The following is a 72,089-nucleotide window of genomic DNA, read 5'->3' as shown; positions in this document are numbered from 1 at the left end:
TCTATTTATAGGCTTGTAAAGTCATATTCTAATAGGAGTATAGTAAGATTGAAACACCTTATTCTAATAAATATAAAATAGATGGAGTTTAAGAGTGTTTAAAAAACCTTATTCTAAAATAAAATAAAATAAGTGTAGTTGTATATAGATTTTACTTTTATTTTATTTTACCACTGTATTTTATTTAAAGAAGGATTCGGGTCATTTAATTCTAACAATAGGGTTATTGAAATTGAACCGGGCTGAGAATTGAGTGGTGTATGATGCATTTAAACCATCATAAAATCAGAAAGAACTGGTTGAAGAGCAAAAATAATGCCTAGTAATTTTCGTCTATTTATTTCAAAAAGAATTAAAAACTGTAGCTGCTGCTCATCCCAATGTAATAGCCATTTAATTTTAAAAGAAATGTTGTTGGTGCTCGTTCCATATACAGATATAATGAATCTATTTCTCAAATTGGTCCATCATTTTAAGCTCTATACAGGTTTTGGTTGGGCTAAGATTGATTCATTTGATTATGGTATGTTTCACAAAATAATAGTATGGGAGTTTTTCAAGGACTCGTTGTAACACCCCTAACCCGTATCTGTCGTCGAAATAGGGTTATGAGGCATTATCGAACAATCACAACATAAATCGTACATTTGTGCAATCATAATTAAAATCTGTTCAACTTAATCACTTTGTCCCTTATAAGGCCCATTGCAAACTTTGGAAGACTTAGAAAATTTTCTTTGATTTAAGGGTCACACGCCCATGTGAACAGGCCGTGTGCCTCATACGGCTACCAGACACGCCCGTGTCACAGGCCATGTGAAAACAGGGCATACATACTGACTTTCACCATACGGCCAAAGACACGCCCGTGTGCCATGGCCATGGGAAAACTAGAGGGGTTACTGACTTGGGTCACATGGCCGACACATGCCCATATGCTAGCCCGTATGCCACACATGGCCAGTAGACACGTCCGTGTGTCTAAGCCGTGTCAAAACTGTAAGGTATACTGCCTTAATTCGAAAGGGTACTTCAAGGGACACACGATCGTGTAACATGACCATGTGTCGCACACAGTTGAGACACACGCTTGTGCTCTTCCCGTGTGGACAAAAATAGGCTATTTGCAAAACCAATTTGCCACCCTTCTCAAGCACACCTAAACCACAACAACTTGCATCATTTATATACATTCAAAGGCAACCAAGACATGCCATTTAATACACAAAACATGTCCTCTTATTCACAACCATTTCAATACTCAAAACCATGACCAAAATCATATTGAAACATTATGTCAAAACCAATTGTTCCATTTATCTCCTTTATGCATTTTCTCAACATTTTATCACCTATTTTAATATCACAAAACATTCCATCACAACATCTTATAATCAAGCCATTACATATCAATTTTCAAGCATTAACAACTAACCAAATGAGCAACCATTTAGCTATATCCACAACTATGGCAAACATACCAAAATAAGCCCACATATAAGGCACTATATACATTAATATATCACTTATCAAACACATAACTTAAGCCAACTTAAATGGTCATACACATCATCATTTATAAGCCAAATATCATGGCTAATATCATAACTCAAAAAATACCAAAATGACACTAGCCTATACATGCCATATACCATATATACAAAGCTTCAAAAGTACCAACGAGTTGATCGATAGTGTGATGACGTTTCTCGACGATCCCCGAGTCCGAGCTAGCTTTGATTATCTATAAAACATAGACAATTAACACACAGTAAGCTTTATAGCTTAGTAAGTTCGTAAGTAATTAACTCAATTCGTCAAATAAATATAATTTAACTATTTTCACATTACCAAATCAAAATCACATTAACCACAAACCTTTATCATGTCTCAAAACATGATCAAATACTATCTCAATGAACTTTCTCAATGTAATACTCGAATAGGTTCTGTACGTACCTGTTCCGCCTCGTACTAACCTCTTTCTCAAATACGTCACTCTTTTACTCGTTGAACCATTTGGAATAGAAGTCGGATACTTAAGATCTCAATCGATAAGTACCTATACCATGGCCCGTAGCCAAATCAAGGTATTATTCGCACCCAAAGTGCCGATATCATGGCCCGAAGCCAATACATTAACCTAATGACATGTCACTAACATCCTAAACTATTCTTAAGGTTCAACTGGGAAGTTTCACTTGTCTATTTCATCATCGAACCCTCTCGTATAGTCGTATTCACAATTCAAACATTATCCACAATCTCATAAACACATTTTATGCAATATCAAAGCATATAACATTCATTTATATGAAATTAACACCTACAAACTTACCTCGAATACTAAAATGGCGAATCGAATCGGTTAGTCGATAACTTTAGTTTTCTCCCGATCTAGATTTGAATTCCTCCTTTCTTGATCTAAATGTATTCAAAATTAACCCATTTAATTACCAACTCATTCAATTTAATCCACGAGCACATATTTGGACATTTTTACACTTTAGCCCTTAAAGTTTCACATTTATTAAATTTAGTCCTTATTTTATAAAAACATAATTTACAACAATTTTAATTAAACCCAAGCTAGTCGAATTTCTATAGGCTCCATAACAGCCCATATTTTCCAATATTTCACACATTTAACCACACATTTTCATCTTTTCACAATTTAATCCTTTTTATGGAATTTCACTAAAAATCACTTTACAAAACATGATAATCTAACAACAAATACTCATTTTTCATCATCAAACATTTAAGAGCTCAAACATTCATCAATGGAACTTCATAAAATCATCAACAAATTCAAAAATTAAGACATGGGCTAGCTAGTACTCGAAGTAACGATCACCAAAACATAGAAATCATCAAAAACCGATAAAAAATCATACCTTAATCAAGGATTAAAGGTGCCAAAAGTTTAAGCCCTAAATGTTCTTCTTCTTCCTTGATATTTTGGTTGATGAATGCATGAAATGATGAACATTTTGTTTTGTTTTAATTAAAAACATATATTAATTACTAATTTACAAATTTGACCTTGATTTAAAACATTAATAAACATCAAATTTATGCCCATTTATGTTCATTCCCACTATCAATAGGCTAATTATATCATAAGGGCTTCACATTTAATAAGCCATGGCAATTAAGCACTTTTAACATATCAAATGCAACTTTTGCATTTTACGCTATTAAGTCATTTTCTCAAATTAACCACTTAAACGATAATATTAGCACACAAAATTTTCACACATATATATTCACATGCAATAAACACCAAAAATAATATTAAAATAATTTTACAACCTCGAATTTGTGGTTCCAAAACCACTGTTCTGATTTAGCTAAAACTGGGCTGTTACACTCGTCAACTAAATTAAAAGAAGATATTTTGCTGGAAATCTACAATACTTTTAGCAGATCTTTGTAACCAACCCTTGTTTGTTTTCTTCTATTGAGTGTTCCATTTTCTTGGTTGTTTATTGGCAAACTCTCTTAAGTGAGGTGGAGAGTTAGTATTGGTGTATATGTTGATTGTGATATTGCCTTGCATTAACTTAGCTTATAAAGGGTTATAGGTAGTTATGGGCTTTAGCCAATATAGATGGATTGTTACGTTTATTTGATTTGATGATCAAATAAGTCATGAACTCATCTTTAAATTTTAATTGCAGTAGTTTGCATGTGTATGAGTTCCGATAGTTGTTGTAGTATCTTGTTACTCAAGTCCGACGACCAAAATGGGTGAGAAGTGTTACACAAAGTGTCATAAATCTCACCAAAAATTAGAGGCACCATGAAAGGAAAAAGCACATAGACATTCGTTATCACTTGGTTGGAGAGGTGGTCACCCAAGGAGATGTTCAGATTCATAAAATTTGCACACAACACAATCCGACCAGCATGTTGACAAAAATTCTTCTAGTTTCAAAGTTCAAGCACTGTTTGGACTTGGTATGTAACACACATTACCCGTACCCGAGACTGGGATAGGGTACGAGGCATTACCAGACAAACATACAAACATCCAACTAAAATACAAGCTATAAAATTTCATTTTTATTTCGAAACATTCATTCACATGCACATAGTCCCTTATTTGGGTCTACGAAGTCCACAACACACTTTAGAAAGGTTTCAGGACTAAATTGAGAATTTTGGAAAGTTCTGGAAAACATAGAAATTTTTTTCTCATTAAATAGGGCCACACGCCCATGTGGACACAGAGGCATGCCTGTGTGCCAACAACATGCCCGAGTAATTAACTCAGGCTATTTCACAAGCCTTTGTCACCCTACATGCATCTACATGATTTCAATAACATTCAACATTATCTATTTTGATACAAATATATCATTTGTCTACCATCATGCATGTAATACACATTCTTACATGAACCAGAACTAGACATACCGGATCTTGTTCTCATTTTATACCAAGCCTAGACATACCATCTATTTTCAAACATAAAACAACATGCTTGACTAAGACATTCCACACCTATTTCATGTTTAACCACGGTATTACTTATGCTTAACATACACCTTTACATTAAGAATATGGTCACATCTATTGATCATAATCTATCCACCACATAAGCATGACATATCATACATTCGACCGTATCAAGACATCACTACGCACATATCATACAGCAACGAATCAAGCATGCATAATCAATTAGACTTACAACCCAATAATAGAATATAAACCATATCACATGGCTATATACGATTTAAACATAATAAGCCAATACGTTTGGCCAAATCATACTAACAACTATCATACAGACTAAATCTCTATACATGCCACTGACTTGAAAACATTTGAAGTTTATCGACACTGCACATCAACGTTCTGATAGTGTGATGCTCCTCTGACAATCTCCAACCCTGAGCCAACCTGCCAATACTAAAAAAAATGGAGAGGGGGGTAAGCTTTACGCTTAGTAAGTCCATATGAAATTAATAAGCAATTTACCAACATGTTTCCTTAGGTAAAACAACTATATTTACACTTTTAATCATATTTTGGTCAAGCTGTCTACTTGAGTCATAGTCAGAAATTTATTTATAATTTTAGCTAAAGGGCTCCAAATTAATATCCGTTAATTTTCCCAGAAACTAGACTCAAATATATTTTTATCACAAAATTTTCAGAATTTTTGGTTTAGCCAATTAGTATAGTTTATTCATTAAACTTGCCCTTGTTTAGCTGTCCAACAGTTCTGACCTCTCTTCACTAAAAATTAGTTATCTCATAATATGGAACTCGGATAATACCCTCGTCTATCTTTCTAGAAAGTAACTCAATAAGTATTTTAATCATATAAATTATAACTCACAATTATTTTTGTACAATTTTTAGTGATTTTCTAAATATAAGACAGGGGAGTCTGGAATCACTCCGACTCTTTCTCACAAGAACTCAAATATCTCATAATTCAAAATTCTTTTTCTTAGACCATTTCCTTAATGTGAAACTAGACTCATTAACCTTTAATTACATATATTATTCAGCCTATAATTCGACTTTCACTATTTATGGTGATTTTTTAAATTCGAGCTACTGCTGCTGTTCAACACTGTTTCGGTGCAAAATCACAATAGCTATCATAAAATTCATTATTACTTTATACTCATAGGCATGATTTAATATATACATGTATCTTTCAACAAACCCTTATACTTTCATCAAATCGTATAACATTACTGTTCATACATAATACACAAGGATATATATATATAGCCATGAATCATCATAGTCATACAAGCACATAATGTAACACCCCAAACTCGGCCCAGACATTATGGCCAGATCTGACGTGTCACATGGACTTACGACTTAGTATGCATTCGTTGGTTTAAGTGATTGGGGTGGTCTTTGTAAAAAAAAGTGGTTGAATGAAAAGCGGTTTATCAATCTTTAGGCTATCCATTTGTTGTGCTTGTTGAGTCTTGGAAAACGTTCATTAATTTTGAAAACCAAATAGCGACCTAACACTAGCGATTTCGACATAGTATAAATATAATCGAAAATAAAACCATAGCGGAAAAAGAAATTTAAATAACGGCCTTATTACAACTTAAAACCCAAAATTAAATCATAATATAAAATAATAAAATAAACTAACTTAGAAAAACCAACTTTGCAGATGATGTGGCCAATCGAATCCTCACGCTCAAGCCCACTATGGTTGGGGATTTCTGCAGAGATGAAAATAAAGGGTGAGTTCAAGAAACTCGATGTGTAACATAACCCAACCATAGCCCAAAATAGATCAAACCTCAGAGTCAGACTTATCTGGGCCCTGGCCTAGTACAGAAATCAGAATGAAACCCATAGGCCCATAGCAGATACAGAACAAATATATCATGAATGCAGAAATCCCAACCTAGAGCCATCCATAACACCCCCGTACCAGCCTTACACCATGTGAGGAGACTACTCGACCCACCCAACCGCTACACACCACAGAAATTGCAGCGAGGCTGCCAGATATTGTGACGAAGTCACCAGATACAGATATTGTGGCTAGGCCACCAAAACAGATATATATATATATATATATATATATATATGTGGTGAAGCCACCAGATTGCAGCGAGGCTGCCAGATATTGTGACGAAGTCACCAGAACAGATATATGTGGCGAGGCCACCAGATTGCAGGAGGCTGCTAGAATGCTTCCTCCATCAATATAAACCCATGTCCCATGCAATAGAAATAATATGTCATGGCATACGTATACAGAAACAGAACATCATGCTTTTTAGAAAAAATATAACCTTAGGGGTAAAATCGTAATTTTGCATGCATAAGAGTATTTCAGTAATTATTACCTATTGCTAAGGTTTCATGCTCATTCTAACGTTTACCAAGTAATTAGAAGTACTTACCTTGTTTTTTTACCAAAGTGGGCCCGTTGGCCCATTGGCCCGTTTTCGGCCCATTAAGCCCAAAAATACTGTTGTGCACGAAAATGTACACTCTGCACTCTAATCATCCAAATGCACCATATTCATTAACAACTGTCTCACGAGTGCTTGCACGCTCGCGAGTTCACAAAATACCAAAGTTTCGATATTTCGACTTTTACCGATTCAGTCTAAGGGAGGGTGTCGTTACACACCTGGTTGATGACGATTGATGACGATATCTCTAACGCGATAATCCTGTTAGGAGACTACAATTAACCCGTGCTCCAAACACTCTTAGCTGACGCCCAACCGAAACGAGCACGTCACAAAGCGAAAGGGATCAGCCAAGAAGGGTATGCCTACTCTTCTCATAGTTTGCGCTATTTAAAGCCAGCTCTCCATCTACTCTTATGTTAGCTTCCGAATGTGGGATCCCTCCATCACCAGAGTTTAAAACCAACACCAACTCTTGCCGTCCCAACATAGCAAAATAATCAACCTTTGCGTGCCACGGGATTCGAACCAAAGTCCTCTCACATGCCAACTCACGCCACTACCACTAGGCTATCAACTCATGTGTCATAAATCCAACACATTAAACTTTAAAGCGCACCTACTTGCTTCTAGATTTATTGAAAAGAGAAACCAAAATATATTGCAAGAGCCAAGACTTGAACCTTGGACCCCTTGCTTCCTCTATGGCGTCACTTTCTTATCCCCTAAGTGGCGCCACCTTGCCACTACACCACACTCCTTTTTATGTCACCTTTTACCCCTTTACTCTTAAAAGCCCAAGCGCCAATTGCATCACCTGTTCATAAAATTAAAATTCCGAAAACTACCATGAATTACCTTAAGTTTGAGCCTTCAAAAGGCCCACTAATCTACTAAAATATATATTTTAACCAACCAGAACACACACAAATTTTAAAAATCACAGAAACACAGAAAACCTGAAAATTGGGGCGTTACAACTCTACCCTCCTTAAAGAAATTTCGTCTTCGAAATTTTACCTGAATCAAACAGATGAGGATATTGTTAACGCATCGCCACTTCTGTCTCCCAAGTAGCTTCCTCTCTACCATGATTACGCCACAGAACCTTTACTAGTGGAACTGATTTCCTCCTCAAAATCTTAACATCTCGGTCCAAAATCTGCACAAGCTCTTCCTCAAAAGTCAAGTCTATTTGGACCTCGATCTCTATAACCGGCACAACATGAGTAAGGTCAGAACGAAACCGCCTTAACATGGAGACGTGAAAGACATCATGAATCCTATCCAACTCTGGAGGTAGCTCCAACTGATAAGCCACTGGACCCACTCGCTTAAGAATCCGATAAGGCCCAATGAACCGCGGACTTAACTTGCCTTTCCTCCCAAACCTTAATATTTTCTTCCAAGGTGAAACCTTCAAGAAGACCATATCACCCACAGAGTACTCAATTTCATTGCGCTTCAAATCTGCATATGACTTCTATCTATCAGATGCTTTCTTCAACCGATCTCTAATCAACTTGACCTTATCCTCAGTATCTGCCACCAGCTCAGGTCCAAGAACCTGTCGTTCACCCAACTCGGTCCAACAACTAGGTGTACGATATCTTCGCCCATGCAGTGCCTTATAAAGAGCCATTCAAATACTTTCTTGATAACTGTTGTTGTATACAAACTCTGCCAATGGTAAGTAATCCTCCCAACTGCCTCGAAAGTCGATAACGCATCCCCTCAACATGTCTTCCAGAATCTGAATAACCCTTTCCGACTGACCATCAGTCTGAGGATGAAAGGCTGTACTAAAGTTCAACCGCGTACCCAATGCCTCATGCAACTTTTTCCAAAACTGAGATGTGAATCTAGGATCTCGATCAAAAATAATCGACACTGGCACTCCGTGAAGTCGCACTATTTCCGCCACATACAATTTGGCTAACTTCTGAAGTGAATAATCAGTGCGGACAGGTATGAAATAAGCAGATTTGGTCAACCTATCCACAATTACCCAAATTGAATCCTTCTTCGATGGTGTCAAGGGTAACCCACTCACAAAATCCATGGTTACCCTCTCCAAAAACTTCCAAAGTGGTACTTTCACTGGCTGCAAAAGTCCAGAAGGTAATTGATGTTCAACTTTGACTTGCTAACAAGTCAGATATTTTCCCACAACTTCTCTTACCACTCGCTTCAATCCAGGCCACCAATACAACTCTTTTAAGTCGCGATACATTTTACTCCCTCCAGGATGCATAGCACATAGATATCCATGAGCTTCTTTCAGAATTGCTTGCCTCAAGTCAGAGTCCTTCGGAATACAAACTCTACCCTGGTAACACAGAACTCCCTCACTGTTCAGTCCGAACTCAGAAGTATCCCCATTCTTAACCTACCGAAATCGAGAAACTAGGGACTCATCCCTCGACTATTTTTCTTTAATCTGATCCACCCAGGTCGGCCTAACTTGCAGTTCTGCTAACAGACTACCGTCGTCATACAGACTCAAACAAGCAAACATAACTCTCAGATCAGATACAGTTCTACTACTTAGGGCATCAGCCTCTACATTAGCTTTGCCTGGGTGATACTCAATCGCGCAGTCATAATCCTTAAGCAACTCTATCCATTTCCACTGCCTAAGGTTCAGCTCCTTCTGAGTCACCAAGTACTTAAGACTTTTATGATCTGTGTATATAATACACCTTTCTCTGTACAGGTAATGTCTCCAAATCTTAAGTGCAAAGATTACTGCTGCCAACTCCAGATCATGAGTAGGATAGTTAACTTCATGTGGTTTAAGCTGTCGCGATGCATAAGCAACCACTTTACCCTCTTGCATCAGCACACAACCCAACCCTACATGTGATGCATCACTGCATACGGTAAAATCTTTTCCAGACTCTGACTGAATCAGTACAGGTGCCTCGGTCAGAACTTTCTTCAGCTTCTCAAAAGATTCCTGTTGTTTCTCAGTCCAAACAAACGGTACTCCCGTCCTTATAAGCTTTGTCAAAGGCGCTGCCATCACAGAAAATCCTTCCACAAACCTTCTATAGTACCCAGCTAAACCCAAAAAACTTCAAATTTTTGACACTGACCTCGGTGGCTTCCATTCCAGAATCACTTCAATCTTTCGAGGGTCCACCTTGATCCCTTCAGCAGAGACAACATGCCCTAAGAAAGTTACCTCTCTTAACCTGAACTCACACTTACTGAATTTCGCATAAAGCTTCTTCTCCCTCGGCACTTACAGCACAATACGAAGGTGCTCATCATGTTTCTCCTCAGTTTCAGAATAAACCAGAATATCGTCTATAAAGACGACCACGAATCGATCCAAGTATGGCTGGAACACTCGATTCATCAGATCCATAAATGCCGTAGGTGCGTTCGTCAACCCAAATGGCATAACCAAGAACTCATAGTGACCATACCAAGTTCTGAATGCCATCTTGTGAATATCCACCTCCTTAACCCTCAACTGATGATACCCAGATCGAAGGTTAATCTTGGAAAATACTGAAGCTCCTCTAAGTTGGTCGAATAAATCATCGATTCTCGGCAGTGGGTACTTGTTCTTAATCGTCAGTTTGTTCAACTGCTGATAATCGATGTACATCCACATTGACCCATCTTTCTTCTTTACGAACAACACTGGTGCTCCCCACGGAGACACACTTGGTCTAATGAAGCCTCTATCCAATAACTCTTGAATTTGGGATTTTAGCTCCACCAACTCCTTCGGTGCCATCCTATTAGGTGCAATGGACACCGGTGCCACTCCAGGCAACAAGTCGATTCCAAACTTAACCTCTCGGTTCGGGGGCAAACCCGAAAGCTCCTCTAGAAAAACATCTTGAAAATCCTTGACGGTTCTAATTTTATCCACTGTCAGATCCTCAGTTTTCGATTGGCTTACAAATGCCAAATAAGCCTCACATCCCTTTCGAATCCACTTCTCAGCTTTCAATGCCGACACCATATTAGACAGATAATCTCTACGCTCGCGTATCACCAAAACCTCCTCATCCTTTGTGGTCTTTAACATTATTCGTTTAGCAGCACAATCCAGAGTAGCCCTATGCTTAACAAGCTAATCCATTCCCAAAATGAGATTGAATTCTCTAAAAGGTAGCTCCATCAGATCTCCAGAGAAAACTTTTCCTTGAGTTTCTATAGGCACATCTCTATACAGTTTATCTACCCTAACCGAGTGACCCAAAGGACTTAGTACAGATACCCCACTCACGGTTTCCTCAGAGCGCATACCCAGCGACCCAGATATAACACATGCAACATATGAATGGGTAGATCCAACATCTATCAACGCAGTGTATGGCATACTAGAAATCAGAAATATACCAGTTATGACGTCAGGTGAATCATCCTGCTCTCGGCGACGAGCTGCATACACTAACGCTTGCTGACGAGCCTCAGCAAATCTAGTACCCCTGCCAGGCGCTCCTCTTCCTCGACCATTTCTATTACCACCACTGCCTTGCCCACGTCCTCTCCGAAACTGTGGTCCACCCCTCACTGGTTGAGCGACCCTCTGCTCTAAAACTTGAACTTGATCTGGTTCCTGGGAACAATCCTTAACCCTATGCTCCATAGATCCGTATCGAAAACAAGCACCAGAACGTTTCCGACACTCACCCATATGCATTTTCCCATAATTCCTACAACCCTGCGGTCTAACAGCATTCATCGATACTGCTCGAACTGGCTCCATTACCCTAGCTCTCTTAACATTCCTATTCATACCACCTAAAAGTCCTGAATCTCTCCTAAAACGGTTTCGATCTTTCTCACGATTCTGTCTTTCTGTATGCTTCACTTCCTCAGCTATCTTAGCTTTCTCCACTAAAGTAGTGAAGTTACGCTCCCTCTGCGGAGCAATCAGCACCCTAAGTTCATATCTCATACCATCCTCGAAGCGTACGCTACGCTCATACTCTGTAGCGACAATCCCAGAAGCATACCGACTAAGTCTCAGAAACTCAGACTCATACTCAGCCACTGACTTATTCCCTTGGACCAAGTTCAGAAATTCTTTCCGGTGAGCGTCCACGTAACTAGCCCCAACATACTTTCCTTTGAAGGCTGTCTTAAACAGCTCCCAAGTCACACTGTCAGCAGGAGTTCTATCTCTCACCGTGAGCCACTACTGATAAGCCTTATCCCTGAGTAACGATATGGCCCTCTTCAACTTCTGCTCCACAGAGCAGTCCAGATCATCCATAATCCGCTCTGTGGCTTCTAACTAATACTCAGCCACATTCGGAGCTACACCAGATACGCCCCTAAATATCTCTGTGCCATTGGCCCGGAGCCGCTCAGAAATAGACCCCCAAATTTCGTTTTTCGTACTTGCCCCAGCAACCCTTTCCAAAACTCGGAGCATTGCCTGGGACAGAGCATCGTCCCCGGTACCTCGATCATGACACTCTACCTCATTGCGGTGGTACCGGTGCATCTGCTACCGAAGACATGTCCTGAAGACGAAGATTCAGCCTGAGCATTACCTCAGCCACGTCCACGGCCTCTTCCACGAGCTGCTCGTGTACTCATTTCATATTATCTGATTAAGAATTTTATAAATCAGTTTAATATTTTAGTGTTTATTATAGATGTCTTATGAATAACAATAATTCAGAGTTTGAGTTTGTTTCCTTTTACGGTAGCCTAGCTACAGTCTCAGTCTACTTATTAGAGTTTCTACGGTTTTAGTGTTACCTTAACTAAAGTACCATGATAAGGTTTTGTACAAGCATATAACAAAAATTTCAGAAACAATCAGAAAGGCTTAGAAAACTTACAGACTTGGGCTGGAGATTTGGTGTACCACCTTCTAAAAAAAAAAACCTGATTTTAGAAAATCGATTTTAATCTTTAAAATCATCTATTTGTAAAGAGAAAATATTAGAAACATTCTCGAAAACAATTTATAATCAAGTTCCAAAAAAAATGATTTTCGAAAACCTTAATTCAGTGTTTCTTTACAAACTCCCATTTTTAGACCCGTTCCACAGCCGAGTTGTTGTAACTTGGCTCTGATACCACTAAATGTAACACCCCAAACCTGGCCCAAATGTTATGGCCAGATCTGACGTGTCACATGGACTTACGACTTAGTACGCATTCGTTGGTTTAAGTGATTGGGAGTGGTCTTTGTAAAAACAACGGTTGAATGAAAAACCGGTTTATCAATCTTTAGGCTATCCATTTGTTGTGCTTGTTGAGTCTTGGAAAACATTCATTAATTTTGAAAACCCGTGCAGCCTAACACTAGCAGTTTCGACATAGTATAAATATAATCAGAAAATAAAACCATAGCGTAAAAAGAAATTTAAATAGCGGCCTTATTACAACTTAAAACCCAAAATTAAATTAAAATATAAAATAAAAAAAATAAACTAACTTAGAAAAACCAACTTTGCAGATGATGTGGCCACTTCGAATCCCTCACAGCTCCAAGCCCACTATGGTTGGGGATTTCCTGTAGAGATGAAAATAAAGGGTGAGTTCGATAAACTCAGTGTGTAACATAACCCAACCATAGCCCAAAACAGATCAAACCTCAGAGTCAGACTTATCTGGGCCTTGGCCCAGTACAAAAATCAGAATGAAACCCATAGGCCAATAGCAGATACAAAACAAATATATCATGAATGCAGAAATCCCAACCCAGAGCCATCCATAACACCCCCGTACCAGCCTTACACCATGTGGGAAGACTACTCGACCCACCCAAACGCTACACACCACAGAAATTGCAATGAGGCTGCCAGATATTGTGACGAAGTCACCAGATATAGATATTGTGGCTAGGCCACCAGAACAAATATATATATATATATATATATATATATATATATGTGGCGAAGCCACTAGATTGCAGTGAGGCTGCCAGATATTGTGACGAAGTCACCAGAACAGATATATGTGGTGAGGCCACTAGATTACAGCTAGGCTGCCAGAATGTTTCCTCCATCAATATAAACCCATGTCCCATGCAACAGAAATAATATGTCATGGCATACATATACAGAAACAGAACATCATGCTTTTCAGAAAAAATATAACCCTAGGGGTAAAATCGTAATTTTGCATGCATAAGGGTATTTCAGTAATTATTACCTATTGCTAATGTTTCATGCTCATTCTAACATTTACCAAGTAATCAGAAGTACTTACCTCGTCTTTTTACCAAAGTGGGCCCGTTGGCCCATTGGCCCGTTTTCGGCCCATTAAGCCCAAAAATACCGTTCGCATTTAAAATGCACACTCGCACTCTAATCATCCAAATGCACCATATTCATTAACAACTGTCTCACGAGCGCTAGCACGCTCGCGAGTTCACAAAATACCAACGTTTCGGTATTTCGGCTTTTACCGATTCAGTCTAAGGGAGGGTGTCATTTACACACCTGTTTAATGACGATTGATGACGATATCTCCCACGTGATAATCCTGTTAGGAGACTGCAGTTAATCCGCGCTCCAAACACTCTTAGCTGACACCCAACCCAAACGAGCACGTCACAAAGCGAAAGGGATCAGCCAAGAAGGGTATGCCTACTCTCCTCATGGTTTGCTCTATTTAAAGCCAGCTCTCCATCTACTCTTATGTTAGCTTCCCGATGTGGGATCCCTCCATCACCAGAGTTTAAAACCAACACCAACTCTTGCCGTCCCAACATAGCAAAATAATCAACCTTTGCATGCCAAGGGATTCGAACCAAAATCCTCACACACGCAAACTCACGCCACCACCACTAGGCCATCAACTCATTTGTGTCATAAATCCAACACATTAAACTTTAAATCGCACCTACTTGCTTCCAGATTTATTGAAAAGAAAAACCAAAATATATTGCAAGAGCCAAGACTTGAACCTTGGACCCCTTGCTTCCTCTATGGTGTCACTTCCTTGTCCCCTAAGTGGCGCCACCTTGCCCACCACCTTGCCACTACACCACACTCCTTTTTGTGTCATCTTTTACCCCTTTACTCTTAAAAGCCCAAACGCCAATTGCATCACCTGTTCATAAAATTAAAATTCTGAACACTACTACAGATTTAACTTAAGTTTGGGCCTTTCAAAGGCCCACTAACCTACTAAAATATATATTTTAACCAACCAGAACACACACAAATTTTAAAAATCACAGAAACACAGAAAACCCGAAAATTAGGACGTTACACATAATGGAAAATACATACCTTTGCTTTCTTACACATATATACGCAAACGTGCCTGAAACAAATCTAAATCAATCACAATAACAATTCAATCACAATTTCAAATTCACCACAAATCATTATACAATTTAATTTCACACATGTATACATTCATGAATCAAATCCAGTCTCATTCAATTCAAATCTCACTAGTTACCTCAATTTCATTTGATTTTTCTCTTCACATATATATTCCCTATTAACATAACTCAGACTTTAGAGGATACACGAATCCAACTAAACACACCAGAGTGGCGGCCAATGCCACATCAGATAGTTCGAAACAAATAAATGACGACCAACGTATCATCCGCTAAGCCGAAGCAAAGTGGCGACCAACGCCTCATCGAATCTATCCAAAGCAAATGTGACACACCAAGTGTCTCATCGACTCGAGGTCGAAGAATCCCTGAACTCTTTCTATCCTATGGCATGCCAACTATATCCACCCTAACCCGACTAGTTAATAGGGTATTGGAATCACATATTCATATTATTTTCACTTTCAGTTGATCATAATCATTCGAATTAAATTTCACAAAATCATTTACTTTCTTGAAATGCCCGTTTGAACCGTTTGGAAACATAAGGATACGCGGATAGCTCAGAAAGCATATACAATTCCAACATCTTAGACGTGGTTTTACATGTAATCAAACATCGATGCCACTATCCCAGACAAGGTCTTACACGAAATCAGATACGATGCCAATGTCCCAGATATGGTCTTACATGATATCACATATCAGAAATCCTATGTCATGACATATGTATCCTAAGTATTCCTAAGTTTCATATGGGGCTTTTCGTAAGTCGAAACGTTGTCGATACTTTCTCGAATGTCTCGTTTTATTCAACTCATATATTCATTCATCATAGTTCAATGGCAAATAAGCATAAATAAACCATTTGAAATACATTTATTTGTAAATATATAGACTTATATCTCATATACTATCAAATAAATAACATTAAAATACACATTGCATTATTAAAAATCATATGAACTTACCTCGTATACGAAAGTGGCCATTTTTACTATTTAAGTCCACTACTTGGTATTTTCTCGATTTTAGCCCGAATCTCGATTTTTCTTGATCTATCATTTCAAATATAGTCTATTTAGGACTCACATTATTCAAAATGACCCAAAATCATATTTTTACAAATTTGCATTTTGACCCCTAAACTTTTGAATATTTTTACTTTTACCCCAAGGCTCGGAAATTAAACTTCACCCTATTTTATTATGTTTTATGACATGCTGATCATTTTTCCCTTCTATGGTAACATCAAATTCTCACTCTAACATGTACTTATGAACATTAGGTATTTTTTACCGACTATGTTGTTTTACTCGTTTTCACGTAAAATCGCTTAGCAAAAGTTGTTTATCTAACAACCAACACTCATTTTCTACCATTAGACATCAAAATGCATGCATGTCACATATAGGTCAATTTTTAAACATGAATCCTAGCTCAAATTAATGGTAGAAATGGGTAAATCGACCTACGAGGATTTCAAAAATGCAAAGAACATTAAAAACGGGGCAAAGATGGACTTACAATCAAGCTTGGAAGTTTTACAAGCCCTAGCCATGTCTTCCATCTCCATATACGGTTATGGCATGTGACAAATGAAGAAGATGACATCTTTTTCTTAGTTATTTTGGCTTTATTTGCCAAATTACTAAAATACCCTTAATGAAAAATAAATAAAAACATACCATGCCATATCCATTTTTGTCCACTAATTACAAAATGGGCTATTTACCATTTAAGGATCTCCAATTTAATAACCCATTACTCACAAGTACTTAGTACCTTTGTGAACTAGAATACACATTTTGCAACCTTTTACAATTTAATCCTTTTGACTAAATTGAGTGCTCAACCGTCAAAATTTTCGAATGAAATTTTCACGAAATTATTTCGCGAAATCGTAGACCATAAAAATATAATAAAAATAAAAAAATTTTCATCGAATTTGTGGTCTCGAAACCACTATTTTGACTAGGCCCAAAATCGTGATGTTACAACTCTCCCCCTTTAGGGATTTTCATCCCTGAAAATCTTACCGGAAAAAGTGGTTTTCACTTAGATTCCTCAATCTCATATTTGATGCTAAAGAACTTCCACTTAGGCTGTGCCTCCAATACATCTTTTTAATTTCTCATATGATCTGAAAGCTTGCGAACTCAACTCCCAATTGTTCTTAAATTTTCAAAGCCTTCTCAGTTTCCCTTGATATCATGACATAAAACCCATACCTCAATTTATTTAATGGAGACTAGAATTCCAAGTAATCCAACAATCAGAAAGATCTGGAATTCCATGAACTTTATGAGTAGAAATTCGTTAAATACCGATATGATTTATAGATCTCGTAAAAAATTCAAAAATAAGATACATCATATTTTCCTCTTTTCGCTACAGAAATAATTCTGATATGGCCCCGAGAATAGTCCTTTCTCATTTCCAACCTAATATCGATCCTGGCAAAGATAACTCTGGTAGAACCTGATGCTCGGCTTTAACCCCATTAACAACTCAGATTTTCTGTGGCACCGAATGCTCTAAACTATCACATCACTTTATTGTCTTGAAACACATCACAATTCATACAACAATACATTACTGAAAATCAGGAAGGCTTTACTCAATCCAGACTAGTCCAGTTCAAATGCTTCGGTTAGCAATATTCTCATCTGTCCGAACTTTGCCAACATGTAATAAGCTTTTCAGCTTTCACAAGACGAAAACTTCATCATTCGTAGTAGCTTTATGTGACAGCCCAAAATTGACCCTAGTCGGAAGGTGGTCTCGGGACCACAAAACCGAGGCATAAAAATAATTAAAAATTTATTTTGATGCCTATAATATGTGTGTGCTCATGTATGACATTTTATGATGATTGATTTAGTGTTATAAGGGTGAATTCCACAAGAAAGGACTTAGTAATGAACTTTGAAAGTATGATAGGAAATGTGTGATGACTAATTAAAGCATGCATGCAAAATAATGGACTTGCATGTCAAATTCCCCTTTATAGGTGGTGGCCGCCATGACAAGGAGGATGGGCTAAACATGTCATGAAACATGTTTTGTTGGTGCATTAGGGTGAAATAATAAACAAAGGTGTATGGGTGATAAAAAATGAAAAAAAATGTGTGTGAGTGTGGTAAACCCCCATTGCCGTGAGTTGTAGAGAAGGAAAGAAAAAATTTTGTTCATCCTTTCTTTGAGCCAAAACTAAGGAAGAAGGAGGATTTTTGCTTCATGCTTGGTTTGGAAGAGATCTAGAAGGAGATTTGGCTAAGTTTGCATCAAGATTAAGGTATGTATGAGGTTGTGTTAGGAGTTTCATGCATGTTTTGGTTGCTAACTTGATGTGCATGTTAGCCATGGCTCAAATCTTTGTTAAGCCATGGAAATGGTATTTGGCCAAAGTTGTTATGGTGATAAAGCCATTGCATGCTAAGTGTGAAGCTTGATGATGATGCATGCAATGATGGATTGTCTACTCTTGAGTAAGATTTTGAGCTTTCTTTTGTTTTATCATGATTGAAGTTGAAAAGGAGCATGATTGTCATATTCGCCATGATGCATTCATGAGCATGGTTCATGCTTCTTGCATGTTAGTTAAAATTTGTGTTTTGGATGGCTATGGACACCTTGAAATTCGCCATGCTCATATATGTATATATATGTTTGCACATGATGTTTTGGTTATGAAGGAAGTGATGAATAAGTTTGTTTAAAGAAGAAGATGTTGAAGAATAATTGTGAAATTGTAAGCACATTCGCCTAGCACACATATGAGTGCTTGATGCTATATTGTAAGTTTTGAGCTACAATATGCAAAGCATTAACTAGTAAAATGCATGCTGTTTTGTGTGGTATTAAGTGCATAATTGGCCTCAACATGGACAAGTATATTCGGCCTTGGGTAGCCTATTGAAGGCCTTAGCTTTTCCTTGATGCTCGAATAAATTGTATTGAATTGCTTGATGTAGTATAAAATGTGCATGACCATTGTGTATTCAAGCTAAAGGGTGGCCATATGACCATTTAAATTCCTTGTCATATTCGCCATAAGCTAGCACAATGAGGTTTTGATAAATTGAATTTGTTTGAATTAGCTCAAGAGCTAAGAGGGCCACAATTGGACAAGGGAAGGAAAAGTAATCGAATAGCCGTAAAAGCCGCTCGACAACATCCGAGGTAAGTCCTCAAGAAGTGACCTTACTTGAATTATGTGGAATGAAATATGGATGTATTGATTATTGATTTATGTGTGTATGAGTATTCGAATGATACCGGGCTAAGTCCCGAAGGCGATTATGTTAGTGATTATAATTGTGTTTGAGCCTTAGTAACGAAAATAAATATGTATGTCCAATGATTATTGATGTATGTGTGCATGAGAAATTGAATGATATCCGGCTAAGCCCCAAGACAATTATGCTGAAATTATAACCGGGTTAAGACCAAGGCAATTGTGCTAGTGGCTACATCCGGCTAAGACCAAGGCATTTGTGCGAGTCATTCTATCCGGCTAAGACCAAGGCATTTGTGCAAATCGTGATATCCGGGTTAAGTCCCGTGAGGCCTTGGTGCGGGTTACCATAACCGGCTATGTCCCAAGGCGATTGATCGAGTAGCGACATCCGGTTAAACTCAAGGTATGTGATTTGAAAATTATAAGCTTGCTGGAAAATTTCAGCTAATGCACTTGTGAAATTTCCCAATGACAAGGTAAGTGCGGTGTGTGCTTTGCGCGCTAGGAGTAAGAGCGTGTGAATATCCGCTCCTATGATGGAACGAGTTATCGGCCTTAATGAAGCCGTTATTTGTGTATGAACATAAGAGTTGGGATGGTGAAGTAAGTATGATTATGTGAATGTGCATTAATGAAATGATGCATTTAACTATGTGAATGTATTGCTGTAATTAGAGTGGATTATATTCCTTGAGACTTACTAAGCATAAAAATGCTTACTCCGCTGCTTTGGCTCTCGTTTTCTAGATTTCGCCGATAGCAATCGGATTCGGGATCGTTGAAGTCAAGTCATCCACACTATCAAGCCCCATTTTGGTATAAATTCTTGGTTGAACTTGAAATGGCATGTATAGGACTACCCTTGTTGGTTTAAATATGTTATGATGTATATGTGTACGGCCATGCGAAAATGGCTCGTAATAGTGAAGTATCAACTTAAACTATTTGCGGTTTGTATATATATATATGGTGTCATGATGTGACTATGAATTGAAATGGGAATGTTGGTCACATGATCAGCCATTGGCATGGTTAAAATGATCATATGTGGACCTATGTAAGGTAAGACCTACCTTAAAACAGATGCTGCCAGCTGCAGTAACGTGAATGTGAAAAATCACCAAAATTTGTAGGAATGGTATTAAATAGTGAATCAGCTATGTAAATGAACATTGATGAGTCTATTTTCATATGGAAGAAACGAAATGGTCATAGGAGTTACATGTTAAGAGATATTAAAGCTATTGTAAGACAGGGCCAGAACGGTTTCTGGGTTCCCTGTCGCAACTTTAAAATTTACTATAAATTATCCAGAAATAATTAGGAGACATACCTTATATGTACAGATTCCATTTTGAGTCTAGTTTCATTAGAAACAAACGGCACCAGCATTAAAGCCCTGTACAGAGAGATATTCAAGTTATACCGCGCGAAGGTCAGAGCAGTCGATCCCTGTAACATGGGTGACTTTAACTAATAAACTGTACCAATTGGCCCGACCAAAATTCTAGAAATAAATCCATGGATGGATATATGAGTCTAAATTCAGGGAAAATTTACGAAACCAGTTTCCGAGTTTTGAAACTCGAGATATGATTTTTAAGGCGACAGTGATGCAGTTTTTCCAGCCTGACTGGAAATGTCCAATGGATGGGCAAAACAAGTGAACTTGGCTTGCTAACCCCTCGTGTCCGACACCGGCGATGGTCTCGGGTTCGGGGTGTTACAATTTAACTCATATCAAAAATTTTCTAAGAGATATACACTTCTCATTTAGACTATTTGCCTTTTATCCGTAAACAAATGAAATTCTATTATCAGACTTGAGAAAAATGATCCTGACATAATTGTCACATGAAAATTTTCAAATAAATAATTCACATAGATTGAGCACTCGAGTCGATCTTAATCACAAGTGAATGACATTTCAAGTAATCCTTTCTTCTAGTTACCAAACAATTCATCATGCAATCCTTTACTGAAACACCCCTCACCCGTATCCAAAGTCGGGACATGGTTCAAGGCGTTACTGGACGTAAACATTCACAACATTCAAAACCGGCCACAAAATTTCACAAAAAATTAAAACATCTCAAACACATGCATATCGTTCCTTATATAGGTCTTCGAAACCTATAACATACATTGGGGTGGTTCGGGACTAAACCAAGAACTTTAAAAATCTTTGGGCAACTTAACTAATTTTCTTGCTTCGGAGAGTCACACGCCAGTGTGGATTGGGCCGTGTGGTCAATTTCAAGGCTATTTTCCAAGCCAATTGTCACCCTTAATTACCTACATACACTTATACATTTTCATAGCAATTGACATGGCATATTTGAGTAATTATATATTCACAATCAAGACACAAGCGTGGCATTCTTACAACAACACATAACATATTACCAACCATGCATGGCAAACAAGCATATGCACATCACAAATGTTAGACATAACATGAATAGCTAGATTTATAAGTCAGAATTATTAGCTCACTAAAGACCAATATACTTGGCCAAATTATAATAACACATGTTATAAAACTAGGTCCCTATACATGCCACTCACTTGATAATTCCAGCATATGTGTTTATACTGTCAAGGTGTTGGCTTGATAGTGTGATGCTGCCTCCGATGATCTCCAACCCCGAGTTAACCTGACAACACTAAAAGAAATGGAAAGGAGGGGGTAAGCTTTACGCTTAGTAAGCTTGCATGAAAATAATAAGCAATTTACTAACATGCTTTCCATAGTAAACCTATCCCAATTGTACATTTACACATGTTCTAGTTAAGCTATTTTCTTGGGTCACAGTCACTAAATCATTTATATCTGGAGCTACCAAACTCCAAATTAAGATCCGTAAATTTTTCTAGAAACTAGACTCATATATATTTCCACCATAAAATTTTAAAATTTTTTTGTCGAGCCAATAAGTACAATTTATTATTTAAATTCTCCCCTATTTTGCTATTTGACAGCTTCGACCACTCTTCACTAAAATTTAATTATCTTTTTCTAAGAAATTCAAATGATTTTCTCGTTTCTTTCTTCTGAAAATAAATTCAGTAAGGAATACAACCATATAAATTATGTTCCTTACCTATTTTAACAATTTTTAATGATTTTTACAATTCAGAATAGGGGATCACAAAATCAGTCTGAACCAGTCTTACAAAAATATAAATATCTCAAAATAAAGAATTCCTTTGTTTTCTATGTTTCTTTTATATGAAAATAGATTCAATAAGCTTTAATTCCATATCTCATTCCACTTTTATTTCAACTTCTACTATTTTTGGTGATTTTTCAAAGTCACTCCCCTGCTGCTGTTTTAGACTGTTTATCCCAAATTTCATTCCTTCACTAAAATTTCTTATTATCTACTTTCAAGATAATACTTATCCATATTCATCTTATCAAAAATTCAATCACATATCTAAATCATAACTCATAACTCATATATTCATATTCTGGCATTATCCCACATTTTTTTTTCACGTTAAATTTCATTTAGCAAACTTGTTTCTCTTGGTGAATACTTCGAAAAGTAACAATATCCGGTGGTTTTAGCACATAGCTCCACACTATTGGGCTAACATGTAATTGTGGCATACGCACTCAGCGCCACTTTTCAAATTAACATGTATAACCGTGGCATATCCACTTAGCACCACGTTACATGTTTAACCGTGGAATATCCACTTAGCACCACGTTAATGAATCAATATATGTAACCGTGGCATATGCACTTAGCACCACGTTACATGTTTAACCATGGTATATCCACTTAGCACCATATTAATGAATCAATATATGTAATCGTGGCATATCCACTTAGCACCACGTTACATGTTTAACCGTGCTATATCCACTTAGCACCACGTTAATGAATCAATATATGTAACCGTGGCATATCCACTTAGTACCACGTTACATGTATCAATATGTGTAATCGTGGTATATCCACTTAGCACCACGTTACACATATAACTGTGGTATATCCACTTAGCACCACGTTTTTTTCATTCTGAAGGTTCAATCGAGATTTCCTCATTTAATCTCAATTCATCAACCACAAATCACCGTTTGTGTGCATTAATTGAACAATACTAAAACTTATTTCATTTGCACTCTCTTCACAAGTCCATTTCATTTCACATGTCAAACATGTACTCATGAGTTTCGAGTACGTACCTGTGCTATCTCTTAGCACAACCACTCATGCAAACAGGACAATCATATGCAAGATCTCATATTCTCGATAATCACTCATTTCTTTTAAATATCATATTCCATCAAATTTCTATTATCATCAAATTCAATACAATTATAACAAATTATATTTCATGTATATCAATAATAACATGAATAATAGGCTTACTAAATCACGCGAACTTACCTCGGATCCAGAAATGGCAATTTACCATTCTAGTCCATAACCTTGTATTTTCCTGATTTAAGCCCAAAACTCGATTTCCTTGATCTATAATATCACATTTAGCCTACTAATTAGTCACACTATTCATATGGGTCTAAAAATCATATTTTTACAAATTTTCATTTTGACCCCTAAACTTTTGCATATTTGCATTTTTTCCCCAAGATTCGAAAATTAAAATTCTTCCTATTTTCTTATGTTTTATGACATTCTGATCATTTTTCCCTTGTATAGCAACATCAAATTCTCACTCTAACATGTACTTATGAACATTAGGTATTTTTACCGATTATGCCGTTTTACTCGTTTTCACGTAAAATCGCTTAGCAAAAGTTGTTTAACACAATTTCAAGCTTCATATTCTACCATTAAACATCAAAATACATGCATATCATTCATGGGTAAATTTTTAAACATAAATCCTAGCTCAAAATAATGGTAGAAATGAGCAGATCATGTTACCGAGATTTCAAAAATACATAGAACATTAAAACCGGAGCTCAAAATCACTTATTATTAAGCTTGGAAGCTTGGCCAAACCCTAACCATGGCTGGTCTTGGTACATTCTGCTGTAGAAAGAAGAATGGGACACATTTGGGGTTAAAAATTTGTCTTTTAATTTATTTTACCCCTAAATGACCAAAATGCTCTTTTTACTATTCTTTCAAATTTTACCCAACCAAGGCCATTTTTGTCCAAAAAGTTATACAATGGTTTAATTATCATTTAAGGACCTCCCATTTAAAATTTCATGACAATTAGACACCTCTAACATGTAAAAACTCAACTTTTGTACTTTTTACAACTTTGTCTTTTTTACTAAATTGAGTGCCCAAACGTCGAAATTTTCGAACAAAATTTTCACGTAATCATTCCGTGAAATCGTAGACCATAAAAATATAATAAAATTAAAATTTTCCTTATCGAATTTGTGGTCCTGAAACTACTGTTCTGACTAAGCCCAAAATTAGGATGTTACATTTACTATTCATTAATTACGCTAATCAAAACTGTTTCAATTGCATTAGCTCAAGTAACCAAAATATCTCAATTGAAGACATTACCTATGATTGACTTACTTGAGAGAAGTAATCCACCATACCGATTGAAACTCACGCTTTTATCACATATACCGTTACTGATGTTAAATCCTTACACAGAAATTAGAAAAATCCCAATACTAAAATCACCACATTACCAAGATCAAATCAGAAGTATAGTCATACTTGACATGATTATTACAAGCTGAAGAACGCACTTCAGACATGAATCATAATTGACAATTTATGGAACAAAGATAACAAGAAAATCGAGTAAAGAAATCCAAGATAGACAAACCCAGAATAAAGAAATCCAGAATAAAGAAACCTAATATACGATACTATGTCGGAAGATTGAAAACCAAACTCATAGGAAAATACGGAAGATCTCGATAATTCCATTATAAACACTACTTCGGTAAGGGGGAGGGGTTGTAGGGCCTCTAACTTGACTTTCTTATGCATATGCATATAACACTATTTCATCATCATAGTAACATTTTCACAAGCATATAATTCACTTTAGGCTAATTATTATTCACACCTGCATGGCACGAATCCTCCAATTATCTTATTTAAACTAATGCACTTATGCATGCATTCTATGTTTTCTAGATAACTTTGCTTATCTATTCATGTAATCAAACAAATCATACGTATAAAGGCCAAACAAACATGAATATTTGTATCACAATCGCAACTTTCATTTTGTGCATCATCATATACATATCATTGCAATCATCTAATTCAGTCCAAACAATTTAACTTAAATAAGTTCATTTCATTACAATCCTTTATCTCATAAAAAAATATCCTTGACATTCAACGTCCAATCGGAACAATGACAATTTTTTTTATTCACATCATGATATCATGAACCTTTATTCATACCTCTACGAATTTCTATTTATCCCATTCACCTTATCAAGTAAGCCAAGTACACTACATCACATGAGCATCAAACAAGCATGGGTATTCATCACAACATGAACTTTCATCTCACACATTATCACGTACATATCATTAATTTTTATTCATACTTTCTCGAATCGAGACTCATCATGATCGTAATTTTACTCAAATACCTTCGCATCGTATTAACATGGTTGGTGTATCTCAGTTGGAGAGTACCTCTATTTAAACAAGACAGTTTTCATATGCGTCAGGAGACATCACACTACCACGAATTCGTGGCATGTATAGCTAGACTTTTACACATGCTAGGTTAGTCCGAGAACCGACTAAATCATAGCTTTAATACCACTAAATGTAACACCCCTTACCCTTGCCCGAGACCGGGATAGGGTACGAGGCATTATCGGATAAACATACAAACATCCAACTAAAATATGAGCTATAAAATTTCATTTTTATTTCGAAACATTCATTCACATGCACATAGTCCTTTATTTGGGTCTACGAATCCCAAAACACACTTTAGAAAGGTTTCAGGACTAAATCGAGAATTTTGGAAAGTTCTGGAAAACATAGAAATTTTTTTCTCATTAAACAGGGCCACACGCCCATGTGGACACAAGGGCACGCCCGTGTACCAACAACACGCCCGTGTAATTAACTCAGGCTATTTCCCAAGCCTTTGTCACCTACATGCATCTACATGATTTCAATAACATTCAACATTATCTATTTTGATACAAATATATCATTTGTCTACCATCATGCATGTAATACACATTCTTACATTAACTAGAACTAGACATACCAGATCTTGTTCTCATTTTATACCAAGCTTAGACATACCATTTATTCACAAACATAAAACAACATGCTTGACTAAGACATTCCACACCTATTTCATGTTTAACCACGGTATTACTTATTCTTGCCATACACCTTTACATTAACAATATGGTCACATCTATTGATCATAATCTATCCACCACATAAGCATGACATATCATACATTCGACCGTATCAAGACATCACCATGCACATATCATAAAGCAATGGATCAAGCATGCATAATCAATTGAACTTACAACCCAATAATCGAATATAAACCATATCACATGGCTATATACGATTTAGCCATAATAAGCCAATACGTTTGGCCAAATCATACTAACAATTATCATACAGCCTAAATCTCTATACATGCCACTGACATGAAAACATTTGAAGTTTATCGACGCTTCACATCAGCGTTCTGATAGTGTGATGCTGCCTCCAACAATCTCCAACCCTGAGCCAACCTGCCAATACTAAAAAAAATAAAGAGGGGGGTAAGCTTTATGCTTAGTAAGTCCATATGAAATTAATAAGCAATTTACCAACATGTTTCCTTAGGTAAAACAACTATAATTACACTTTTAATCATATTTTGGTCAAGCTATCTACTCGAGTCATAGTCAAAAATTTATTTATAATTTGAGCTAAAGGATTCCAAATTAAGATCCATTAATTTTCCCAGAAACTAGACTCACATATATTCTTACCATAAAATTTTCAAAATTTTTGGTTTAGTCAATTAGTACAATTTATTCATTAAAGTTTCCCCTGTTTAGCTGTCCAATAGTTCTGACCTCTCTTCACTAAAAATAATTTATCTCATAATACGGAACTTGGATAATACTCCCGTCTATCTTTCCAGAAATTATACTCAATAAGGATTTTACTAATATAAATTATAACTCACAATTATTTTTGTACAATTTTTAGTGATTTTCTAAAGATAAGACAGGGGAGTCTAGAATCACTCCGACTCTATCTCACAAGAACTCAAATATATCATAATACAAAATTCTTTTGCTTAAACCGTTTCCTTTGTGTGAAACTATACTCATTAAGCTTTAATTTAATATATTATTCAGCCTCTAATTCGACTTTCACTATTTATGGTGATTTTTCAAAGTCGAGCTACTCCCATTGTTCAACATTGTTTCGGTGCAAAATCACAATAGCTATCATAAAATTCATTATTACTTTATACTCATAGGCATGATTTAATATCATACATGTATCTTTCCACAAACCTTCATACTTTCATCAAATCATATAACATTACCGTTCATATATAATATACAAGGATATATATATATCACCATGAATCATCATAGTCATACAAGCACATAATGGCTAATACATACCTTTGCTTTCTTGCACATATACATGCAAACGTACCTGAATCGAATCCGAATCAATTGCAATAACAATTCAATCACAATTTCAAATTCACCACAAATCATTATACAATTCAATTTCACACATGTATACATTCATCAATCAAATCCAATTCTCATTCAATTCAAATATCACTACTTACCTCAATTTCATTTGATTTTTCTCTTCACATATATTTCCCCTATTAACATAACTTGGACTTTGGAGGATACACGGATCCAACCAAACACACCAGAGTGGTAGCCAACACCTCATCAGATAGTTCGAAGCAAATAAGTGACGACCAACGTCTCATTCGCTAAGCCGAAGCAAAGTGGCAACCAACGCCTCATCGAATCTATCCGAAGCAAATGTGACACACCAAGTGTCTCATCGACTCGAGGTCGAATAATCCTTGAACTCTTCCTATCCTATGGCATGCCAACTATATCCACCCTAGCCCGACTAGTTAATAGGGTATTGGAATCACATATTCATATTACTTTCACTTTCAGTTGATCATAATCATTCGAATTCAATTTCACAAAATCATTTACTTTCTCGAAATGCCCATTTGAACCGTTTGGAAACATAAGGATACGCGGATAGCTTAGAAAGCATATACAATGCCAACGTCCCAGACGTGGTCTTACATGTAATCAAACATCGATGCCACTGTCCCAGACAAGGTCTTACACGAAATCAGATAGGATGCCAATGTCCCAGACATGGTCTTACACGATCTCACATATCAGAAATCCTATGTCATGACATATGTATCCTAAGTATTCCTAAGGTTCATATGGGGCTTTTCAGACGTCGGAACTTTGTCGATACTTTCTCGGATGTCTCATTTTATTCAACTCATATATTCATTCATCATAGTTCAATGGCAAATAAGCATAAATAAACCATTTGAAATACATTTATTTGTATATATATATACTTACATCTCATATACTATCAAAACAATAACATTAAAATACACATTTCATTATTAAAAATCATATGAACTTATCTCGTATACGAAAATGGCCATTTTTACCATTTAAGTCCACTACTTGGTATTTTCTCGATTTTAGCCCGAATCTCAATTTTTCTTGATCTATCATTTCAAATATAGTCTATTTAGGACTCAAATTATTCAAAATGACCCAAAAATCATATTTTTACAAATTTTCATTTTGACCCCTAAACTTTTGCATATTTTCACTTTTTCCCCAAGGCTCAAAAATTAAACTTCACCCTATTTTCTTATGTTTTATGACATGTTGATCATTTTTCCCTTCTATGGTAGCATCAAATTCTCACTCTAACATGTACTTATGAACATTAGGTATTTTTTACTACTTATGTCGTTTTACTCGTTTTCACGTAAAATCGCTTAGCAAAAGTTGTTTATCTAACACCCAACACTCATTTTCTACCATTAGACATCAAAATGCATGCATTTCAAATATGGGTCAATTTTTAAACATGAATCCTAGCTCAAATTAATGGTAGAAATGGGTAAATCGAGCTACGAGGATTTCAAAAATGCAAAGAACATTAAAAATGGGGCAAAGATGGGCTTACAATCAAGCTTGGAAGTTTTACAAACCCTAACCATGTCTTCCATCTCCATATACGGTAATGGCATGAGAAAAATGAAGAAGATGACATCTTTTTCTTAGTTATTTTGGCTTTATTTGCCAAATTACTAAAATACCCTCAATGAAAAATAAATAAAAACATACCATGCGATGTCCATTTTTGTCCACTAATTACAAAATGAGCTATTTACCATTTAAGGGTCTCCAATTTAAAAACCCATTACTCACAAGTACTTATTACCTTTGTGAACTAGAACACACATTTTGCAACCTTTTACAATTTAGTCCTTTTGACTAAATTGAGTGCCCAAACGTCAAAATTTTCGAATGAAATTTTCACGAAATTATTTAATGAAATTATAGACCATAAAAATATAATAAAAATAAAATTTTATTCGTCGGATTTGTGGTCCCGAAACCACTGTTCTGACTAGGCCCAAAATCGAGATGTTACATGGTAAATATCTAATGAAGATCCAATTAGGCCCATGATTGGGCTTGGAAAAGGAGTTAAAGTGAAATACGAGTCAAGAGATTTGTGGAGTATGCCTCGTATTTCAGACAAAACAGTAAGTGACATCCCAATGAGATAAAGCTTGACGTCTCAACGAGCAGCAAAATGTCATAACGAGAAGAAAGCCTTCATCCCGACAACGTGACACCTCTTCATCACGATAAAATGAATGCCACGTTATGACATGATGATGTGTTCCTCAAGTTTCTTGATTTTCTTCTCTCAGTTAAACTCTATTTTGGTTTCTCACTTAAACTCTTATTAACTTAGTGATATTCTAGTCATAAATGCTACAAATTTTAGCCTATAAATATACCTTATTTACCTTAAGTTTATAGAATATAAAATAACACAATCAAGAGAGAATTTTGTGTTTTAGTTTAAAGGGGTTTTTCTTTCGGCTTATGTTTTGACTCTCTCCATCTTGTACTTTTCTCTTATTAGTGAAAGCTCATTTTATCTCTGATTTTTTATCCTCTTTAAAGAGTTTTTCCATGTAAAATTTTGTGTGTTCGATCTTTTCAATTTCTTCGTTATCATTCTTGTTCATTACTTACATGTGTTTATCCCCAACATATTCTTATCACTTTATTACTTGTTTTTGACATATGCACTTGTGTAACGAAATTTTACTCATCAGGAGGTGTTCAACATATATAAATTTGTAAAACCCAAAAAGAAAAAAAAATCTCTCAACTAATGAGTCTTTTTTTAGCCAATTCCTGATACTAATAGGCTTAATTTGAAACTTTGGGTTTGTTTATTTACATGTAAAAGGTTTTACAAAAAATGTTTTCTGCATTTTCCTGTGTTTGTTTCACCAAAAATAGCTTATTCAATGAAAAATGACTCATAGGTCAATGTAAAATAAGCCATTTTCCTGTAAAATGACTTACACTCTTAAAAAGCATAACTCATTTTCCTAAATAAGCTCCTCAATAGATAATTTTATTTTAATATAAAATTAACTTAAATCAAGTTTAATATTATTATATTGATAATAAATTTTATTTTTAAAATATTTAAATTATTAAAATATTATACGTTTCAATATTATTAAATGACATATTTAATTATTTATATTTAGTTATATAATAAATTATTAATATAATAAATATAATTTATTATTTTAATAAATTATTTAATATTTTAATTTTATTTTAATAATAAATTTAAAACAATATAATTTTAAATAATATTATTCACATATTATTAAAAATATTCAATATTATTATTTTAATAATACATATTTATTACAATTATAAATATATTAATAATAAATGTTTTGTAGTATAAAGGTTAAAATATGTTATAAGTCTATGTACACTTCACATATTGCAATTTAGTCTTTGTACTTTTATTTTCAAGAATTTAATCCTTTACTTTTCAAATTTGAAAATCGAGTCCAATTATTGACATCATTAGTTTTTTTTGTCAATTTTGTTTATGTCACATTTTAAATAAAAATACTCACTTGGTAGTCATGTAATTAAAAAATGATGTCGTAATGAACCTAAATTTAACATAATATTTTTAATATATGCAAAACAATATAAAATATAAAATTATAGATAAAAATAAATTCAATTAAACAATGAAAAATAAGAAAATCTCATATGTATTTTTGTTTTATTGAAAACAACTTTTATGAAATATTTTTAACAAATCTACCAAACAACAAAAAGTATTTTACACATATTTATCTAAACACCGAAAATATTAGGTTTTCCGAAAAGTAAATCATTTTCCGTAAATCATTTTCCAGAAGTCATTTTTAGTGAAACAAACAGAGCCTTTATTTCCTTTTCTTTTTAATTAGTCTTCTTCTAAATATAATATTTATAACCCTTTGATTGATAATTTTTTTGCTAATGAAAATGGAAAACCCTTAAAAAATACTTTAGATTTACTCTTGTTGTTAAGAGCATGATATTTCCTTTAAGGTACATAGAAATAGTCCTTAAAGTTGATCCTTGAAATTGAAAATTAAATCCAGAGTTAAAAAGATGACTTTCAAAAATCCAATTGTTCAATCAATAATTATATAAGGAAAAATTATGAACATTTAATTTTTATATGAAAAAAATGTGAAAGAATTAATTGAATTTCCTTTGATACATTGATAATGATTTTTTATTTTATAAATTGATTAAGAGATTAATATGCATTCTTTTTATTTTAAATTATTTGTTTTAATTTTAAATCCACAATAGGCAATACATATCACTAATAATCTGATTTAGTTTCAAATCATTTACCAAATTAATTAAAAACTAAAATTATGCTAGTTAGAGTGAATTTTTTTTTGCAAATATTAAATTATTTATATAATTTTATTTTATATTATATTTTTAAAATTTATATTTTTATTATTTTTAAATGGTGTTTAGTTAATTTATAAAACTAACTTCTTAAAAAATAAACAAATAGCGTTAAATACCAAATTAGATAGATTCAACTATAAATAAAACAATCAATAGACGTGGAATGCCTTTGTTTTAAAAGCTAAAAGCTTTGGTTAGAATGTTTGATGATCGGTAGAATTTATAAATGTGAAGGGTTAAATTTATTAAATTAATAGAATTGGTAAGTATTAAGAATTAAATATGTTATTATACCAATTAGAAAAAGGTTTTTCGTTATCAAGTTAACTGTTGGTGATCAAACCAGAACGAATTCAAACATTAGTTCTTCAATTGAAATTTTTTAAAGTTGAGTGATCAAAAGAGGAATGTAGACATAATTAGATGAGCATTTGTATAGTTTACCTTGAAATCAAACAATTAGATTTTTTCATAGTTGGATTAAATAGTTGAAGTGCTTAAAAAATATAGAAAAATGTCGATTTGGCTAATGAGATAGTTAGCTCGAGTCAGGGGGTGAGCAAAACTTGATTTGATTGAAAAAATTGAAAAAAAAAATTATAATTTTGAGTTAATCAAATCAAGTTATTCGATTTTTTCGAGTCAACTCAAACAAGTAATTCAAGTTTCAAGTTCTAGTCGAGTTGAATTTTACAATTCAAATAACTTGAATAATTCGAATAACATATAGGTGTAAATACCCCTTTGGTCTCTGTCATACCACTAAATGTAACACCCTTTGCCCGTCACTGTTATCAGATTAGGGTTATAGGATGCTATAGTAATTAACAAAACATACACATGCTATTTCAATTCAAAATTTATCTTTAATCAATCATCAATATATAAGCAGTCAATAATCATGCTTTTCATACAAAAATGGGGCTTAAATCAAGGTTTTGAAACTCTAAAATCAATTTGGAAACAAGTAGGCACTAATTTAAAACAAAATAGAAAAGTAATGTAAAAATAGAAAACAGGGGGTCACACAGTCATGTGGCCAAGCCGTCTAACAAGTTTAGTTTGTGTGTCTCCTTCCACACAGTTTTAGTTCTCACACACGATTGAACAACACAACCATTAAATGTAACACCTCTCGTCTGTTACCATCACCAGATTAGGGTTACGAGATGCTACGACAATTAATAGGACACACGCATGCTATTTCAATTCAAAATTTATCTTTAATCAATCATCAATATATAATCAATCAATAATCATGCTTTTCATACAAAAATGGGCCTAAATCGAGGTTCTAAAACTCTAAAATCAATTCAGATATAAGCTGGGACTAATTCGAAACAAAATATAAAAGTAAGGTAAAAATAGAAAATAAAGGTCATATGATCGTGTGGCCAGGTCGGGTGACAAGTTTAGGCCGTGTGTGCTATGGAACATGGTCGTGTTGTTTAATTGTGTGTGAGAACTAGAACCGTGTGGAAGGAGACACACGATTGTGTCTTCTGACTGTGCAACTAATTGTAGTCATGTGATCAAAATAAAAAAACTAAATTACACAGACCACACGGCCATTCCAAGACCCCATGTATGGCACATAGTCGTGTGTCAGGCCATGTTTCAACTGATGTGACCTGACATGTACCTTTAATAACAAGTCAAACATTTCATGCTTACTTAAGGTACAAGTATACCGTTTACCAATCATTCAACCTGTTCAAATCATACCAAAAACATACCAAAACATGTCATTTGTCTAGTTCTGACCAATACGCCATAGGGCAACATCACAAACAATAATCCAAACTAACATCCAATGTCATTTTCTAACCAATTCAAGCTTGCATATTAATGTTATACAAAATGTTAAATCTCACCTATTCATTAACATCCAACAAACCATATATCAAAGTATATATATAAGCATGTATTCTACAACAGCTTTAATTCACTTAATCAACTAAAACATCCCAAATCAACAATCAAAATACGATGTCATATCTATTAACCATTAAACAAGTAACCAAATACCAACTATACATATTTGGAATTCAATATTCCATCAACCATGCAATTAAACTTTCAAAACCCTTTCAACTATTTTATCATCACATACCACATCAACCATAATCAACCACATTATTTTATTAACAAATTCACATGGCTAGGAAATCTCAAATATACTTTAAATACATCTATAACACCTCTAACCCATATCCGTCGCCATAACAGGGTTACGGAGTATTACCAGAATATATAGATCATATAAAGACAATCCATATTACTTGACATTCATATCAGAAATTATTCAGACTGTCCCTTATATGAACCCTCAATCCAAAATGCACATTAGAAACAAGTTGGGACTAAACCAAATACTCAAAAAAAATTTCGCAAAATTTTAAAATCTTTCTAAGGTGTAGGGGACATATGCCCGTGTGGTCAGGCCGTGTAGCTCACATGGCCAATAGACATGCCCATGTCACAGACCGTGTGGGCATTTGAAATAGGGCACACAGTCATGTCCCAGCCCGTGTTAGTACCCGTGTAACTCTCTGACTTGGGTCACACGGCCAAGTCACATGCCCGTGTGCTAGGCTGTGTGGACATAAAAATTTACATTAAATAGGTGCAAGGGTCACATGGCCAAGCCACACACCCGTGTGTCAAGCCGTGTGATCAATTTTGAGCATTCTGTTTTGAAAATTTTAAGATGCAGGGGACACACGGCCAAATTACACGCCCATGTGCTAGGCCGTGTGTCACATACGGCTGAGACACGTGTCCGTTTCTCTACCCGTGTGGACAAAATAAGGCCATTTCCTAGCCATATTTCTTACCCAAACTTGTCTTCACAATAACACTTAAACATATTCCCAAACCAATATAAAACATTTGAATCAAGCCATAACCAAGTCTTATACATATCATATTATAACCAACTCAAACCATGTTATCATTTTACCTATTAATTAACCATCAATCAATTATACCAAAACATATATCAACTATAATAGGACTATATACTTATATATATATATATATATATCAAAATCTATCAAACATAAGCCATTCAAATGGCTATTCACAACAAAACATTTACATGCCATCAATAGCCAAATTAACCTATACATGCCATTATACCAAAGTTGATTTAATAAATATACCGAAAAAGGATTATTAATAGTGTGATGTGGCTCTGACCAGCTTCCAACCTTAACAAGCTTTCGGGTTACTATAAAATAGAGGAAATAAAACAGAGTAAGCATTTAATGCTTAGTAAGTTCATATAATAGGAAATTAACTTACCAATTAATTCACATTTAAGGTAAGCAAATAAACATGCTTAAAAATTGGCCAATTGCCTAAACACATATCCTCATCAAGCTTGTTAGTCATTAATTCACATAAATACCAAGAAACATGAATGAGCTCATCAATTTTCAATTTCCACATACATGTATTTATCACTTCAAGTGTCTATGAACATGTACATATTATATCTTTATATTTCAAGTATTTCTCATAATAATTCATCTTGAATTCATATCATCTCATATCAAAACTTTACCCGTTGAATCATTTAAAATATTGATGGATACAAGGGTAGTACACATAAGTGTACAAAACTATAAACCATCAATTCATATTTGGGAATGCTCATACGAGCACATATACGGGAAGCTCTCTCTCTCGAGCCATATAACAAAAAGCTTATCCGGGTTGTATAACGGGAAGCTAATAAGAGCTATAATAGGGAAGCTCATGCGAGCCAATAACGGGTAGCTCCGAAAAGCCATTAACTAGGAAGCTCCAAATAACCATTTATCAGGAAGTTCAAGCGAGCCATATCGGGAACCTCCAGAGAGCCATTAATCAGGAAGCTCACAAAGAGCCTTTAATCGGGAAGCTTCGAAGAGCCATATAACGGGACGCTCATAAGAGTTGTGGTGTGTCTACAACACATACAGAATCACAATCAATCGAGATGCTCCGAAGAGCTATTAACGTGAAGCTCGCAAGATCCATATAACGGAAAGCTCAAGAGGGCTATTAACAGGATGCTCTTTCGAGCTGTGGTGTGTCCGCAACATATGTAAGACCACAACCAATTTGGGAACCCAGTATCCAATCAAATTTTATTTATTCAAACGAGACTTAATATTTGTCAGATATTATCGAATTTGTGATCAATTTCATACATACGACATTTATACAATTCACATATACAACATCCAACTCAAATATATAAATATACACAATTTAGTTACACGAACTTACTTCGACAATGTTCGTGAACTTGTATGCCACTAATCCGTTACTTTTTCTTTACCTCGATTTAGCTCCATATTTGATCTATCTGGATTTATAGGAGTAAATTTAGCTCAATTTAATACAACTCATATTCAATTAAATTCAACTCACATCCTAGGTAAAATTACCATGTTGCCCCTATACTTTTAATCAATGACGATTTCGTCCTTAGGCTCGGAAAATGAAATTCATGCAATTTAATCCTTATTCCAAACCTAACAAATTTTTACATGTAACATTTACAACCCAAGTAATTCATAAAATTCGGAATTTTCCTTAAATTTCACATCTTTACAATTTAGTCCCTAAATCATAATTTCATCAAAATTCACTTTACAAAAGTTGTTTATTTATCAATAACTTTTCATTTCCTACCATAAATTTCATAATTCATACATATTCATTCATATAAAACCCCTAGTACTTTGATAACTTTACAAATTAATCCCCGAGATAGCTAGATTAAGCTATTATGATGTCGGAAACATAAAAATCATTAAAAACATGATAAGATGCTTACTCAATTAAGCCAAATAAGCTTGCTTGAGTTCTCTTCTCTTACTAGGATTTCCAAAAATTTTTTTTGGGAAAGATGATATTTTATTATTTAATTAACTTATCATCTTTTATTATTTCAACTTTCCAATTTAGTCATTTTCTTTATCAAATTTTCCATGGATGAATCATCATACTTATCTACCAACTCCTCTCAATGGTCTATTTTCCATATAAGGACCTCTAATTTTGAATTCCATAGCTATTTGATCCTTTTAGCTACTAGAATTCAACTTTTGCATTTTATGCAATTTGGTTCTTTTATCATGTAATCGGTAAAATTTTCTTAACAAAATTTTTATACAATATTCCTATCATAATGTAGACCATAAAATAATATTAAAATAAAATTTATTTTGGACTCAAATTTGTGGTCCCGAAACCACTGTTCTAATTTTACTGAAAACGGGTTGTTACAACATCAAACATTTATATTCATAACTTCACTCCTAGTGCATGTCACATATCCCAAAAGAAACGTTTTCAAGTCTACCGAAAAATAGTTGGATAGTGTGATCTTCAAATTGATCTGATTGCCCGGTTCTTCAAAGTGATATCTACAAGAAAACAAGAAAAACAAACGAGTAAGCTTCAAAGAGCTTAGTAAGTTCATAGGTTGAAATTATATAAGTTACCTTGAAAACATAGTTTAATAATTAACAAAGTCTTTAACTAATAGTAACTCTGTCAACCACATTCAACATGTGAGGTTCATATACACGAGTCATTTAATCATCCCATTTGTACGATATCAAGCATTATCAAGTCACGATATAATATCAGAAATCATGAAAACATATACAAGTCATCAACAAGGCATCATAATCAAATAACAATTACATATCATCACCATGTCATTTAACCATTGAAAATCTGCCCGATGAACGATATAAACAGATACAAACACGCGGTTATCCATTCAAGACACGCCAGAATGCTCAATCGAGCCAATCCAACTAAGAACACGCTTGGGCACTAAGTGCCTAGCTCGTATGCTAACATCCTCCAGAAACATGCCTGGGCACCAAGTGCCAAGCTCGTAGCCTTTACATCCGCCTCTAAAAACACGTCAAAATCACTATAAATATAAACTCGGTAATCTGCAACAAATGCTGGACTCCGGTATATTCAGTGAATAATAACAAGTCAAGAATCATCATCTCATCACAAGGCAATCCCGTACAACATGCAAAATAACCTATTGGCATGCCAATTGTATCCTATCTTATGTTCATCTGGGCTCGATACATAAAATCACATAACACTTTACAGTTCAATTACATTTCTCACATTGAATCAATTTGATACAATTTAATTATATATACACATATTCAACAAATCATAAATCACAAGTCGATACAGTATTATATATTATACTAAATTAAATCGTATGAACTTACCAAGGCTAAACAACAAAAATTGCAATATCAGAGACTAATAAATAATTTTCTCTTTTTCACAATTATCCACCAACTCTTGATCTAAACAATAATTATTTCAATTATCAGCCCAAATACTTTATAATAACCTATTTAATGCATACGACATTTTTATTGACATTTTTTACAATTGCCTTAAACTTTAATATTTTATATAATTTAGTCCCTAAAATTGAAACAAGTTCATTTTTCATAATAAAGCCCAAAACTATTATGTCGAATTCATGATCATCCAAAAACAGCTCTCAAGTCATGAATTTTACAAGAAATTCATGCCATTTTTAACAATTTAACAATTTAGTCCCTAAACTCAAAACTAAGCAAAACCACTTTACAAATTAGTCCAAACTCATCATCAAGCTTCAAACCAAAGCATTAACATCTAAAAAGCTTCAAGAACATCAATGGCAAGTTTTCAAAATTTTGAAAGTTTCACAAAATAGCCTTTGAACTAGATAGATTAAGTTACAACGATTTCAAAAACATAAAATTCATGAAAAACGACTGAAAATGAACTTCCACGCAAGTTTATAAACAAGGCCGAAGGTTGGAGATTTAACAACAATGGTGTTCGGTGGTGAGATTTCAAAATGGAGATGACGACAACTTATGCTTATGTTTTTAACTTTTATGCACACCTTAATAATGGCTTTGTTTGCTAAATTGAACCATTTCCTCAAATAATTTTAAAAAGTTGATATTTCCCTACTTTCTTTTCAATCGAAATATTGGAAAAAAAAACAAAATAAATATATACACACACATATAGATAAAATGCATACATCTACTTATAACTCTTCTTGATTTTTAAATCAAAAGAAAAATGCTCTTAAGAGTTAGTTTACCATTGAGGTTGAAAAGTGTTGCGAAAAAGTACTTTTCAAAAATTTAATTGGGTTATCATCATGTCAATAAGTATTTTTGGAAAGATAAAATGTCAATTTTAAATATGATATTGTAAAGAAAAAGATTTAATAACGAGATAAAATATAAATTTATTAAAAAGCACTTTCTAAAAGCTAAGTTTAGACTTGGCTTAAACCCGAGTTTAAAATCAAGTTTGGTTTGAAAATATTTTGTTTATCTAAATTTTTATTTAAAATCAAGATTTGAGTTGAAAAATATTTTCAACGTCAATGGTAAATTAGAATTTTAACCCAAATAAAAAGACAAAAGTGCTTTTCAATGCATTTACTTTTTATTCGCCTATTAAATCTTCTATATTACAATATCATGTTTAAAATTAACATACACTATCAAAATTTTCAAAATTATTTTTAAAATTTTTTTCACGACATTTTTAAAAATACATTTCAACTTCAATAATAAACCGTCTTAAATATACTCAAATCCCCATTCTTCTAATTATTTAATAACAAAATGTTAACTATATTAAATCTCAAATAAAATAAAGATATTAAGTGCGAATGAGTTTCTTGAAATGTTAAAAATAATGTACTTAATACTCTAAAAAGAAAAGGTAATGTCCTTCACAAATGCCATTGGTCAAGTCAAGCGAATCTAATATATTTAGGTACATAGTAACATTAAAGGATACAAAGAGTATATTAATAAATGATATTTAAGAGTATAGAGTAAAAATACATTAAAAATATCTTTAAAATCATGATCGTAAAGAGTGCATTAATAATTTTAAAAGATTTCCCAAATTGGTTTTACATACATTTATTATTTATTTATGAGTTTCACTTTAAGGGTATTTATAAACGCCAAGTAAATATTTTATTACAATTTTATTAAATAAAAGTTAAGTTTAACGTATTAATTTCCCTCAATTAAAAATTAAACTACATTTAAGCTAATTGAATTATTAATAAATTTATATTTTAGTCATTTAACTTTAAAAAATTATAACATAGTTATTAAATATTTCGATGTTTTTATTTAAGTTACTAAGCTATTAAAATCATTATCACATGACCTTCTTCATTCGCACTGCCTACACCAATTGAAAGCTCCTCTTCTCCTCCTCTTGTATGGTTTAGTTTGTTTTCTTAAAATGCTTTTAAACTTTATAGTTCTACAAATCATAATCCGAGCAAATTTGTTCTTTTAATATCTCTGACGCTAACTATTAGATTAACTTGTATCTAAAGTATTGCTACTCATTGGTGGATACTGTTTTACTGTATCGATCATTGACTCATTACTTGAAGTTAGCCGATGGAACTTTTGAAAAAAAACTTAATAACTCGATGACTTATACAAAAATTTCAAATAATTCAATAAAGTATCTTTAAAATTTTTGAGGTTTAAAGATTAAAGTATAAACTTAATAATAGTTACTCTTGAAATTTTTTATTACATTATTTATATATTACCATAATCAATACCACTTTTAACTATAAATACCTTTATTGAAGATTTTTTAGATAAATTTTATCTTCAATACGATATATTTAATTTTTTATCTTACATTATAATATCACTATATCACTATAGTATTAAATTTCATCTCTGTCATTCTTTTTACATTTACCATAAATAAAGGCAACCTTCATCCAAAATAATCTTAAATAATAACGCTACTCTTATATCTTAATAATAGAAATCCTGTGGGGAATATGACCGTTGAATTCAATCTGACATACCACGTCATCACTGAGACAGTACTCCCCTCGTAGACTGTGACTCTACTCTGCATTAACACTTACCCAAAAATCATAGCAATAATCTTTAAAGAAGGAAATGTCAAATATATGTATTCCCCTGTGGTGGGCATTAGTTGCTAACGGTGCACATTATTTGAATCTGGACCGTCTGATTTCTGACACAACCTCTGATCTATCTATCAAGGATCCGAGACGGGTAAATAATACTGTACAAACTAACAAAAATCCCTGCTTCCTTACAACTAAACAAAAACAAAAACATAAAGGCCCCTCTCTAGCCACTTGTTTTCTATTTCCACTTCCAAAATTTCTCCTCCTTTTTCCCACTGTTTTTTCAATCTGGGGTTCTTTTGTTTTTGGCGTCTGTCCGGTTCTTTTTGCGCTCCAACTTAATACCTTTGTATGGTTTTCAAAGATTGAAGCTTTTCACTCAAAATGGCTATTTTACTGCTGCTATTGCCTCTGCTTGTTTCAGCTGTTTATGGTGATGAAAGTAAGTCTCTTTGAAGCTATACTTTACTACTTCCAATCCTTAGGCTTTACCTCCCTCTCTATATTTGTGTTTTTGTCTTTGCTGATATTTCTGCTTATCTCTGCTGAAAAAAACCTTTTAAATTCCTTGTTTCAGTGATGGGTAGTGTGTATTTTCCTTGGGAGGGTGCTACTTATTCTGTTTAGCACTCTAATAATCTTCATTTGATGTTTCCTTGTGTTCATTCATAGTGGAATTATTGAATTTTAAAAACAAAAATTATTGTGTTGTTGTAAATCAAAATCTTACTTTAATTATTTTATCATGAAACTTTGTTTTTATTTTCTGTAGAAACTAGACATTCTAATGTTAAAGAGTGAGGAAGAGCGAATGGTCTTACCCTTTTGCAGTCAAAGCAGGGGCCTCTGTTTAAAAGTCTTTCCCCTTTGTTGGAATTTCTTCTGGTCTTTCCTTTCACTATATTCAATGGGAATCTCAGCTAATAATGCATTCCAGCTCATATGGTTCTTTACCCCAGTTTGCCCTTACATTTGACATAATACTTTAGAGGACCAAAATAACCTCATTCAATGCAAGATCTCCAAGTCGTTAAAGGTGTTGGTATCTTAGGAATATTTATGTACATTGGAGGGTAGTATTGTCATCTTAATGGTGTATAGTTAACATGTTTGCCTAGTTGGTCCCGTATGTTATATGTGGAGTTCCATCACCCCCCTGAACCGTTTCTTATAGGAAATAATTTAAATATTTTAAAATGAGTTCTCAGTTCATGTGCTTTGGTATTTTTTATGATGGATGTTGCTATGACATGTCTGATGTCTTATTGTATGTTTGTTTAAGTTGTTAGGAGAATTGTAATGAAAAAGAAAACTCTTATAATATATATATCATATTAATGTTGGTTTCGAGGAATAGACAAGTATAGGAGGATTGTGTTACTTATATGGTGTGATATGTTACCCACCTTTGAGCTAATTCGATTTAATATTCAAAGTTTTGCTCCAAATTCAACATTTTTTATTCTGTTTCTTTCCTAAAATGACTTGGGAACCTTTGAGTCAAAACTTACTGCTGAAGGAAAGTATGAGATTGACCCGAAAGATTATATCGTAACTTATGTTGAACTTCATGCAGAAGTCTTTAAGATATTGCTTGAATATGAGGAAGCATTCTCCTTCTAGAAGCACTCGCCTTTAAGCCACATATGCCTTCTGTACTTGGTTATAATTATTGTGTTGTCTTGTAAGTCTCAAGGTGGAAGGTGATAAAGAGATAACCGGATCAAGCACATATTGAACTGTAATCCTACATTGGTTGATCTCTGCAATAAAAGATAAAATTCCTTATGGTTGCGTTGCTATGTTTGACCTAAAGCTATTTGTCAAACTCATGCTGATATGCAGCTATTCATTATTAAAAGGACTGTTTGAAGCAATATGCACTATGGAAGTTAACATATATTGATGAATATAATCATATTAATGATATCATCAACATATTTCTTTTAGGAATGAATTGCAATATTCTAGTTAATGGAGTCAATGATATCATCAACATATTGACATTGTTAATCTCTTGTCAAGATGGAAGACCTTTCATTTTTCTTGGATATCATGTCTTAACATTGGCCAATGGATCTTTTTATGCAGAGGCCTTTATCGGAGTGAACATTGGTACGGACCTTTCCGACATGCCCAGCCCTACTCAAGTGGTAGCCCTTCTCAAGGCTCAGAATGTCTGGCATGTGAGGCTTTATGATGCTGATCGAGCTATGCTCCTTGCACTTGCCAACACAGGTATCCAAGTGACTATCTCTGTCCCCAATGAGCAGCTCCTTGGTATTGGTCAGTCGAATGCCACTGCAGCCAACTGGGTGGCTCGCAATGTTATAGCCCATGTCCCTGCCACCAACATCACAGCAATAGCTGTTGGGTCCGAAGTACTAACTGCGCTCCCAAATGCTGCTCCTGTCCTAGTTTCTGCCTTAAAGCTTATCCACTCTGCCCTTGTTGCTTCAAATCTTGACAGTCAAATCAAAGTCTCTACACCACATTCATCTTCAATTATTCTGGACTCTTTTCCACCTTCTCAAGCCTTCTTTAATCGTTCATGGGATCCTGTCATGGTTCCATTACTAAAGTTTTTGCAGTCTACTGGGTCGTACCTTATGCTCAATGTATATCCGTATTATGATTATATGCAATCAAATGACGTGATCCCGTTGGACTATGCTCTTTTCCGGCCCCTCCCTCCAAACAAAGAAGCTGTGGATGCTAACACACTTCTGCATTACACTAATGTCTTTGATGCTATTGTTGATGCAGCATATTTTTCAATGTCATACTTAAACATCACCAATGTTCCGATTGTAGTCACCGAGTCTGGTTGGCCTTCTAAGGGTGATTCATCTGAGCCTGATGCTACGGTTGACAATGCTAATACATACAACAGTAACTTGATCAAGCATGTAATTAACAACACTGGGACTCCTAAACATCCTGGGATTGCAGTTAGTACTTACATTTATGAGCTTTACAATGAGGATTTGAGACCTTCGCCACTCTCGGAAAAGAACTGGGGGCTATTTGATGCCAATGGAACACCGGTTTATATTTTACACTTGACAGCTGCTGGTACTGTTTTTGCAAATGACACTACAAACCAAACTTTTTGTGTTGCAAAGGATGGTGCTGATCCGAAGATGTTACAAGCAGCTCTTGATTGGGCTTGTGGACCTGGGAAAGTTGATTGCTCACCTTTGTTGCAGGGGCAACCATGTTATGAGCCCGATAATGTGGTTTCCCACTCAACTTATGCTTTCAATGCATACTTCCAACAGATGGGCAAGTCTACTGGAACCTGTGATTTCAAGGGGGTGGCTACCATCAGTACAACTGATCCAAGTATGTGACTATGAGATTTGTTCTTATAGAATAGGACATTAGATATTGTAGTTTTTCATTTTATGGTTTACTCACTGGTATTTTGATAATCATTGTTACCTGCTGATGATTTGGTGTTTTCAAGATATTGACTTACGAACGTTAGTGATTGGTGCAGGTCACGGTTCATGCATATTTCCTGGAAGGTATGCTCCTAATAATTTCTAGTTCAAGCTATATTATGATGAACATACAATGGCTTTAATGAAATCTGATGATCGTATGACTTTGTTTTTGTCTGTAGTTTTGGAAAAAACGGCACCATCACTAACGGTACATCACTGGCTCCTTCGTCGAATGACACGAGTTTAGGCTGCCCAACACCATATTTCTACAGGAGTTGTTCGTTCACAACCTCTGTGATAATAAGTGCTTTCCTTATGACTGCTGTTTTCTTGTAGAACTTGTTTGTACTTTACCCTTTGGTTTTAACAACATTCAATCGTTTCTGAAAATTCGATTCCATCTCTGTTGGAATACTTGCAGCAAACCCAATTTTGTTTCTCCTATTGGGGTCGAGTCGAAGGATGGAAAATTTAACTGAACATATGGATAGCAAGTAGTGTTTAGATTGATTTGGTTCGTTGTCATTGGAGTCTGTACAAACCAACTATGAGATTATTCAGGATTTTTGATGTGTAGCTATCTTATTCTTTAAACTTAAATTTGAGAGTGTCCATTGATATTTATTTCATCAAGGTTATCTTGCGAGGTTCATTTGATTGTAATTGGTTCAAGTGCATATATCTCATGTTCGAATAATCTCTCTCAAATTTATTCAAAATCATCAGACTTATCATGGCAAACACTACAAATCCACCCTATTGAACCGGTTGAAGCTATCTGCATGTTGGCATGTTGAGTACAGCATGGCTTATTACAGAAATTGCATTTGGGAAGCTGAATCCAACAATCTGGGCAAAGAGTATCAGCACAAACAGTTTCTTCCAAGTCTCCAGTTTCGACACACTTGCCACATTCTTCACACCTTGGAATGCAGAACATGCACATCCTACATCCAGTCATTGAATTCTCTGCCTTCCTTTTACATTCCTCTCTAGGACAATCAAATACAACCCTTACTTCATTGCATTTGGGACAAAGTTCCACATCAATAACTCTCCCAAGTTCTTCCCATCTATATGCTTGCAACCTTCTGTAATTATGATATAAGAGAGGCTGTCTCTTTTGCTGAATCTGCTGCAGTTTTTGGTTTGTTTGGAGGTAAAATTGAAGCCTTTCGAGGTGTTCTTTCTTCATGTTGGCAATGCCGTTTATCCAAAGGCTTTTTAGGCCATCTTGGAAGTCGGATAGCTTCTGCAGAGCTCTTATTACTCCATCAGGGGTTAAGCCAGTGCAACCTGGTATGTGAAGCTGAATCAATATATAAAACAACTTCTTAGTTTATATTAATGTCTTTATTACACAAGTAGTATTTACTGCAGGGGAAAGAAAATCATAATTTAGAGTTGAGTCTGGTTGTTTTTGTTCCACACATATATAAGATAGAGGAAAACGAAACCCTGCCATTGAAATCTTATCCATTCCATATCCTAAAAGGAAGGATATTTGGAAAAAAAGAAAATAATAAAAAAATTCGTACCTTACTGATAAGAGGGTTTTGGTCGATTACCCTTTGAAGCCCATCATCTGTAATTTTGGCACAGTACATGAGAACCAAGGTTCTTAGCCTACCATTTGCCTTTGAAGCAATTTTCATCAGAATCTCATCTGACAACCTCAAGCTCAAAGGCCTTTCAACGATGATGTTTAGCCATGGGAGTACATCCTTTTCCACTGCATCTCTCAGTGACCTGCAAACTTCACTCATGGACAGAAGTTCAAATAATGGAAGGTAGGCTAGGACAAGAAACAAAGTCTCATGGGGTGGCCCTGCAAAACTGGATTGTTTATGTGAAAGGGTTGCAAGTTCCATGCTCTTTGCAATCTCCATATTGTTTTGATGAAAGAACTGTCTAGATTATATATAGAGAATATAATTCCTTAACAAATAAGCGACCAAAATATGCCCTAAACTAAAGGAGAAATAAAAAGAAGATGTTGACAGGAGGGAGGAAGGGGTTGAACTGTGAGTTTGTCAAAATATGTAATCCATTTTTCTTGCCCTCAAAGGATTTGCTCCATAGTTGACTAGCTTTAAATTCAACCATACGACTAAGTTCTTTTTTTTTTGTTAGTTTTAAGAAAAAATGGAACATTAAACTAAAAAAAAAAAAAATGTTAAACTGATTATAATCTGATCTTAAGATTGTTGTGTTAAACACCTTCTATAATTACACTATGGTAGTTTCAATCATTTACATTTTTCAACTGTAAGTTGTTCACCATCCACAAACAAGTCACTGTTGACATGTCCGTCCTTGATGCAAAGATGTGCAAAGGGAGTAGCAACTTGGAGATATGGACCTACACAGAGCTTTCTCCTGGTGTCTATCCAACTCTTGTCCAACAATGAAGATCATGTATTCGAGCAAGGCCGAATCACAGGGCAACGTTATAGGACCAAGACTTGATAGACCAAACTCTTCCTCCGAAAAGCTTTAAGAGTTCAACAAATATGTTGTTGCTGAGATATGACAAGGGCACATGATGCCGCTTCTGATCTGCTGTGTAGATGACAAAATGACCTGTTTCAGCCACCGGTGATTCATCGACACCGCCTGCTATAACTTTTGCTTGGATGTCCCCGGTAAATAAACTCTTTCTCCCCTTCACTGTCATTTTCTGCCACTTCCTTGCTAGTCTGTTAAGTTCCTTGCCGCCGTTGATCATTCTGGCTGTAATGTCTACCTTATAAATATAACTATGTTAGTACAAATCTCTGTGAGGAAAATTTCGAACACATGAATGGAATTCGAATAGAAAAAGTAGAAATAAGATAAGGATCTAAGTATGTATCAAGCCACTATCTTTAAGTTATATTCGTCTCTATCTAGCAAACGAGTTTCAAGCAAATTATGCTTCAGGATATAATAAAATCAATGACTATTTGCGTTTTGCACTGACAAGAATAGTCCACCAAGCACTGAAAATAAAAAGATATTTTTAGAATTTGGTGGTGTAATTTCCAAATGAAATCCCATTATTATTTATAAAAATTTTTTATGTCTCTTCATATAGACATCTTTAGACAGGTGTCTTTATGAATAAATAAAAAATAATAATTATTCTTTAATTTTATAACTATTCAAGTAATATTGTTTGAATAGTTATAATTATTTTCAAAAATTAAATTATATATAACTTTTGACCAATGATAAAAAATTTGTCTTTTGATTAATTATGAAAACACGAAAATATACACACTTTTTCATGCCCTTTTATACTCAAATTCATGTAGTTTCAATAAAATTCTTGTCGAAAATATATAATAATTATAAAATAATTAAATTGCACTTAAAGTCTGAACATGTTGAATTTTAATTAATTTTATATTAAATTTTAGTTTATTTTTGATAGATTTGCACAAAGGGCGAAAAACGACTCGGTAGACACTACTGAAAGCACAAAACCGAGAAGCAATTTTTCGAAGCATCAAGGCAAATTAATTTTTCAGCTTAAGATGGTCCAAATTATGAATATTAATTCATAATATAATTAATTCTAATTTTAATCCAAATTATTTTGGCTTAAATAATTATTATTAATTAATTATGAAAAGAGGCCCAGTTAAGCTGAACTAAGAAAACTAATCCAACTGAGCACTGGGCTGCCCAAAACCGTCCCACATGTTGACCCAATCAGCTTGTTTGGATGATTATTTGGCTTGCAAAACGACTCTTGAAGACTCCTTGAATTTGCATTCAAACCCCTCCACTTAATATGCCTTCTTAGATTTGCCCCTACCTTAAAATAGCAAGATTGAAACATTCAAACTTACCACACGTGTGGCTGGCCATGGGGGGAGTCTATGGTTGCTGATTTTTTCTATTTTTAGCAGCCATCTCAACCTATAAATACCCCCTTAGCTGTTTATTTCAAACACATCTCAAAACCTCTCATCCCTTTACTTCTCTCTCACTTTCTCTCTTCAAAACTCCTTCCTTTGTTCTTCTTTTTCCCTTCCATTCCCTGGCTGATTTTCCCTCTTGGAAAGGAGCCTTTCAACCATTGTTGGAAGCAGCATTCAAGTGCTCGTAGAAGGCTCAGTTCAACAAGAACAAGCAGAGCAAGAGGAGAAGAGCAAACTAGTCAAGCTTCGGAGAAACACGGATTTGATTCTAATTCCCTATCCTTTAATTTTTATTGTTGTTGTTATGAACATATTTATGAATACTTGTGATGTTGATATGTTTAATTTAATTAATTTGTCTTAAATTTAATTCGTGTTAGGTTGATTGCATTTCGTCCACTTAAGTTATTAAAATTGTGTTTGTGTTATTATAGGCCTTGGTAAGTTGTTTGACTAAGTTAAATCATGATTAAGTTATTCTTGCATTATAATTGTAAGGTAACTAATGAATTAATTATTTAATCGTTTGAAATTGTAATTAATTGACACAATACTTAATCAGTGCATGTTTAATCTTCTAAGGTAGCTGAGGGTTAAATTAGCAACTGTATTAGAGTTTTGCATAACTTGCAAGATTATTGTGATTTGTGATTAAACTGTTTCAAGGTAGGAATACATTGTTACCTCACTTAATCTTTTATGTGCTTATGAAGATTGATTAATTGTTTGAATTGACATTGAAAAATGTTCAAGAGATTAGTTAATTTAATAAGTATGTATGAGCAGTAGTTAGTAAATTACCAAGTTTTCGTGAATTTATTCGTAACAACATTAATATGAATTTAGTAATTCTAAGTTAAGAAATGTGATTAATCTAACATAATTATGTCATCTTGATTAAAATCATATTTTGAAGTCGTGTATTGGAACTTTTATTTTTATTTTATTTTATTTACTTAATTTTTAATCACTTCTTCAAAATCATAATATTTTTCTTCACCAAAGTGTTTTAATTGCATTTGTAAATAAATTCTTTTCACAGTCCCTATGGGTGTAACAACCCGATTTTGGGCCTAGTCGGGACAGTGATTACGGAACCACAAATTCGAGGTCTAAAAAATTATTTATAATATTATTTATGTGTCATAGCATGATTATATAAGTGCATAAAATTTTGGTGAACTAATTTTAGTGTTTGTGAGCTTAATTGAGAAAAAGGACTAAATCGCATAAAGGACAAAAGTTTTATTTTGCTAGCCAAATGTGTTAAATAGCTAGAGAACCATAATTGGGGGGGGGTCTTTAAAGTGCAAATAGGCCTTTAAATTAGTGGTGGCCGGCCATAGAGACAAAAAGAAGAAAGTTGTCAAAGTTAGGTGAGTTTTGGTGACTAAATTGACTGGAAATAAAATAAAATAAAGAGAGAATGATATCATTTTTTCTCATTTTCTTCTCCACCGAAAATACCAGCAAATAGGTGGTTTTGAAAGCTCAAAATATCAGCCACTTATATCCCTTGCAAGTAAGTGATTTAGATAGCCTTTCTTGATGATATATATATATTTGTATTTTTAGGACCCTTGTAGCATGAGCTAGCTAATGAGAAGACTATTTTGCAAAATGGTTGAAAGTCTAGGGTTTTGCCATGAGAGCATTTGTAATATTTTCTGAAACTTTATGAAAGAAAATGAATCTTGGTTTTTTAATAAACAACTTTTGTGAAAGGATTTTCATGAAAACACCTCAAATGAACCATTTTGTAAAGTTTATAAAATGAGTGATAAGTGTGAGAAATAATTAAAATTTTGGGCTGCTTCTAGTATAAAAAAAATTCGGCTAGGCTTGGTTAGTGAGAAAATTTGATAAAAATCGTTTTACGTGTAACACCCCTTATCCGTACCCGAGATCGGGACAAAGTACAAGGCGTTACCAGGCATATACTTGGACACTTTCGGAAAATACAGGTTATAAAATTTCATTCTAATTTAAAACCGATTAAACAACATCATAGTATCCCGATTATGGACCTACAAGGTCCAAAACATACATTAAAAGCGATTCGAGACTAAACCGAGAATTATAGAAAATTTTAGAAAAATTACTAGGGTTATGCCTTACACGCCCATGTGGAGGTAAAGCACACATGTCCGTGTGCTTAGGGGCACGCCCATGTTGAATTATTTGGATTTATTTTTCAATTAGAACCTAAAGGGGTTTTTACACGGCCAAGCACACACCCGTGTTCCTGGCCTGTGTCTCTCACACGGCCTAGACACGCCCGTGTCCAAAAACCCAGACATTCTGTTTATGACTTCATCATTCATTTTGAGGCACACGGCCAAGGCACACGCCCGTGTGCTAGGTTGTGTCCTCCACACGGTTGAGACACATGGCCGTGTCTCGACTCGTGTGTTTACTACCATCAAACTGACCAAAAATTTTTAGTGCAGGGGACACACGGATAGGCAACACACCTATGGAGCTGTCCATGTGTCACATACAGCCTAGACACATGCCCGGGTGTCTACCCGTGTGGACCTTTTTAAGGCTATTTTCCAGGCCTTTAGTCACCCTCTATCATCCATACACACTTAGAGACTTCAATGGTATTTAACATGGCCTAATTACAATCTTAAACAACCTTGACATGACTCATCGCATGTTAACCTCATCTCATTGGTTTAGTACATGCTAAATTATCCTTTTTGTATTAGGGATTAACATAGCACATTTTACCTTTTACACTTAGGCCATATTAAAAGTTCGAATTATGGACATCAAAATCAATTGCCCCCAAAAATCAGAGCTGCCAGTAAAGATCAGAGTCCCCTCTCGCTTCCTACTATATTACTATCAGCCTGATAAGCAAGTAAGAATGTGTTGGGTTTTTCACATAGGGAGAATAGAAAGAAGCAGCAGAACACACGAGAATTAGTGGTATATCGAGTCTTCTATATTTTCCATACTTTTCAATTCTCAAACATTACTTCATATAAGAGTTTTTCTAACCAAAAACTTAACTAATCCACTTAAACTATCTTGAAACTTGTAAAAATTGCTTGCACATAAGCTGATTTGTGTCAATCTAACACCTAAACACATCATTACATTACCAACTCAGTTCATTTTCAACTAAGTATTACATTGCCAACTCAGTTCATTTTCAAATAAGTATCTTAACAAAGGAACTGAACAAAAACTAAACCAAAAAACAACATGACATTTGAACTGATGCAGTACGCAGTTTGCTGCTTTACAAAGTCAGCTAGCACCTCAATACTTCGCATGTCTTCAATCCGCCATGCAGTCCGTAGCCCATGTGTTAGCGATTTTGTTCTCACTTGGACAGCCCACCAACATTCTCGCACATAGACAATCTGCCAACATTCTTGTGGATGGACAATTTGCAAGCCTCCTTGTATTTAGGCTGTCCGCTAGAAAGCCCACACTTTGCCTGTTCATCGTTTGTACTTTGGACAACTCGCAGCTTTGGTGAGCTCGCACATTTATGAGCTTGTAGCTTTGGTGGTTCGCACGTTGGTGAGAGAGTCGATGCATGAATGTCCACTTTCTAACACTCCTCGTTGGCCTCCATGTTGTTAACATCAATTTGGTTTCTTGTGTAGCTTCTTCAAAATTTGCATGCTCCAACACTGCTAAGTCACACCTGTGATAAGCTTCAACAATAGCCTAATGCTTGTAACAATAAGGTCATCTAAGCCTTCATCTTCAACTTTAGTCAACTTCTCAACCAAATCTAACTTGCACATGTGACTAGGGGACTTATAGTTCACATGTTCTAATTTTTTGTGCCAAATATGTGATTCATCTACTGAATTGATATAGACTCTCGAGGCCACAAAGTTCCAATTTAGCACAAACCTTATATCATTCATTGAGACTGTCACAACTTCCTATCCCAATGAATCAAATATAGCGCAACCACTATCTTTAAAATTAACAGAGTATTTCTTCTCAAGCAATTAACCAATGCTAAGAAGATTATGATCTATTTCAAGAACTAAAAGCAGATATAAAATTACTTTAGTACCTGTTGGAGTGCTGATTAGCACATCACCTTTTCCTTTAGCCTCAATAAACTAGCCATTTCCAATTCTCACTTTTGAAATGCAACTTCTACCAATCCGCTTGAATATGCTTTCATCTGAACTAATAAAATGGTGAAATCCAAATTACTAATTAAATTTGTTATTTCAAAGTGATTTTTGACTCATTTTGAACTAATTAGAAGGTTTTTTTTAACTCAATTTAACAAATCGTTAATGGATTTTCACAAATGGAACATTTTCCCTCTTTTGATGTTCATGTAAACTTGATTTTTAGAAAGAAATAGATCCGAGAGATTTGACAAAATTGATGGCTTATATCTTTAATAATATGGTATTTAGGATGTTTTGAAACTTGTTTAAGGATTAGAAATGATCATTGAGAGATGAAATCTCTTATTTTAGTCAAATGAGTTAGATTTCAGTATTGTAGAAGGAGAGGTTAGATCTGCGATTTTACTACTATTTACATGTGTTTTAAATTGTTCATGGTAAGTTTTTAATGTGTTTATTATGTGTGCAAAGTGTTGGATCATTCGGGAGCCTCTACAAGTAAAGATAAAGGCAAAGAAAAGCTTGTTTGATCTTTTGACATTGGCATTGACGCAAAAGCTAAATTTGTGAATGATATGGAATTGTTGCTTTTAGGCATAATTAAATGTGTTAAAGGGGAGCTTAGGTAGCCTAATCACCTATCCTAGGTTCCAAGTGTAAGTGTTTCTACTTAAACGTAAGATATTTTGCAAATAAAGTTAAATGTGATGTGTATATGATGTGTTAATCTGATTACATGAGATGTGATTATGACACTTGTGATCTGCTGGTTTTATGCACACATATGTGATAACAGTGTATGTGGCTCTGATGTCCACGAAACCAACTAAAAATCTGACCAAGGCAAGTGCACTTATCTATTAATACTATAGCTACAGTGAGTAAAGATATCATCCCCACGAAGACTAAAAGTACTACTAATTACTGTCTTTCTATTATTTAATCGATAAATTCAAGAAATTAATTAAAACTAAAATTAACTAAATTAATTAACTACGAACGTGACAAAGAACAAATCAAGAAAATAATCGAATAATAACCAAGAAGCGAAACAACATCCGGGAAAGAATTCACCTAGACTTCATTTGTCACTATCAATCAAAATTACACAATTTCTTCACTTACTATCTTGATCCGTAGAAATTCCTAAATTATGCTAATATCTCTCTTCAAGACTAAGAGCAACTGACTCTAGGTTGATTAATTGAATTTTTTTTCTAATTAAAACCCCTATTATCACATTAACTCGAACTATAAACTCCCCCATTAGATTTGACTCTAATCCAATAGATTTATGTCGTCCTATTTCTAGGATTGCATGCAACTCCATTCAATTATACTAGATCTACTATTAAACAAGGTCTATTCCTCCTCTGATTTAAGAACATCAAACATGGATCAATTGTCTAGAAATATTAAACCAAGAATTAAGCACATATGATTGAGAACAAGATCTATGTCTTTATTGCGTAAAATAAAAATCAAATGAAAAAATCCATCATAGGGTTTATCTCCCTAGGTATTTAAAAAATTAGCTCATGCTTGAAAATAAAAACAACCTAAAAATAGTATACCCAAAAGAAATAAAGAAATTCATTATAATCTCCTGAGAAATCAACTGGAAGTCTTCAATCTTGGCAGAAATATGCTTCAGAATCAACTTCAATGGTGTTTCCTGAATTGTTTTCTTGAGTATTCTATGACAACTCACTTATATCTTTTTATTTTTGTCATATATAGGTCTTAGAATGCCCGAAAAATCTAAAAAATGTGTTTTCCCTCATGTTTGGAGCGCAATTCGCGAAATCAACACAGCCTAGTACATGACCATGTGGAAGCTCATGTGCTTACAAAGTCATGTGTCCAGTTTTCACTCTTTTTGCTCCCAAAAGCTCTCCCAAGTATAGAAACATGAGTTTAAAGGATTATGAGGATAAAGTTCACCATTTAAATAGAATACTCATCCAAAAATACATTAAGAATGAGGCCAAAACATGTTATTTTTAGCTCTTATCAAATATCCCTGCACTTAAGCGTCTGCTTGTCATAAAGAAAAATACTTGATAAGTGATAAAAGTAACATATTCTAATCCCATTCTTAAAGCATTTGTGGATGATTATTTATACAAATTGGTGAATTTTATGCTCCTAGTCCTTTAAATTAATGTTTCTATACTTAGGAGAGCATTTGGGAGCAAAAGAAGCAAAAAATAAGCAAAAATTGGACAAATAGAGCAGATCTCAGTAGCTACACGGGCTGGACAAACGACCATGTGCCAGACCGTGTTGATTTAACGATTTGTATGCTAAAGACACTGAAAAACATAATTTTTAATATTTTTAGGCATTCTAAAGTCTATAAATACCAAATAGAAGAAGAGAATAGGGAGTGATCAGAGAGTATTGAAGAAAACAACTCGAATAACACCATTGAAGCCAATTCTGAAGCAGATTTCCATCAAGATTGAAGACCTCCTTCTAATTTCTTTGAAGTTTTTATGATTTTCTTTTTTTTTCTTGTGGTTATTCTATATTAGAGATATTTTTATTTACAATTATGAACTAATTTCCTAGATACCTAGGGAATATGAACCCTATGATGAAATCTATTATTTGATTTCCATTTTACTCGATAAATAGTTGATTCTTGATCTCAATTATGTGTGCTCATCTCTTGTTTTAATATTTCTAGGATATTAATTCATGTTTAATGTGCTTAAATCAGAGGAGGAAAAGTCCATGTTCAAGAGTAGATCTAGCATAATTGAGTGGAGTTGTATATAATCCTAGAAATAGGATAACATGATCTACCGGATTAGAGTCAAATCTAATAGGGGAATCCATAGATCAAGTTAATGTGATTATAGGTGTTTTAATTAGAAAGAAATTTCAAATAACCAACCTAGAGTTAGTTGCTCTTACTCTCGAAAGTGATATTAGCATAATTTAGGTATTTCTACGGATCAAGATACCAAGTGCATAAATCGTTTAATTCAGATTCATAATGATAGATGAAGTCTAGGTAGATTCTTTCCTGAGTATTGTTTTGCTTCTTGGTTATTATTCAATTATTTTCCTAATTTATTCTCTGCTGAGTTCTTTATTTAATTAATTTAGTTTATTTAGTTTAAATCAATCACTCCAATTTGTCAGTTAAATAATAGGAAAATGATAATTACTAGTACTTTTGGTACTCGTGGATACGGTATATCTACTCACAATAGCTATAGTATTTATCGATAGATGCAGTTACCTTCGTCGTATTTTTAGTTAGTTTCATGACACATCAATACTCAACCCACAACCAAGTTAACTTCCCTTAATTTATTGCTCTTACCGATGATGTCTTAAGATGATTCACAGATAATCATGCATCGAGAATTCAAACTAAAATGACACTAAAAAAGCACAAGCAATCCAAGTAGAGAATTTTAAGCTTTAAAAACATTTGGCATCTCCCATATCTTAATAATTAATTGAAATTCAAAGTCAACAAGAAATAACATCCTCACTAAATATTCACTCAAAGCACTCAAAGTGTTTAAGGTTCAAATAATGTGCACTCAACAATCAAACGAGAAATGTCATTACCATAGGCTTGCTTGAAAATCAAATCTCCATCACTATAGAATGAGATGACACGACAATCAAAAGGTCTTTACAAGGTTGTAATGGGGCTTAGGTTAAAAGTATGGAAAATGTCAGAAAAGTTGGTTAAAATCGAGAATTGATTTGATAAGTTACCAAACTAGAAAAAAATCAAATGTTGAATTAAAGGAATTTACATCAACAAGAAATAAAAACAATAAAAACAAGCTTTTTTATAGAATATGAAACTAACGATTTAAGCTCATCTTTTTTCTTTTCTTTTTCATTTTATTATTATTAAGAACAAGATAAGATTCAGCAAATCAAATAATGAAACATAGTTAGACAATTAACTAAATCAAATCTCGACAGAAAGGGAGTCAATAAAAAAGGATAATTTTGCAACACATATATGGGTTAAGGGTTAACATTAATGAGTTAGAATAAAAAAAGCGTTAGGATCACGGGGGTTCACTAAGGGTTAATACAACATGTAAGCTGACTAAATGTTAGGTAGGTTAAATCCTAAGTGTCTCTATCATCTTAGTATATCAAATAAAAAATGTGGTCTTGACATGTATAACCGAAGCAAGTTCTAGAATAACAGATCAAGTTGACATACTCACAACCAAAAATAAAATGAGCACGAAATAAAATATATGCTCTATAGGCTCACAAGCTCACAAAAAATTATGGCTTTGATATCAAACTTGCAAATTCAACATTTCAAGATAATTCTTTAGTTCAGGAGGCAACCTAAAATAATAATAATTCCTGAAAAAACAACTTATTATGCTTGAATCTTTCGTGTCTTAAAGTCTAAATCAATCAATGCACAAACACCCACAAATAAATCCCAAAACATTATCAATAAAAACTCAAAATTAAACGAAATTACTTAAATGTTAGGTTCGAGAAAATTACTTAAAAACAAACAACAATTCAGAGATTTTATCTCATAAGCATATAAACAACCTCCCCACACTTAAGATGTACATTGTTCTCAATGTACAAATAGATATAATAACATAATAAGTACAATATCATAAGGAGGAAGGGAATTGAAATTGCCTTGAATTTGGATGAATTCGCTAGAATAGTGAAAATTGAAATCGTCGAAGATTTTAAATGAAGTGCATGTTTTCAACCAAACTAATAAGAAGATAAACAAAAATAAATAAGAAGATACATAGATTACAAACTCGAACAAAAACAATCATCAAAATAATAAAAAAACAAGAAAGTTCAGAATAAATAAAACAAAATAAGACTCACAACTAAAAATTAAAATTAAAATTAAAATACAACAAAAAATTAAAATTAAAATACAACCGAAAATAAAAATTAAAGAAAAAGAAATCACGCCATGGATCGACGTCGTTCGAGGTGTTGAGGTATCGATGCGCATGATTAGGATGAGAGATATGGACATGCTGACAAATCTGATGCAAATACACCGCAATGCTATCGAATCGATCAAAGCATTGCTACTCAAAGTGGTCAAACCGCTTGGAGAGATCTTCAAGTGTAATAACGGGAGTAGCTGTAGGGTTACTCGGAGGCGGAGGGGAACAAGGTGGGCCCAAAAACTCCTCATGCTCATCTTGAGGTTCCGAATGAGACAATGTGTATCGACGGGGACCCACTCCATGCTGTCACTCATTAGATGCTGATATTGGTTGTAACACCCCGAACCCGTGACCGTCGCCGGTGTCGGACACGAGGGGTTAATGGGCCAAATCTTCTCAAGGTACCAACCAATTTGGCATTTCCAGACAGGCTGGGAAACTGCGTCACTGTCGCCATAAAAATCATATCTCGAGTTTCAAAACTTGGAAACTGATTCCGTAAATTTTTCCTGAATTTAGACTCATATATCTATCCATGGATTTATTTTTACAGTTTTTGGTTGGGCCAATTGGTACAGTTTATTAGTTAAAGTCACCAATGTTACAGGAGTCGACTACACTGACCTTCGCGCGTTAAAACTTGAATATCTCTCTGTACAGGGCTTTAATACTGGTGCCGTTTGTTTCTAATGAAACTAGACTCAAAATGGAATCTGTACATATAAGGCATGACTCCTAATTATTTCTGGATAATTTATGGTAAATTTTAAAAGTCGCAACAGGGGACCCAGAAACCGTTCTGGCCCTGTCTCACGAGAACTTTAATATCTCTCAATATACTGCTCATATGGTCGTTTTGTTTTGTCCATATAAAAATAGGTTCATCAAGGTTCAATTTCATAATTTACTCACTATTTAATTCTACTTCTACTATTTTTAGTGATTTTTCAATCTCATCTCACTGCTGCTGTCCGCAACAGTTACTGCAGTAGACTATGCCAATTTCATGAATCTTTCCTTGGCCTTAATCATCCATCATACATGACACAAATTATGGGCACCATATCAAAATTAGAGTTTCTAAGACTCGTGGCTATAGGTTCTAGCATCCCACTCGACGACCACATAGGCCATTTTCACATGGCTTAAAGTTTACAACCCACAATTCGACAAAATATAATAGCCTATACATGCCAAATGTTCTTCAACAACGAAAACAATACCACAAGATTTCAGCCGGTGTGATGACTTCAACGACGGTCCCGATCACGCAAACAATACGAGTCCGAGAGACCTAAAATGGGTGACAAGAAAAGCACCGAGTGAGTTTACAACTCAGAAGTCATAAGCATTCATCAATCCACCGATAAAGTTACTACAACATGTACAACAAACGAGGCTAGGTACTCATCCATAACGAATCTATACCATAATACCTCGACCTTTCGGTCCAATCTCGCACCAAGTCATACATCCACATTTCATATTCTACACAACAAGATAATCGAAACATTTTTACACATTAACTCATTTTCCAGCACAACCATACAATTTCAATCATCACATAGATTTAAGGCTTACCAAATTCAACCCCAAGCATGAACGTATTCTCTATTCGTCATGAGCTCGAGGTACTTACCCGATCCGTTGTCCATACTCAACTCGATGGAGACACACCCTCCATATATATAGAGCACGCACACACAGTGCTTAATACTCGATTCGCACACTTAGTGCCACGCAATTTAAGCCCGCACACATAGTGCCATACCCTTCGAGCTCGCACACCCAAAGGTCAGTATTTTTTTCCAGCATGCACACTTAGTGCCATATATTTCCAGCATACACACTTAGTGTCATATATTTCCAGCATGCACACTTAGTGCCAATCTCGTCACCGTACACACGTATTGCCCAAGACACTTAGTGCCGAAAGCAAACTTTCTACACATTTCACTATTTCTTTTACATTCAACAATTGTCATCACTCCATACACATACAATTTCATTTATATATATATATAGCATCCCATTAAATACAATTGCATAGATTTTACAATCATTTAAGCAATATCAAGCATATGTGCTTAATGACTTACCTAGTGTTGGGCAAATAATTCCAAGTCGGCTACTCGTTGACCTTCGATTTCCCTTTGTTGGACGCCTCTCCTTTAGGATCTTGAGCTTAAACAAATAAATCAACTCATTCAATCGCTTGGGTACATATGTTGGTATCCACATTCTAATGATAATATAACATGCGGAACGACATGGTAAAATTTTTATCTTGCTACCTTATGTTCTTGGCTATTCGGCCAATAGCCTTATGCAATTTACTATTCTATCAATAATCCAATCGCACATACACGTATACATATTCGTATATTAGATAACCGTCCTTACTAACCACCCATTTTAGTTGATTTCATACAATCAAAGGCAATATCATAATTGGGTATACTTATATAGCCGAATGTGCTAAAATTGGTCTAACATCACCTATACCCTTGATTGAATGGCCGAATACTTATACTAGCAATTATAGTATCGATTTTATTCTTTCAAACACATAGTCCCATTCGGCCCTAACCATTTACTTAACGTATGTGTACAAATTCCATCTCAAGATTAGGAGTTGCAACTACAACTAGGTTACAACAATGCTCATCAATGACCGAATGCCTAAGCACAACTCTACTAAAATTTATCCAACATCATTAACTTTGCCTTTCACTATTTTTTTTTCTAAACATCAAATACAAAGTAACTTACATGTATATATTAAACCAACCTTGCTAGCACAATATCCCTTAACCGAATATCATAAACCCATGCCACATATATAGTTCATCAAGGCCTTTCATTGGCCACATTCGCACCCTCCCCATGAACAACCAAATTTCAACCTCCATTTAAAAGTATATGTACCAAGAGCTTCAACTACTTGGCCAAATACCAAGCCTCCAAACACCCAAATTTAATCCATGGGATGAATAGAACTTGAACTAATCACCTCGTTTATATCTAAATTTCCAAGGATTTCAAAGTGATTACCTCTTCCTAAGCATCAACCAAGCCGAATCATGCACAAAAGAAATCCCTTCTTCTTCCTCCTTCAAGTCACGGCAATGGAGAATAGAATGAGCAAAAATTTTCTTTTTTTTTTTTGTTTTCCTTGTTCAATACACGGCAATGGGGAGGGGTAACCACACACACACTTTTTTTTTTTTGTTTCTCTTCCTACAACACCAATATAATAACAATTCTAACATCAACCATTAGCAAAACATGTTGGAAACATGTTCCCTTGCCCATAACCTTGTCATGGCCGGCCACTCACCTTAGGAAGTGGGTTATTTGACATGCAAGGACAACTATTTTCCCACATGTATTAATAGGCCACCTTACAATTGCCTAGCACATTTCTAAATTTTCTCACATAAGTCCTATTTGATAAAAATTCACTTACAATTAACAAAATCCAAACACGAAATTTTCACACATGCATATATACATATAATGAGCATCAATTATGATGGTTAATTATTATTATGACTCGGTTTAGTGGTCCCAAACCACTTTCCGACTAGGGTCAATTTAGGGATGTCACAACTCTCCCCACTTAAGAAATTTTCGTCCCAAAAATCTTACCGTAAATAGGCTCGGTATCGCTCTTTCATAGAGTCCTCAAGTTCCCAAGTGGCTTCTTCCATTCCGTGTTTATGCCACAACACCTTCACTAACGGGATTTTCCTATTGCGCAACTCTTTTACTTCACGCCTCATAATGCGAACCGGTTCCTCTTCATAGCTCAAATTAGGTGAATCTCAATCTCGGATGGAGCAATTACGTGCGATGGATCAGACCTATATCGTCGAAGCATCGAGACATGAAAAACGTTGTGAATCCTTTCGAGCTCAGGGGGCAAAATTAATCGATATGCGACTGGCCCAACTCGTTCGGATACTTCATATGGCCCGATGAACCTCGGACTCAATTTGCCCTTACGACCAAATCTAAGCACCTTCTTCCAAGGTGAAACTTTGAGAAAGACCTTGTCTCCAACCTGATATTCAACATCTTTTCTTTTCAAATCCGCATACGACTTTTGGCGATCCGAAGCAGCTTTCAAACTTTCACGAATTACTCGAACTTTTTGCTCGGCATCCTTAACCAAATCAACCCCGAAGAATTTACCTTCACTAAGTTCAGTCCAGAATAATGGGGTACGGCATTTACGACCGTATAAAGCCTCGTAAGGCGCCATCTTAATACTTGATTGAAAGCTATTGTTGTAGGCGAATTCAATCAAAGGTAAATACTGTTCCCATGAACCACTAAACTCAAGGATGCAACATCTCAACATATCCTCGAGTATTTGAATTATCCGTTCGGATTGACCATCGATTTGGGGATGAAAAGCGGTGCTAAAATGCACTTGGTACCCAAAGCATCTTGCAATTTCTTCCAAAATCGCGACGTAAATCTTGGGTCTCTATCCGACACGATAGAAATAGGCACCCGTGTAATCTCACAACTGAGAAACGTACAATTCGGCTAGTTTGTCCATTGAAAAATCCGTGCGTCGGGGATAAAGTGAGCCGACTTAGTCGGTCTATCGACAACGACCCAAATCGCATCCTTCTTACTCAATCGACAATGGCGGTCCGGATACAAAGTCCATTGTGACTCGATCCCATTTCCACTCGGGTATCGTGATCGGTGAAGTAATCCTGAAGGCACTTGATGTTCCGCTTTCACTTGTTGACATATTAAACATCTCAAACAAAATCGAGATGTCTCGTTTCATACCATGCCACCAAAACCGACGTTTCAAATCGTTGTACATCTTCGTACTCCCGGGTGGATTGCCATTCGGCTACAATGGGCTTCGCTCAAAATTATTGGAATAAGTTCAATTCTTTGGAACACACAGACGACTTCGAACCTCAAACAATCGTCATCATCGATTTGAAATTCGAGTCCTTGTTCGAACACACTCATCCCGTTTTGCAACCAACTTATCGTCGACTTTACGAGCTTCACGAATTTGACGTATCAATAATGGTTTGGCTTTCAATTCAGCTACTAACACATTGTCGGGTAGGATAGACAAGTGTACATTCATCGTCATAAAGCAAATAGTGATTTCCGGCTTAAGGCATCCGCAACCACATTAGCCCTTCCCGGGTGATAATCAATGACGAGCTCATAATCTTTTAACAACTCGAGCCATCGCCTTTGTCGCAGATTTAAGTCTCTTTGGGTCATCAAATATTTGAGACTTTTGTGATCCGAATACAAATGGCACTTCTCACCAAATAAGTAATGTCGCCATATCTTTAAGGCGAATACGATGGCAGCCAATTCGAGATCATGGGTCGGATAATTTTTCTCATGTGGCTTTAATTGTCTCGACGCATAGGCCACAACTCGCCCTTCTTGTATCAATACGCAACCCAACCCAAGTAGGGATGCGTCACTATAAATGACAAACTCTTTGCCCGATTCGGGTTGCACTAGAATTGGGGCTTCAGTCAAATAAGCTTTCAGTTGATCGAAACTCTTCTGACATTTCTCCGTCCATTCGAACTTAACATCCTTTTGGAGTAGCCGTCATTAGGCGTGGCTATCGTCGAGAAACCTTTTACAAATCGTCGGTAATAACCGCAAGCCCCAAAAAGCTCCTAACTTCGGTAACATTCCTTGGTGGTTTCAATCGACTATGGCGAATTTTGTTCGGTCCACCGACACCGATCGCGACACCACGTGCCCCAAAAAGCTAACCTCTTTCAACCAAAATTCACATTTCTTGAACTTTGCGTATAATCGCTTATCTCGTAAGATTTGCAACACTAGCCTCGGTGTTCAAAGATGTTCGTTTCATCTCTCGAATAGACCAAAATGTCATCGATAAATACAACTACGAACCGATCCAAGTATGGCACGAAAATTCTATTCATTAAATCCATAAACACCGCAGGGCATTAGTGAGCCCAAACGGCATCACCAAGAATTCGTAGTGACCGTACCTCGTTCTAAAAGCGGTTTTGGGTATGTCCGATTCTCGGACCTCAATTGATAGTACCCGACCTCAAATCTATCTTTGAAAACACCGAGGCTCCTTTAATTGATCAAACAAATCGTCAATTCGTGGCAATGGATATTTATTCTTTATCGTCACTTTATTGAGTTGACGATAGTCGATGCACAACCTCATGGTTCCGTCCTTCTTCTTCACAAACAATACAAAGCGCCCATGGAGAAAAACTTCGGTCGAGCGAAACCTCTATCCGTCAATTCTTGCAATTGAACCTTCAATTCCTTTAATTCCGTTAATGCCATACGATACGGGGCTATTGAAATCGGCGTAGTACCGGTACAACTTCGATGTCGAATTCCACTTCTCGAACCGGTGGCAATCCGGTAACTCCTCGGAAAAACATCTGAATACTCACAAACCACTGTACCGCTTTGAGTTTCCTTTCGTCTCTTTACTTCCAAACACATACACAAGGTATGTTTCACACCCTTTTCACATACCTCCGGCGGTCATAGAAGATATTATCGTGGCGCTCCTTTCAAATCGAGAGACTCGACTCGGACTACCTCATTATTTGCACTCCTCAAATCAATGGTTTTCCTTTTGCGATCCACCATCTTGCATCATGTACGGTCACCAATCCATACCAAGAATAACATCAATTCATGAAATGGTAGAAGCATCGGATCGGTGGAAAACAGATTCTCGAATTATTAGGTGCATCTCTTGCACACTTTATCAACGAGCACGTATTGACCCAAAGGGTTTGACACTCGAATTACGAACTCGAGAGACTCAACAGTAGAGTCTTCTTGGATGCTAAGGTTTCACATACATATGAGTGAGTAGAGCCGAGTCAATCAATGCAATCACAATAGTATCAAAGAGAGTAAAAGTACCGGTGATAACGTCGGGGAGGATGCCTCCTCTCGTGCGCGGATGGCATATGCTCTAGCAGAGCACGGGTCTCGGATCGGACGGCCGTATTAGAGGCTCCTCTCGATTACCACCCCTACCTCCAGAGATTCTCGGGGCCTACCTCCACCGTCGTTCCACTAGGTCTTGCACCTTGCGTCTTATTCCTCTCATCTAGCTCCGTGCAATCTCTAATGAAGTGGTCCTTGAACCGCATCCATAACAGCCCTATTAATGACTTACCCCAACATTCACCTAGGTGTCGTCTTCCACATTGGGGGCATTCGTGTCTCTCTTGACGATTATTGCCTACACTAGCTACTCAAGTAGCTCGAGTCCGTCAATGGTCGGGCTCTAATGGAAATTCCCGATCGTCCTCGACTTACTGGTGTCCTCCCTGAACCTCTTTACAGCCGAGAACGGAGCTTTACTCGTCGATCTTTTACGGTAATCTCTTGCTTCAAATTCAGCCTTCTTCTTCTCCTTCCCAAGTTCTTCCGCCTTGCAGGCTCGTTCGACTAGTGTCACGAACTCCTTTATCTCCAAAATTCCCACTAGTAACTTTAACTCTTCATTCAATCCTTCTTAAAATCTTTTGCACATCGCAACCTCATCAGCCACACACTCCCGAGCATACCGACTAAGTCTTACGAACTCATGTTTGTATTCAGATACGGTCATCCGGCCTTGCTTGAGTTCCAAGAATTCCTTACGCTTCTGATCGATGAACCGTTGACTAATGTATTTCTTTCGAAATTCGGATTGAAAGAAATCCCAAGTAACTCGTTCATTTGGGACTATGGAAATTAAAGTCCTCCACCAATAGTAAGCTGAGTCTCGCAACAAGGATATAGCACACTTAAGACATTCATCGGGTGTGCATGACAGTTCATCAAACACTCTAATGGTGTTATCAAGCGAACTTCGGCCCTTTCGGCATCGCTCGGCAACTACTGCCTTAAACTCCTCGCCCCACGTTTCCTAATCAAGTCCACGGTGGTTTACTCAGCCTCATAGGATCAATGAATCGATGGCATCACGGGCTCTTGGGGTGGATTATTTAAATTCGGGAATGGTTGGACACCGGATTGGTTCGGGCATATTGCGCGACCCACTCATTCATCATGGTGAAGAAGGCTTGTTTCGCCCTTCATTTTGATTATTCGCGGATGATGAGGCTCAATAGGCGGTGTCCCTTGCACAGGAGCAGCCGCTACACTTTCAACGTCATCCGCCAAGGGTCTCTCTATCCGGGTTCCATCGCTAATCAAAACAAAAATTTCAACCGTCAAGTCATCACATTATTAAGCACTAAACATTTGGCATGTATAGCTAGACTCACACGCCTATGGTAGTCCTAGAACCGACTAAACCATAGCTCGATACCAATAAAATGTAACACCCGAACCCGTGACCGTCGCGGTGTCGGACACGAGGGTTAATGGGCCAAATCTTCTCAAGGTACCAACCAATTTGGCATTTCCAGACAGGCTGGGAAACTGCGTCACTGTCGCCATAAAAATGATATCTCGAGTTTCAAAACTCGGAAACTGATTCCGTAAATTTTTCCTGAATTTAGACTCATATATCTATCCATGGATTTATTTCTAGAATTTTTGGCTAGGCCAATTGGTACAGTTTATTAGTTAAAGTCACCAACGTTACAGGAGTCGACTACACTGACCTTCGCGCTTTAAAACTCAAATATCTCTCTGTACAGGGCTTTAATACTGGTGCCGTTTGTTTCTAATGAAACTAGACTCAAAATGGAATCTGTAAATATAAGGCATGACTCCTAATTATTTCTGTATAATTTATGGTAAATTTTAAAAGTCACAATAGGGGACCCAGAAACCGTTCTGGCCCTGTCTCACGAGAACTTTAATATCTCTCAATATACTGCTCATATGGTCGTTTCGTTTCGTCCATATAAAAATAGGTTCATGAAGGTTAAATTTCATAATTTACTCACTATTTAATTCTACTTCTACTATTTTTACTGATTTTTCAATCTCATCTCACTGCTGCTGTCCGCAACAGTTACTGCAGTAGACTATGCCAATTTCATGAATCTTTCCTTGGCCTTAATCATCCATCATACATGACACAAATTATGGGCACCATATCAAAATTAGAGTTTCTAAGACTCGTGGCTATAGGTTCTAGCATCCCACTCGACGACCACATAGGCCATTTTCACATGGCTTAAAGTTTACAACCCACAATTCGACAAAATATAATAGCCTATACATGCCAAATGTTCTTCAACAACGAAAACAATACCACAAGATTTCAGCCGGTGTGATGACTTCAACGACGGTCCCGATCACGCAAACAATACGAGTCCGAGAGACCTAAAATGGGTGACAAGAGAAACACCGAGTGAGTTTACAACTCAAGAAGTCATAAGCATTCATCAATCCACCGATAAAGTTACTACAACATGTACAACAAACGGGCTAGGTACTCATCCATAACGAATCTATACCATAATACCTCGGACCTTTCGGTCCAATCTCGCACCAAGCCATACATCCACATTTCATATTCTACACAACAAGATAATCAAACATTTTACACATTAACTCATTTTCCAGCACAACCATACAATTTCAATCATCACATAGATTTAAGGCTTACCAAATTCAACCCCAAGCATGAACGTATTCTCTATTCGTCATGAGCTCGAGGTACTTACCCGATCCGCTGTCCATACTCAACTCGATGGAGACACACCCTCCATATATATAGAGCACGCACACACAGTGCTTAATACTCGATTTCGCACACTTAGTGCCACGCAATTTAAGCCCGCACACATAGTGCCATACCTTCGAGCTCGCACACCCAAAGGTCAGATTTTTTTTTCCAGCATGCACACTTAGTGCCATATATTTCCAGCATACACACTTAGTGCCATATATTTCCAGCATGCACACTTAGTGCCAATCTCGTCACCGTACACACGTATTGCCCGCACACTTAGTGCCGAAAGCAAACTTTCTACACATTTCACTATTTCTTTTACATTCAACAATTGTCATCACTCCATACACATACAATTTCATTTATATATATATATAGCATCCCATTAAATACAATTGCATAGATTTTACAATCATTTAAGCAATATCAAGCATATGTGCTTAATGACTTACCTAGTGTTGGGCAAATAATTCCAAGTCGGCTACTCGTTGACCTTCGATTTCCCTTTGTTGGACGCCTCTCCTTTAGGATCTTGAGCTTAAACAAATAAATCAACTCATTCAATCGCTTGGGTACATATGTTGGTATCCACATTCTAATGATAATATAACATGCGGAACGACATGGTAAAATTTTTATCTTGCTACCTTATGTTCTTGGCTATTCGGCCAATAGCCTTATGCAATTTACTATTCTATCAATAATCCAATCGCACATACACGTATACATATTCGTATATTAGATAACCGTCCTTACTAACCACCCATTTTAGTTGATTTCATACAATCAAAGGCAATATCATAATTGGGTATACTTATATAGCCGAATGTGCTAAAATTGGTCTAACATCACCTATACCCTTGATTGAATGGCCGAATACTTATACTAGCAATTATAGTATCGATTTTATTCTTTCAAACACATAGTCCCATTCGGCCCTAACCATTTACTTAACGTATGTGTACAAATTCCATCTCAAGATTAGGAGTTGCAACTACAACTAGGTTACAACGATGCTCATCAATGACCGAATGCCTAAGCACAACTCTACTAAAATTTATCCAACATCATTAACTTTGCCTTTCACTATTTTTTTTCTAAACATCAAATACAAAGTAACTTACATGTATATATTAAACCAACCTTGCTAGCACAATATCCCTTAACCGAATATCATAAACCCATGCCACATATATAGTTCATCAAGGCCTTTCATTGGCCACATTCGCACCCTCCCCATGAACAACCAAATTTCAACCTCCATTTAAAAGTATATGTACCAAGAGCTTCAACTACTTGGCCAAATACCAAGCCTCCAAACACCCAAATTTAATCCATGGGATGAATAGAACTTGAACTAATCACCTCGTTTATATCTAAATTTCCAAGGATTTCAAAGTGATTACCTCTTCCTAAGCATCAACCAAGCCGAATCATGCACAAAAGAAATCCCTTCTTCTTCCTCCTTCAAGTCACGGCAATGGAGAATAGAATGAGCAAAATTTTTTTTTTTTTTTTGTTTTCCTTGTTCAATACACGGCAATGGGGAGGGGTAACCACACACACACTTTTTTTTTGTTTCTCTTCCTACAACACCAATATAATAACAATTCTAACATCAACCATTAGCAAAACATGTTGGAAACATGTTCCCTTGCCCATAACCTTGTCATGGCCGGCCACTCACCTTAGGAAGTGGGTTATTTGACATGCAAGGACAACTATTTTCCCACATGTATTAATAGGCCACCTTACAATTGCCTAGCACATTTCTAAATTTTCTCACATAAGTCCTATTTGATAAAAATTCACTTACAATTAACAAAATCCAAACACGAAATTTTCACACATGCATATATACATATAATGAGCATCAATTATGATGGTTAATTATTATTATGACTCGGTTTAGTGGTCCCGAAACCACTTTCCGACTAGGGTCAATTTAGGGATGTCACAACTCTCCCCCACTTAAGAAATTTTCGTCCCCGAAAATCTTACCGGTAAATAGGCTCGGGTATCGCTCTTTCATAGAGTCCTCAAGTTCCCAAGTGGCTTCTTCCATTCCGTGTTTATGCCACAACACCTTCACTAACGGGATTTTCCTATTGCGCAACTCTTTTACTTCACGCCTCATAATGCGAACCGGTTCCTCTTCATAGCTCAAATTAGGTGAATCTCAATCTCGGATGGAGCAATTACGTGCGATGGATCAGACCTATATCGTCAAGCATCGAGACATGAAAACGTTGTGAATCCTTTCGAGCTCGGGGGCAAAATTAATCGATATGCGATCGCCCAACTCGTTCGGATACTTCATATGGCCCGATGAACCTCGGATTCAATTTGCCCTTACGACCAAATCTAAGCACCTTCTTCCAAGGTGAAACTTTGAGAAAGACCTTGTCTCCAACCCGATATTCAACATCTTTTCTTTTCAAATCCGCATACGACTTTTGGCGATCCGGCGACTTTCAAACTTTCACGAATTACTCGAACTTTTGCTCGGCATCCTTAACCAAATCAACCTCAAGAATTTACCTTCACTAAGTTCAGTCCGAATAATGGGGTACGGCATTTACGACCGTATAAAGCCTCGTAAGGCGCCATCTTAATACTTGATTGAAAGCTATTGTTGTTGGCGAATTCAATCAAAGGTAAATACCGTTCCCATGAACCACTAAACTCAAGGATGCAACATCTCAACATATCCTCGAGTATTTGAATTATCCGTTCGGATTGACCATCGGTTTGGGGATGAAAAGCGGTGCTAAAATGCAGCTTGGTACCCAAAGCATCTTGCAATTTCTTCCAAAATCGCGACGTAAATCTTGGGTCTCTATCCGACACGATAGAAATAGGCACCCCGTGTAATCTCACAATCTGAGAAACGTACAATTCGGCTAGTTTGTCCATTGAAAAATCCGTGCGTCACGGGGATAAAGTGAGCCGACTTAGTCGATCTATCGACAACGACCCAAATCGCATCCTTCTTACTCACGACAATGGCGGTCCGGATACAAAGTCCATTGTGACTCGATCCCATTTCCACTCGGGTATCGTGATCGGTGAAGTAATCCTCAAGGCACTTGATGTTCCGCTTTCACTTGTTGACATATTAAACATCTCAAACAAAATCGAGATGTCTCGTTTCATACCATGCCACCAAAACCGACGTTTCAAATCGTTGTACATCTTCGTACTCCCCGGGTGGATTGCCATTCGGCTACAATGGGCTTCGCTCAAAATTATTGGAATAAGTTCCGAATTCTTTGGAACACACAGACGACTTCTGAACCTCAAACAATCGTCATCATCGATTTGAAATTCCGAGTCCTTGTTCAGAACACACTCATCCCGTTTTGCAACCAACTTATCGTCGACTTTCTGAGCTTCACGAATTTGACGTATCAATAATGGTTTGGCTTTCAATTCAGCTACTAACACATTGTCGGGTAGGATAGACAAGTGTACATTCATCGCTCGCAAAGCAAATAGTGATTTCCGGCTTAAGGCATCCGCAACCACATTAGCCCTTCCCGGGTGATAATCAATGACGAGCTCATAATCTTTTAACAACTCGAGCCATCGCCTTTGTCGCAGATTTAAGTCTCTTTGGGTCATCAAATATTTGAGACTTTTGTGATCCGAATACAAATGGCACTTCTCACCAAATAAGTAATGTCGCCATATCTTTAAGGCGAATACGATGGCGACCAATTCGAGATCATGGGTGGGATAATTTTTCTCATGTGGCTTTAATTGTCTCGACGATAGGCCACAACTCGCCCTTCTTGTATCAATACGCAACCCAACCCAAGTAGGGATGCGTCACTATAAATGACAAACTCTTTGCCCGATTCGGGTTGCACTAGAATTGGGGCTTCATCAAATAAGCTTTCAGTTGATCGAAACTCTTCGACATTTCTCCGTCCATTCAACTTAACATCCTTTTGGAGTAAGCCGTCATTGGCGTGGCTATCGTCGAGAAACCTTTTACAAATCGTCGGTAATAACCGCAAGCCCCAAAAGCTCCTAACTTCGGTAACATTCCTTGGTGGTTTCCAATCGACTATGGCGAATTTTGTTCGGTCCACCACGACACCGATCACGGACACCACGTGCCCCAAAAAGCTAACCTCTTTCAACCAAAATTCACATTTATGAACTTTATGTATAACGCTTATCTCGTAAGATTTGCAACACTAGCCTCGGTGTTCAAAGATGTTCGGTTTCATCTCTCGAATAGACCAAAATGTCATCGATAAATACAACTACGAACCGATCCAAGTATGGCCTGAAAATTCTATTCATTAAATCCATAAACACCGCAGGGCATTAGTGAGCCCAAACGGCATCACCAAGAATTCGTAGTGACCGTACCTCGTTCTAAAAGCGGTTTTGGGTATGTCCGATTCTCGGACCCTCAACCGATAGTACCCGACCTCAAATCTATCTTTGAAAACACCGAGGCTCCCTTTAATTGATCAAACAAATCGTCAATTCGTGGCAATGGATATTTATTCTTTATCGTCACT

The 72,089-nt window shown here is 35.7% G+C and overlaps 2 protein-coding genes and 1 pseudogene across 4 annotated transcripts; 1 reads left to right on the top strand and 2 right to left on the bottom strand.

The window, feature by feature from the left end:
• The first annotated feature begins 41,626 nt into the window (after positions 1–41,626).
• LOC108467244 (glucan endo-1,3-beta-glucosidase 3-like) lies at positions 41,627–45,521 on the top strand. 3 transcript variants are annotated; one of them, XM_017767833.2, is made up of 4 exons: positions 41,627–41,914; positions 43,564–44,817; positions 44,975–45,002; positions 45,101–45,521. In XM_017767833.2, the coding sequence occupies exons 1-4, from the start codon at positions 41,857–41,859 to the stop codon at positions 45,255–45,257; spliced, it is 1,497 nt and encodes a 498-aa protein (XP_017623322.1). In that variant the 5' UTR covers positions 41,627–41,856; the 3' UTR covers positions 45,258–45,521. The 3 variants fall into 3 exon arrangements, with proteins under 3 accessions (XP_017623322.1, XP_017623321.1, XP_017623320.1); XM_017767832.2 differs by having other exon boundaries at positions 41,634–41,914; positions 44,963–45,002; XM_017767831.2 differs by having other exon boundaries at positions 41,634–41,914; positions 44,942–45,002.
• An 86-nt stretch (positions 45,522–45,607) lies between these two features.
• Positions 45,608–46,979, bottom strand: LOC108467245 (F-box protein SKIP28). The gene is made up of 2 exons (XM_017767834.2): positions 46,460–46,979; positions 45,608–46,230 (listed from the first exon to the last, which is right to left on the bottom strand). The coding sequence occupies exons 1-2, from the start codon at positions 46,808–46,810 to the stop codon at positions 45,631–45,633; spliced, it is 951 nt and encodes a 316-aa protein (XP_017623323.1). The 5' UTR covers positions 46,811–46,979; the 3' UTR covers positions 45,608–45,630.
• Positions 46,812–47,649, bottom strand: LOC108466849 (auxin-responsive protein SAUR64-like; annotated as a pseudogene).
• Positions 47,650–72,089: the final 24,440 nt, after the last annotated feature.

This window comes from Gossypium arboreum, chromosome 2 (assembly GCF_025698485.1).
Source record: "Gossypium arboreum isolate Shixiya-1 chromosome 2, ASM2569848v2, whole genome shotgun sequence".
NCBI lineage: Eukaryota > Viridiplantae > Streptophyta > Magnoliopsida > Malvales > Malvaceae > Gossypium > Gossypium arboreum.
Note: the sequence above shows the minus strand (reverse complement) of the source record. Positions and strands in the feature narration are given on the sequence as shown.

Coding starts and splice junctions, on each gene's coding strand:
- LOC108467244 (XM_017767831.2), top strand. CDS start 41,857: ATGGCTATTTTACTGCTGCTATTGCCTCTGCTTGTTTCAGCTGTTTAT. Junction 41,915..43,563: donor AGCTGTTTATGGTGATGAAA/GTAAGTCTCTTT, acceptor CTTTTTATGCAG/AGGCCTTTATCGGAGTGAAC. Junction 45,003..45,100: donor TCATGCATATTTCCTGGAAG/GTATGCTCCTAA, acceptor TTTTGTCTGTAG/TTTTGGAAAAAACGGCACCA.
- LOC108467245 (XM_017767834.2), bottom strand. CDS start 46,810: ATGGAGATTGCAAAGAGCATGGAACTTGCAACCCTTTCACATAAACAA. Junction 46,231..46,459: donor AAAACCCTCTTATCAGTAAG/GTACGAATTTTT, acceptor ATATTGATTCAG/CTTCACATACCAGGTTGCAC.